Source organism: Vicia villosa, linkage group LG3, assembly GCF_029867415.1.
Source record: "Vicia villosa cultivar HV-30 ecotype Madison, WI linkage group LG3, Vvil1.0, whole genome shotgun sequence".
NCBI classification, from domain to species: Eukaryota; Viridiplantae; Streptophyta; class Magnoliopsida; order Fabales; family Fabaceae; genus Vicia; species Vicia villosa.
Genome location: NC_081182.1, coordinates 28,358,346 through 28,430,434, shown reverse-complemented (window position 1 = coordinate 28,430,434; position 72,089 = coordinate 28,358,346). Strand labels below are relative to the sequence as shown.

Here is a 72,089-nt window from a genome sequence, read left to right as displayed (position 1 = left end):
ATCACTCAATCCTAGAGATGACTGGCAGACCCCAAATTTAGCATGTCCATTCACACTCGAATTCGAGTTAATGGGTGATAATTTAAGTTGACTGAGTTTGGGTTTGGGTGTCATCCGATAATTCAAGTGCGACTTTGAGTGGTGTGAAACCCGCACTCAAAATACGAAACCATATCCGCTTAGACTTGAAATTACATAAGTGTCTCTGAATATATATAATAGTAACAAATTTGATGAAAAGTTTTATACTTTAATTTAAATTCGTTGATGAAAATTTGTAATGTTGATGTTGGAAAGTTGTAGTAAAATTGATGGAAAATTTCAATATTACATTTGTATTTTATATGTCTTGCTGGGGTTTGGGTTCGGGTGAAAAAAATATGAATTCGGCGGGTGTGAGCGTCGGTGTTATTTTGTCACCCGAATAACCTTTTGATTTGGGTTCAGATACTTATTTCAGATGAAGTTTTTAATTAATAGTGTGAAACTCGCATCCGACCTATCTATTATCATCAGTACTCAATCCAACCCCAAAAAATACAAAGACACAAGCCTAGGAACTAGATTGCCATAAGCCCAACAATGTGATTCTTAACTGTAGGGATGCACCAACCTCTATAGAGACTAAAGTGTACGCCAAAACAAATTTTGTTCCTATAATTCCAAGCTTCGTACACTATTTCTGCCACCCGCACTCTAACCTTTCCTGATAATATACTGCAGCTCATCTTTTCAATCTCCAGGACAATGATTGATGTTCATCCGCTGCAAAATTGTGATCCATATATTTCTCAAACATTGGGCACATGAAAAACAAATGATCAAGTATTTTTGTGATTTTTTCATATTAAATTTTGTTCAAATGTTGATGTAGATTTTCAATATGGTGGTGTAGGCTGTTCCGATGTAATTGAGTAGAAATAAATTTATAAAGTTAGTTATTTAACATCTAAGACAGTTTGTGAATAAAAAATATCATGAATTATAAATAAAACCATATATTTGACTGTATTACTGATACCATGAGATTGAGTGACAATTGAATTTACGCAGTATTAGGTCTTGGGTCTACATGTTCAAAACAATATATATTCTTAATTTATTTACTTAATAAAATAATACTACAAAATAGACCAAGAATCTTTGGAATCAATCCATCTTTTCTATTAAATTATTGTTAATCAAGAATCTTTGGAATCAATCCATCTTTTCTATTAAATTATTGTTAATCAAGAATCTTTGGAATCAATCCATCTTTTCTATTAAATTCTTGTTAATTTGAGGAGTCGTGCATAATAGAGTACTCACAAATGATAATTTAAGGTGATATAAATTGCATTGTGCAATGTTTTAATATTTTGTTTTGTTGATGATATTTTATCACATTTTTAAAGTAAGGATCTAATTCATTAAAAAAAAAGTTAGAGAAGGCTAGATCCAAGAAAGCCCATTTTCTTAATAGACCTGTTTAGCAAGTAATTCAATTGGGTTTGGACGCTTAAAATTTATTGGGCCCATTTTCTACAAAATTTTCAAAAAAATAAGAGGTTTGCTCTTCACACCTTTAATTCACTTTTTTAAATTGAAAATTGTCCTTCACAAATTCAGAAGTATACCTTTAGATGTATCTTATATACACCATATCTCTATCTCTTTGTAAGTAAGGCACACTTTCATTTTGTCATTATTAGTACAAAGAAATTTGCGGAAGGAATACTTTCGTAATAATCCTTAGGCAATAAGATTTGACATCTTTTTTATAAATACACCGATGTAATAAGTATAGTGATGTAATAAGCCATTTATAATATACTAACATAATAATTTTGTTATCAATTAAACTACACATTGATATAATAATATTAAATGTCATATATTGTAATCAATCCATAATCCATAATCTTATCAAAAATGATAAATTACAAACCATAATACAAATATATTAAAATGGAAGTAAAAGTGAACTACGAGTAATTTCTTACCATCTGTTCTTTCTCTGCCTCTCATACCACAATGTCGTATGTGACTCGGATAGAATAAAATCTAAATTTTTCCCTCACATGTGTGTCTTCTAAAAACTTTCATCTCTCTACATGCGCTTGCGCAATATCCATAATACGACGACATGGAGGTAAAACATTAAAAACATGATATGCCCAACATGTCCCTCATTAATACTCTTGATGAGCTGACTTAGGTGGATCTTAGTGAGCTTCTGGTGTCAAGATGTGACACTCTAAAATACCATTGAATATAGTTGAACCGCACTACTCAATGGCTGAAGAAATGGTACATTTCGTGCTTCCTCAGAGACCGGATGATTATAGAAATCATCAGACATCACATCAACATCTCGTCGGATCATAGCGGGAGGAGAAAAACACGAAGGGGTCTCTTGGAACACCTTGTAGAAACTCGAACCGGCGCATGACTAACTATAGCTGATGTGGATAAATCAAGCATGACCCACAAGCTAACCATCATAAGTACAAGGCTATGTCATTAAATGAGCGTGTCTGATGGCGATCGTTGTATAATGTGTAGCGTATATCATCTAGCATGTCTATAGTGCAACCGAAACAATCTAAAAAATTCGAACACATGGTTCCCTTTTAAAGGAAAGAATGCACAAGCACTAGGCAAATTCTCAGAGTAGTCATCCATATTTGACTATCCAGAGATGCGTGGAAATTGATAAACAATCCATTCCTGAAAATTTTACAAATGAAATATTAGTAATGGCGTATCACAAATGTTATGCAATATTGTTATTAATAGTATACTAGCAAATATATTACTCTATCTTGCACAGACAAGTTTCACCTAACTTCGAGTTTAGGTAAACCAACAAGCATCCTCTAGTTGTACTCGTGAATCCGCTTAAAGTCAATGAAGCATTTAAGGTAAACCACATCGAGGTAATAAGAACTTTTGTTCACAAATATGGACGTGTCAAACAAATACATGTTCTATGACCTTAATGCACATGCTTTATGATGCAAAACCATTGATCATCGTCGTTGGCTTTCCCCGTCGCAACCAGGTGGTCTATATATAACTTCTCTCAACGAAAGCTAACAAAATACCATAATAACAATATAAAAAGTCATGCATACATTTTGTATCCCAGATACCTACATGGCATCACGAAACTATTGCTCCTCGGTCTATCGCATGTTCGCAATCTTCCTACCATCATTGATGCATTTTAAAGCATCATGAAGCTGTAAAAAATATATCATCATCAAAATTTTTAAATATTATAACACATGTATTTCTAAGAATAAATACAAATATATTTTACTTCTCCATCTCACACGTGCCTAGCAACATGATTTGCATATAGAGGCATTAGTGAAATGTGATATGAGACTCCATCAAAATACTCAAGAACATCGATTGTAGGTGCATCAACATGGATTGGTGGGGCTTCTGGGGCAATAATAGATGACCAGACCTGATCTAAGGGGTTGGCTAACTAGGCATTGGCCTAGGGCCTCAAAAAATTTCTTTTACTACCTATTAATCTATTATACTTGATATCTTGTTTAAAAATAATTAATGACATTCAATTTTCATTACTATTACTACTAATTTGTTCCTTTGCAATGAAGTGAAATTAACTGCCCTTTATTATGAGTCCGAGTGTTAAGATCCGATGAATATGGAGAAATAACTAAAGTGAAGTCATTGTGTTTCTATTTATCTACTAAATTTTTTCTTTTTATTACTCATATTATTATATTATTGATTAATTTGTATAAATTCTCACCATCAACTCACCATAGATATGTCTGTGCCCCCAATTTTCTTTTGGATAGAAAGAAAAAAGTATTGCAGAAAAACAATTAGATTTTATTTATCTAATATTTTCTTATTTAGTTTTAATGTAAATTCTTTTATTTATTTAATTTTTTTATGTTTTATGATATTTTTATATTTGTGTTCCTTGTAAAATGTTTAGTATTTTATTTAAAGTAATGTTGTCTAAAAAATTTAAATTAGGAAGTTTAAAATTAAAATATTTAAACTTTTAGTTAAAATAATAAACAAAATTGATTATCATATTTAATAAATAATTTTGTAATTTAAAAGCGTAAAATATTTACTTTTAAGTAAAAGTATTGTTTTTATAAAAATAATAATTATTAATAAATTAACACCTTCAATATAAAACTCGCCTTAAGCCTCTATATCGGTTGGGCCGGCCTTGTAGATGACACATGCCTTTGGGAAGACAAATCTAGAGACATGTGAACTCTAGAAGTGGATTTTTTTTGCATCAATTGAACTACCACTAACATGTGGTCGCTAGTGTCAGACTTTCTCCCTTCGAGCAGATGGAAGTTGAGACACTCTACCGTGCCTCAATCGTTCTTAATTTTCAGCTATCTTACCTTTAGTTTAACTAGATAAAATATACAAAACCAAACCCAAATGGCAAAATCAAACAATGCAGACAAAATCAAACAATGCTAGGAAAATAAGGAAGTGCACTTCCATATTTTCTTGAAACGTAGAAATTGCAACAACAAAAAAAACACAAATGCCTCATGCCCTATGCTCAAAATGTCAATGCATACCTCAACAAACTATGTATTAGGAGTCTTACTACAACTAATGTACCTTAAATAACCTATTTAGTAATGCGTACATCACAAATCAAGCAAATGAGAGAAATGAAGAAGCTTATCATATATGAGAAGTGGAAGCTCTTGGATTGAGTGAACTTGAGTAGTGATTCATAAACCTCTTAGATTAGGCACAAATGTTGTAGAAATTTTGAGCAGGGTTGAAAATGGTGGATTTGGGGGGCTCTCATGCACAAATGAAGGGGTTTTGATTAGAGAAATTTTTGCTAGAAATGGGGAAGGGGGAAGGTTTGAGCATTGTTGTACATATTTTAAACCTCACTCCATGTGTTCTGTTGAAGTTTGATGTTCCAAATCTTTTTTGGAGTGATAAAGATGTTTCCTACGACCATCTTCGAATGTTTGGGTGCATGGCTTATGTGCATATTCTAAAGGATGAGAGATGAAAATTTGATGAGAAGTCGAAGAAATGTGTGTTTGTTAGGTATGGACTTGATGAGTTTGAGTATCGGTTCTTTGATCCGGTTCAATTGAAGCTTATTCATAGTCGTGATGTCGTATTCATGGAGGATTATACCATTGAAGACATTGTTGCACCCCAATTTTTGAACACTGAGATCCCACCATAACATAAATATTAGGATCATCATTGTCATCATTATCATCATGCATTTATATTTTATTAACCCAAAATACAAAAAAGTTTGTTGTTTGTTGCTTGTGTTCCAAGATAGGAGACTGCTCAAGAGGAAGCTAAGCAAATCAGGGTTTTGAGACCTACAAAGAAATTCAACACTATTCCATGATTCAAAGGGTTATCCAATCAAAACCAAGGTCCAAGGATGGGTCAATGCAAGATCAATCACCTTCAAGTTCATCAGAAGCTCCAATTAGGGTTTTTGACCTAATTTCTATGGAGGGTTGACTTTTAATCACGAGATGGTTCCAAGACTCAAAATATGATTCAAGGACATCCAAATCAATGTTATAGTCCATTCACATCATTCATTTGAAGAGGAGATCTTGACTCATTTGGAGATCACGAAACTTCAGTTCATCTGGAAAAAGTCAATTGTGCAACTCAACCTTTGTCTTTTGAGGAAAATAGTCAACCATGGACTTTTAAAGATCCAAATCATCATCATATGTATATTGAAGACATTTGATCAAAGAAAATTCCAAGAATTCATCAAGAATCAAAAAGTCAACAAAAAGTCAAAGTAGGGTTTTAAGTGTATTTTAACCTAGTTCATGGATCTCAAAATTTCACCTACACAACTCAAAAAACTCCTAACATGAAAGTTGTAGATCTTGGAAAAATAAACAACTTATCAAAATGGAACTTTTTTCAAAAAGTGATTATTTTGAGAGATATGGAATTAAGAAGATAACTTTAAAAAAAGACTTAGAGAAATTTCAAGTGTTTTACTTGGATTTTTTCTTAACTTTATGGCCATTTTTCTCAATGATCCAAAAAGAGTTTGAGGAAACTTTCAACTACTCATTTGAATTATGTAGCAAGGGCTTTCCAAATAGTTTAGTAGCATGAAATTTCATGGCTTGATCATGGAGATATGATTTTGACAATAAGGCACCATAAACATGGGGAAAATGAAGAAGTTATGAACCAAAACCATTTCAAATGCAAAGATTCCTTTCTTGCAGCCCATATAACTTGTTTAAGAGGCTATAATCAGAAGATTACACACTCTTTAAGGCTATGATCCAAGTGCTTAAGCCATTAACCATTGAATCATTCCATTTCAAGCCTAAAGGTTACACTTCCATTATAGTAAAGTGACTTTAATCACCAACAACTCTTGCATTGAGCTCCCAACTTGTTTCTTCTATCCCAAAAGCAAATTGAAACCAATAAGAAAGCCTCTAAGTTCATATCAAATTCCTTGCAAGCATGCTTAAAGTTTGTACTCACCATGGGAACCATAACTTTCTCATTTCTTCACAAACAAGCAAGATGGTACACAAGTCACATGTGAACTTAAAACTCTAAACTTTTGCAATCCACAAACCCTAATTCTTTCCTATAAATAGAGGACCTTGCCTCTTGGATCACTCACACTAGAATTCTCCAAGTCACTACCTCACTTGAAATTCTCATTTTCCAATCTATGCATTTTTCTAGTGATTTTGAGTTCCAAAAGTTTTGGGTGTAAACCAATGGTTTAGACAACTTCTAAACATCATTTAGAAGGTGTCTATACCTTCCTTAGCCTCTCAAACACTTTCCAACCAAAAGTCACTTTTAAACCTCCATTAAAGAAGCTTTTAAGCTCATAACTTGCCATTTTCCAAACCAAACACTTCAAAACCTAATTGTCAATTCAAATGGCTTCTATTAATCATTTAGAAGCTATCCATAACCTCCAAACATAAGCCAAACACTTATAACCAGAAATCACCATTCAAATTTTCCCAAAAGTGAAGCTTTGTACCAAAGTGTGGAATTTGAATTTCCCTCGTAAATTTTGAGGCCTTTTGTGTTTGTTAGTTTCTAAACATAATATATAAGCTAACCAAATACCTTCACTTGATCTGGAAAATCATTTCCATAGCTCACTCACCATAACTTTTCTCTTTCAAGGTGAAATCGTGTTTGTATTTTCAGGTACTTTCAAGCAGGTCTAAGCATTGAAATAGATTCATAAATGCCCTAAGAAGCTTTTAGAATCATCACATTGCTTCTGGAAGTGGTACAACAAGTTTGGAAGTTTTTGCTCCAAGAGGTAAATTTTTGTGTTTTTTACGAATTTATTGCACTTATTTCTACTTCCATGATTGATGATTTTGAATAATATGAAAATAATGAGGTAGATGTTTGTTTGTTCTTTAAATTGAAATTTGAATCACTGAAAATGGTTAAGAAATGAGAGAGATATGTGAAGTTAAAGTTGACATGTTGAAACTATTTTGTGTTGTTGTTTTGTGATTTTTTTATTTTGGTGCCATCTTCACATCCAGATATCTCTCTTAGCTTGCATCCTTTTCAAAATATTTGAACTACAAAGTTGTAGATCTTACTGAGATATACAACTTTCATGTTTACACTTTTCAATTTCGTTGAGAAACGAGAGAGTTATGGTCGTTTGAAGATGACTAAAAATCTGAAATAAAATTGCAAAAATGTGTTCTTTTTGTTGATGGCTGGTTTCCTGGGGTGACGTGGTGCGCCCTGGTTGGTTGCTGTTCGTTTTTTGTCGCTTAGTGACTTAAATTGCATGTGACGCATTGATACCAAGTCACATGATTATGTGACATTTTATTTCATTTCCTTTACCTATTTTATTAAAATACTTTTATTTATCAAAAAATTCCAAAACAAAATCATGAACTTACTTTAATGTCTTATTTATTTTTTTATGAATTTTAATTTCATTTTAATAATTAATTTATTTTATGATCAAATGTGTATTTTCTTTGAAATCACTTTTTTATTCAAACTTTGGAAAAATCATAAAAATAGAAAAATTAAGTTTTTTAATTCCTTTTTTTTTGTGTTTTATTTAATTAGTGTATTTTAATACCATGATTAAAAATCCCATAAATATTTATTATATCACCATTTAAAAATTAATCAAAAACAAGTCTTTTAATATATGAAAAATCAACAAAAATATGTTTCTTTTTGAATATTTCTCTAAAGTGACTTAGTATATTTTTGTTGATACTTGCTTAGGGTTAGGTTAGAGTGTCTTTCGCTTATCTATGTACCCTTAGACCATTTCTCCTAAATAAATTGGTATTTAACAATTAAAAATTAATTAGGTTTAGGTGTGTGTTTCAAAACCCTAATATTTGAAACCCTAATTCTAAAAAACCTTAGGTTTAAAATCCTAACCAAAAAATTTGCAACGTGTTGATCTTTGTTTATCCATGTTTATCTTTGTACATACTTGTTGATTTTAATCAATGTCTTGTACTTAATTATTAATCTTTGTCTTGTACATATACTTGTTGATTTTTATATCCATGTGATTTGTACTTGTTATTATTGTTTATCTAACCCCATGTTTAATTATCACATTAATTATTCATCATTCATACATAATTTGAAGCCAAGGATTTAGATACATCCACCTCTTGTTTATTAACAATCACTTGTTTGTTTTTGTACATACATGAGGTATTTATTGTTAATTGTTTAAGATTGGTGTTTTATCCAAAGGATGGGAATGATATTGACTAAATTGTCAAGGTACTTAAATTCTTTTCCAATCTCTTTTACTTTTGTGTTAAGTATTTTAAAGCTTTTGACTTGTTTATGGTTTAGTATTGTTAAAGCTTAGCCAAAAACCCTTTTGTTTTGAAACCTTGGTATTGAGAATAGAATTATTCTCGGTGATACTATTCTTGATCCATTGATCTTGTTTTTAAACCTTGGTGTTAAGAGATGAATTATTTCCGGTGAAACTTCTCTTAACCCATTGACCTTGTATTTTAAAGTTTGGCCCTTTTTTGATTTGTTTTAAAATTTGTTAAGTATTTTAAAGCTTAACCTTTTAGAACTTGTTAGGTATTTTAAAGCTTGATTCCCTTTTCAAAATTGTTAAGTATTTTAAAGCTTAACCTTTTAAAACTTGTTAGGTATTTTAAAGCCTAATTCCTTTTTAATTTGTTAAATATTTTAAAGCTTAACCCTCTTTATCTTATTGGGTATTTTAAAGCATAATCCCTTTTTAAACTTGTTAAGTATTTTAAAGCTTAACTCTCTTTTAAAAACTTGTGAGTATTTTAAAGCTCACACCCAACAAGATTTTGGCCACTTTGGCCCCCTTTTTCCCTTTTTAAAACAAAAAAATGAACCACAGAAGCCCTGACTTTCCTATTGCACTTAAGGGGTATGTAGGCCTAAGATGCGATATCTTATCAAGCTCACTTTTAAAAACCTTCTCTTCCCATCCCCACACTCTATTTCAAACAAGTTTTTCATATGGGTTTTTCACAAAAAAAAGGTATTTATAAGCAAAAGAAAATAACACAAAAACAAAAAGGTTCCCATGGAGTACCATGGATATGAGGGGTGCTTAAAACCTTCCCCTTGTATAACAAACCTTCCGTAGCCAGATCTCTGATAAGTTTATTAGTTTTGATTTTAAAAACTTATGTGAGTTGTATTCGCTCTTTCACCCATTCCTTTTTGGAAACAATAAAGCGTGGTGACGACTCTGATTAGAACGAGCTAAGTCTTCCCATGACTCTAGCCTCACCAAATTCACCGCTACAGACATCGACAAAGTTGAGAATAAAGATCCAATTTTTAAAGATGAGGAAATGGTTTATACGGACTCAGCTACTAATGCTCCTACCCCTATCACTTTCGAAGATGTTCCAATTGAAAATCAAGGTATGGATTTGAATGTTGATAATGTTTTAAATCCTAATGATATTGTTGATGTAGGAGCTACGGAAGACGTTGTTTAAAATGAGGTTGATCAAGAGTTCGAAAGTGTTGAGAAACTAATTACTTCTAATGAGTTAAGGCGGTCTACTCGTGATAAAAGGCCTTTCGTTCGATACCCCTCGAACGAGTATGTTTTTCTTACCGACAGTGGATAACCCGAAAGCTTTAAAAAAGTTTTGGAGGATGGGAACAAAAAGGAGTGGATGGATTCCATAGAGGATGAAAAGAAATCACTTTGTGAGAATAATACCTTTGATTTAATGAAATTGCCAAATGGTAAGAGAGCATTGAACATTAGATAAGTTTATCGGATTAAGTAAGATGAGTGTATTTCTCAAAGAAGATACAAGGCTTGTTTGGTAGTAAAGGTTTTAAACTACGCGAAGGTGTTGGTTTTGGTGAGACTTTTGCTCCGGTTGTGAAGATGCAATCTATTCGAATGGTTCTTGGGCTAGCCACTACTCTTGATTTGGAAGTATAGCAAATGGACGTAAATACGGATTTCCTTCATGGTGATCTACATGAAGAAATTTACATGGAGCAACCAGGTGGATTCCTATAAAAGGGAAAAGAAGACTATGTTTGCAAATTGGTTAAAAGTCTTTAGGGTTTGAAACAAGCACCTCGCCAATGGTATCAAAAGTTCAACTCGGTGATGATTGAACATGGGTACAACATGACCAAGGTCGATCATTGTGTGTTTTTATGGAATTTATCCAATTGTGATTTCATTATTCTCTTACTTTATGTGGATGATATGCTAATTATTGGAAAGAATATTTCAAGTATTAAAGAGTTGAAAAAAACATTGAGTGAATCTTTTGCCATGAAAGATTTAGGAGAGGCTCAAAAAAATCTTGGTATTGAAATTGTTCGAGATCGAAATTAGAAGAAGTTGTACTTTTCACAATAAAAGTATGTGGATAAAGTCCTTCGACGTTTTAGTATGGATAAGGCTAAAGCAGTGAGCGTTCCACTTGCTTCTCATTTCAAACTTAGTAAAAAACTATGTTCATCTACGGATGAAGAAAAATTGAGTATGAAGAACATTTCATACTCATCGGTTGTTGGTAGTTTGATGTATGCTACGGTTTGTACAATACCTGATATTGCTCATGTCGTGGGAATGGTGAGTCGTTATCTCTCAAATCCGGGAAAAGATCACTGGGAGGCCGTGAAGTGGGTAATGAGATATTTGTGTGGCACTTCGAATTTGAGACTAACTTTGGGATGCAAGAAGCCTATGTTGAATGAATATACAGATTCGAATTTGGCTGGGAGCTTGGGTGATCGAAAATTTACTTCGGGATATATGTTGACTTTTGTCGGGGGAGTTGTGGCTTGGCAATCAAAGTTGCAAAAGTGTGTTGCACTCTCTACTATCGAAGTTGAGATTATAGCCTTCGTGGAAGCTCCAAAAGAGTTGTTATGGTTGAGGAAATTTGCATTGAAACTTGGTGTGAAACAAGAAAAGTATGTCTTGTTTTGTGATAATCAAAGTGTCATTCACTTATCGAAGAATTTCTCCTTTCACTTGAGGTCGAAGCGTATTGATGTTCGTTATCATTGGATTCATGATGCATTAGATTACAACTTTACAAGTTGTTGGAGCTGGAGAAGATTCACATTAATGACAATGGTTCAGATATGTTGACAAAAGTGTTGCCTAGGAGAAAGTTTGAGATTGTCGTATGGAAGCCGGATTGGTATTGCCATCCAACTAGTCGGTCGGGGGAGCTTGTTGGTATTTCCCTCCTATTTGGAGATGCTCAATTAGATGTGGGTTAATGACCCATGTGTGTAGAGTAAAAGAGTGCAGTAGCGATAGTATTCGCCATTGAATGCCTTGAATGTGTAAATCAAATATTAGAAATATCATTAGCACACTAAATCTCTTCACCATAAATGTTAAAATATTGAAAGTTATCTTTTTAGTAAGTAGCTTTGTCCCCAACAGTTTGGAGATCTTGTGTCAATTTTAAAAATTGGCCCCCATAAAAAGAAAAGTAGAAAAATAATAGAACAAATTGATCCTTTTTTAATAAAATAATACAATTAAATAGTAAAAATATAGACATCAAGAATCTAACCATAAACATTGGAGAAAAAAAAACTTTTTTACCTCTACACTAACTAACTTAAATTTCATATTATATTAAACAACATTTATATATTTATTTCAAATTATAATTTGTAAAAAATTATTCATAGGAAGCACGTCCACTATATATTCAAATCATAAATATGCATACTCAATTCATGTATAATCTTGTCACATTCACACCTCATATTCATATTAATAAACCTCCAATATATAAGTGATACCTCGCTCGAAATACATGTATTCTAAAACATGTCCATAGGGATGTTAATTTACCTCCGTTAGTAGAGATTTCCGTGAAGATTCTCTGTTTGAGGTCTCTAAGACGGGGAATTTTCCTCTATGGGGATGGAGATTGAGAACAAAGTCTTTCCAAAAACACTTCGAAAACAGGGTTGGTGTAAATATTCCTCGCTCGTGGAGTCCTCGTCCCGCCTAAAATAACATAATGTACTTAATTTATATATAATTATAAATTATTATATAAGTTTATTTGTCATTCCAGTGACTCAATACGTTCACCGATTTGATATCTGATCCGATTTTTAAAACACCGGTCATGACACTTAATATTATAGATTAAATATTAAAACAATATATTTATCATATAGGAATAATCTCTAAATTTCTCGTTGGTTAGTTTTTAAAACTTTTATTATTTATTTAATTTAAAATAATAAATAAATAACCTTATTAATGGGATGGCATGAATGTTAGAGATTCTTCAGACTCGTGAACACGAAATAAAAACTATAATGAGAATATATACTTCACCCCGCCCCTATTGACATCCATAATAATAATAATAATAATGTTAATGTTAGTAAGTACTCTTCTAAAAACAATCTCTCCAAAAACTCTAACTCCGCCCTATTGACACTGACATCCTTAATAATGTTAATGTTAGTAAGTTCTCTTCTAAAAACAACCTCTCCAAAAACTCAAATACGTTGAATCCTCTACGATGAAGTGCAATCTGATTTCACAATTATTTTATTTGCTAACCTTTTTACAATAATCCTACAATTTACTAGGATTCCCTAATTCGTGACATTTAAGCTATGGTTGAATGGATGAAAAAGAACAGCGCATACTAGAATATAACAATGAAATAGAGCATGGCAAAATAAAATATAGATTTCACTTCATTATTTAAATATTTTATTAATAAAATCGGATGGAATAAAAAAAAAATAGATGAAATAAGATAGAATAGATTTTGTCAAATCTAAACAATAGAATCACATTATTAAACATGACATTCTATTTCTTTCCATCACATATCATCAATCCAATCAGCCCTAAAAAACTCATTCTTTATCAAAATAAAACGGCTTTAAACTAATTCGTACCATAAAACCGATTTGTAAATATAAACTAGTTCTAAATTAATTTTAAACCAAATTGAAATCAATTTAAAAATTAACTATTAATAGCATTGGGTTCAATTTTTTAATCATGAATTTGTCAATGAAATTGGAGGTCTTAGCATTTAAGAAACATATGTCAATGAAGTTGGATTGGCAATTCCTCGTGTTATTATTGATGTTATTATTGAGGGTGATAGTAAAGATGTGGTTGATGCTACAATGTACCTATATTTCTTGACCGTTTAATCAATGCTGCAATGAATTAATCATATTTCCTCTAAAAAACAAAACATATCATGTGATCCATCACGTCTCAACCAGACAGCATACAACATTTGTCTAACTACCATAGGATTTCTTGAGGATACTACACTACTATGTAACCAAACCAAACCATAGAGTTATTAATATTATACAATGAACCTATCCACGTGCTACCAGACCAACCTAGCCACGAAATTACACCATTCATTTATTGTTTTCACAATGTAGTACATGTTTTGGCTGTCTCAAACTACATTTACCTAGCAGTACTTGTGCCTAAAATGTGCATATGGTCCCTTTCTATCGGTGCACTTCAAATTAAACTTGGAAACTTCTACTTCAATTTTCCTTTTCATAGAGTACACTACAATGTCCTAACACTGACTCACTCCACAAACTCAAAAACTCACTGACACATTCATCATAACCATCATAACAGCTTCTCTGTGTTTCAAGTAAATGAGTGCAACAAAACACTAGTGGCAAAGTAAAAGCTAGGATTGGACCACTTTCAAATTTCAATTCCTATCGGTGCTTCCTAGTTTTATCTACACCTCAACAAAACTAAAATTCTTTAAGATTTAACAAGGATAATAAACTTTAATTAGTAAAGTATTCTATCTATCTGCAAACAAAGCGGTGGAGAATATTGTTTCTTATGTTTCTGTCAGTAAAAGTTTTGAACCACAAATTTTCTTACAGAAAAAGAATGATCCATCAAGAAAAAATCCACATAAATTACAAAAATGAATTAGAAAAAAAAAAGGGTAAAAACATACACATTTTTGAATGAAAAAGGCATCAAAATCTTCTTTTTCAATCCATGGTGATGATAATAACAGACTGTACTCACATTTTTGATTGAGTTGAATTGAATTAAGCAGCCTGAAGGGAGAAGCATGAGCAAGCAAAAGAAGCAGCACTCTGAGCTCTCTCAGTAAATTGTTGTCTCCATGATTCATAGAGCTTTTGCTTTTTTTCCTTGTATATAACTAACTAACTCCTCATGCATGTTTCTCTCTACATTGTACAGATTCCAGTTATTACTCTGCTATTTTTTTTTTTTTTCAGTCTACTTGTTCACCAATCAAATCTAGACCCACCAAAAGGAATGATACTCCTTGGAATAACAAGAAGTAGAAGTGAATTCCTTGAGCTGAAAGGAGACTCCTTGCTGAAGCTGTTAAGAGTAAACAAGCCAAAGCAAGTTCCTTCATATACATTTTATTATGTTTTTTCTTCTTTTTCTTCGTCACGTTTTCTTCTTGTTTCCTAATTTCTTCTTTCATTTCCTCGAGATCAGGCGCTGATGACCCTCTTTGATGCTTTGGTTTCTCGATCAATGAAGCTAGATCGCCTTCCGATGAACGGCCGGATTTCTTAGTGACGACCCACTCGTACGCGCTTCCGAGCTGGAATAGGCCTGAGATCATGGCATTGAATTTGGTAACTGACATTGTGTTCTCGAATAGGAGGTATGGTACGATGAAGGGAAAAGCTTTTGGTGCTGGAAGAATGTTGAGAAATGACATGATTGCTGGGATGTAACAAACAACCCATGCAGGAATTTCAGCCTCTGGTACGAACATTGTCATTGGAAGAATTATGCAAAACAGGGTGAATGAATAGAATGGTAACACCAGTTTTCTAAGAAGGAAAAAGAGAAATATCATGTTGAACTTCTTCCATATGCTTATCTGCAAAATAAAACACAATGTATATCCATAATAAGCACAAATATAACATTATGTTATCGCCTAAATGTTGAAGCGGCTATCACTGTAGTCACCGATGTATTTAGATTACAAAACATCACCATGTGTGTTTTGTTGGTAATTTTACATATCAAATTGACATAGAATACGCATTTGAGGATCAAACAAATTGACATGTTTGAGGACCAAACTAAGAAATTATCAACGCATTTATATTTATGTATGTTTTCCGTAATTTTGATTGCCACACCTTACGCATTTAAAGACCAAAATGATGAATTTCCATAATAAAAAAAGGGCCTTGAGTCTTTGAGAATTGAGATACACACCTTGGCTCGTATGACGTCCGGCAAACAAAGGCGAAACAACTGCATTGGCCCAGAATGCCATCTATGCTGCTGTTTTCTGTATGCTTCGTAAGATTCAGGTAACTCACATTGGCACTGGAAGAAGCATTCACAACTTTGAATCAGAAAATGAATTAGCCAAGATAAACAAAACAAACATTTGGTTTGTGAATCAATGTGTTATCTGCATTACCTCAACATCATTAAGGAAAATGAATTTCCATCCATGGAGATGAGCTCGAACGGCAATATCCATATCCTCCACAGTAGTTCTCTCCAACCAACCACCAGCTTCTTCCAAAGCTTTTATTCTCCAAACTCCAGCAGTTCCATTGAACCCAAAGAAATTAAGGAAAACACCATTCACTTGTTGTTCGACTTCAAAATGGAAAGACAAATTAATATTCTGCAACCTTGTTAAAAGATTCTCATCCTTGTTCACAAAAGACCATCTAGCTTGAACAAGTCCTAATTCGTCATTATCCTGCAGTATCACCAAGTGGATCCAAATCCAATCAATGATTAATTAACTAATTAATTATTAACCATATAATACCAAACACATGACTAATCTACCATGATTTCCTCAAGCTACACGACAACATATATCAATAATTCAACAACGACAAAGCTAAAAAGTAACCTAAATGAATCATCAAACAATTTACTACCTTAAAATGAGGAACAGTTTTTTTAAGGAAATCTGGGGTAGGTTGAAAGTCAGCATCAAAAATTGTAACAAATTCATAATCCTTCACATAGCTACAATTCATTGCAGATTTCAGATTACCAGCCTTGTATCCATCCCGAATCACACGGTGTCGGTACAAAATGTTGGCACCTTCTTGTTGCCATTTTTGAACCTCTTCCTTAATCAACGATTGCGTTATCGGGTCATCCGAATCATCAAGAACTTGAATCAGAAAATTCGATTTTGGCCAATCCAAATTACACACTGCAGCAATAGATTGTTGATAAACCTTAAAAAACACAACAAACAAAAAAAAAACATCATTAATTACATCACATCAACATAACAACAAGAATCAACAAATTTAACAGACACAAGAAATTTACCTCTTTCTCATTGCACATGGGGATCTGAACAAGAACCATAGGGAAGAAACCCTTTTCTCCAGATTCAAGATCTAAAACAGCAGCACCACCTTTTGGAACAGGTTTGATTTTCTTAAACCGGATCCAAAAACAACCTAAACAAAGAACCAACCTATCTACACTCTGAATAAGGAAAAGCACAATACAAGCATTTGTGAGAAACTGCAAAGGTGGAGCAAGATAATCAACACGAACCAAAACCCATCTAGCATAAAACCAATCAAAAACATCCTTAACCCCAAATGCCGGTGCCCATAATTCAAGATGCGGAGCACTAAAATGCCAACCTTTAAAATAAGCAACCACCTCAAAAAACAACATAAACACCGACAAAGATAGAAACACTTTTATAAACGTATAGAACCTACTTTTCACGGTAGGGTTTTCCTTTTCCCACCCACCATCACCACCACCACCCTCCGTGTCGGTTTCCGCGTCCGTCCTCCCGGAAGCCACACGGCGTTTCACGGCGGAGACAAGACCGTACAATGCAGGGGCTATTGAAGTTAAACAACCCGCAGCTCTATGAGCTTTCAAAAGAAGAACCCAAGTAAGCTGTTTCGCGTTTTTCCCTCTTCCTTTGTCTCTTGAAGAAGGGTTTGTTGTCATGAGAATATCTTCCTCTGAAGGACCTTCGAGTTCAACCATGGACCAATTCGGATTCTCCATTTTCACAACCACCGGTGTTCCTCTATGACTCTCTTTCGCTTTCGCACCCCAATTGAATAAAGGTGCCATTTCACTTTCTGATCTCAGAAATCTCCCAGAAATTTCTCAGAAATCTCGCAGAAATCTGAGAAATCAAACCTCAACCAACAACAAGACAAACAAAAATAGATGAAATAAAAAACAATGCTAGAATCTTGATCTCATTGTCAGAAAACGAGATGAAAACGAGAAACAATGACGGTGAAAGACGCGTGGAGGAAGAAAGCAAAGCAATGCGTCGCGAAAGAATTGTGACATTCGGAGCAAATCTATACGTGAACAAACTGTTTGTTTATATTACTGAGAGAGAAAGAGAAACAAAGAAAAGAACACTATGTTTATGTTATGACCTGTTTGGATGACTCCAAAATCTCAACAAAACGGGGTTTCAAAAACCTTATAAATTATAATAACACCTCAACACGTTTATAGTTTCGATTCGGAGATTTTCCTTTTCCTTTTCTTTTTTCATTTTAATTTTCATTTTCATTTTCAATGAAAATAAAAATTGTTATTACCCAGGAATATTACCCAGAAAGCGCTTTTATCCGTCAAACATAACAAATAAAAAAGTGCTTTCAATTATGGGAAAAGAAAAGATCAATCATCATGCATGATTCATGATCATCATAAATTAAAAATGATAGAGTTAGTAACAATATTAAATGCTATAATTGATAAAAGTGTAACAAAATCAAAAACCATGTAACACACAATTTTTCCTTTTTTTTTTATTGTTTCTTTTTTTTTTCAACAACTTTTTTTAATTTACAATAAACATTCACAACAACCTGACAACTGGAGCCTTACATTACAACAATCTATTCAGAAATAATTGAAATTTTATTTATATTATTTTTCTTCGCCATTGAGATAAAAAAAAATCAAAAGCTTTTATTGTTAATTACTAATACTAATCATTTAATTTTGTTATATTATTTATTATTACCACGGTAAAAAAGATTAATCTAACGGTGGAGGATGAGAAAATTTAAGAGGAAGTGTGACGCTGTATTAAGAGACAAGCGCAAAGTAATGCGCAAAAAAGCCAAAATGTGTCTATCGTTTTTTAATTTTTTATTATTTTAATATTTCATTTTCCTAAGCTTATGACAAAGTTCGAATTTTTAGATTTATTTATTTATTTTAATTTTAACCTTAGTGGTGGAGAATATGAAAGCGGTGGTGAAAAATCCGTAGCCGTCCACATGTTTGAGCTGACCAAGTCCTTAGTTACATAGTAACAATAATTTTTAGTTCCTCCAAATCAGCATGTTTTTATTTATTTAATAAATAAATTATTATTATTATTTAATAAATTATAATAATAATAATTTTTTATTATTATATCATTATCGTCACGATAGTTTAGTACTAGTAAGTGTAAGACCAAAAGGCGTGAGGAGCACTTTTTTCATTTGCTCTATTTGCAATATTATTGAATGGGTAAATCTACTATGGAAGTAAGTGATGAGATAAATTTTTACCTAATAAATTTGATCAAGCTGATGGTTCTGGACACAAATATGGCAAAAAAATCACACCTAACCAGCTTTCTTTATTTGGTTAAATAAAAGGGAACATGTCAAGCTGTCAAATGCTCCGTCATTAATGTTATGGTTTAAAAAAAATGGGTTTTTCTTTATTTTTTTTTAAAAGACACTATAAAAAATTGTTTAAATATATGGTTTTTTTCTTTATATTTTTTTTAAATAAAATAATAGAAATTATTTAAAGAGTTTAACGGTAGTGCACTGCCCTTGTAAAATGTTTTACACAGTCAGTACATCACAATCCTTAAAGAAGAAATATTTTATATGGGATTTAAAGAATAAGTCAAACATCTACAAAAATTAACGGTTATGATTTCACTGAAAGTATAAAACTGTTTTACATTGTCGGTATATTTCCATTAAATTCTTATTTAAATTGTCTTTTTATTTCCATTAAATCCTTATTTAAATTGTCTTTTAATAAATTTAAAATTTTTTATCTTTAGGATTAGATTTAGTTCAAAAAAAAAAAAAGAGAAAGAGAGAAGAAGAAAAAAAATTAGAAAGATTAAACTAAAATGTTTTAGACAGCTCATAAGGTTTGAGAAGGTTGGAGAAAAAGGCATGGTGGTAAAGCAAAGATAGCAAGCGCGAAGAATAGAAAATTTTCTATCCTTTTTTATGTATGTGATTCCTCCTTAGAAACACTTCTAGTCAAACAACACAATTAGACGATTGATTGCGATCCAAGTTTTAATCCCCACTTTCATTTTAAATTATTTCTAAAAGGTGTGTCATTCTCAGGTATTTAAATTATTTCTCACTCTTACATCATTTCTCATTCTCTCACATACTTGGGCAATAGGATGTTAATCTTGTAGGTCATTCCCCTATCCACCCCACCGAAAGCAAGCACTGCTCACCACTCATCGAGCAATTTCGCTCCACCTCATAACAATGGCTCCGTCTTTGGGAAACGAAATTTGACTCTACCACATTTCCACATCGAAATCTCCTTCGATCCAAATATCTTGATCTCCTATTTTAGAGTACAGATCCCAGTTTCTTGATCTTTTTTCTCGAAATCTCAACTACCTTTTCCAACACATACTTCTTCAGATACATTAACCACGGTGGCATCCAAAAACACTCGATTAGTCATTCAATGGCAAGCCGCTGTCGTCGCAGTTGATAGAGTTGTTAAGGTTCTGCCTCCTCTTCCTCAAATAGAGAACGATTCAGTCATAGTAATGTCTCCTTTTAATTCTACACAAGAAGATCTTATTCCACTTAGAGTCGATCAAGAAGTATTCCAAACTCTTCTGTTCTAGAGATCCACGCAACAATTTCATCAAGGCGAACATTCGCATCAACCTCTACCACTACTTGTGATACATGGACCCGAAATGTTCCTCGACCTTCAGCTACTATAGTTTAACCTCTGCATTTAAAGAGCTACTGATATGCTAAACAATGTTTACAATTTGGTGCAACAACATAATTCACAACTTATATTCGGTGCATTAAACCTTAAGTTATAACTTATAAATTCTTATTCCTAATCAATTACTAGAAGACTCAATTCTTTTCTTTTATATTTTATATTTTTCATAAGCTATTATTTAGACACTTGAACTATTTCATTGTTTCTTTTTCAATCAATTTTTCACTCTCTTTTTAAAACTCGCTTCTAGTACCCTTACCCCAAATTTAAATCGTTCCTAATTCCAAAAGTAACCCCAAATTTAGCATTTTGTATCAACTATAAAATTAACAATCTACCAAACTTCAAAGAAGGTTGAAAGATTTATCTTTTAGGTCAATTGACTAAATATGTGGCTAAGTCGCCGAAAGAATGGCTCGGGCTCAAAAGGTTTAGCAACGGATAAAAATTAATTAAAGGGTTACCTAAGAAAGTTTCTAAGCTAAAACAAACAGTGTGCCTTAGCGTGTAAGCAAATATCCAAACAACAATTAAGAAATAGAGCAAATCCTAGTAGATGAACAATCATATGGACACTCATAACAAGAAAAGTTAAATAGTGGAAATATTTGGCTCAAACCTTACTTGCTGAAGTATTAGAAAGTTGAGTACAAGATCGTTGAATATTACTCTTCTTCGTACATTATTAATATACATTTAGAACTTCAATAACAACTCTACTTTCTCTTTTCTTTTGTTCTTCTCATGTGTCTTTAATTCTTTTTGTCATTGGTAAAGCAACATACTCAAAACTAAAGAAAACAACATAAACAAACTTATTCATTAAATAAAAAGCATGTAGTTTTACAATAGCGAAAAACTTGAAAGGAAATAACTAAACTCTTAGAAATTGAAAAAGTATATCACTTAAACTAAATAAAATAAACTAATATGATTGTGAAACGCCCGAATCACATATCATCTTGGAAAGGCTCAAAGTTGCACATGACAGCCATCGTATCTTCAAACGTTTGGTTATGACTGGCGCGTGCTTTTGGAATTTGGCGTAGAACAGTGGTGTTGAGCCTGTGCTGAATGCCAGACTTTCCTACCCATTGCACCCCAAGACGATACAATTCTTCTTTAATCTATTTTCATCCTTCTTCACATGGTTTGTTCCTTGGTTTTCTTCTATTTTGTACCCCACATAGCTTAGACGCATGCAGAACCAATAACTTGTTAATGATATTATCATTATAGTCAATGTGTTTACCTCTCACATAAGACATGTAGATTTCCCATGGTTGTAGCCATTTGCAAAGAACTCTCGATAAAAAATGATGTTGTTTTCCTTGATCATACTTTTAAGTTTAGCCCATCCATTTAGAAATTATTTGTCGAGCAATAAAGGGTACTCATTAAGACCCTTTGAATCCAAAACACCTTTATTGTAGAACCTTTCACCTCGTATTTCTTCACACACGAGAAAATGAGGTGCGTCCAAAAACACATTTCTAAACTTTTAGGGGATATTTTTTATTTTTAACAAGGGTGCGTGAGCACCAATAAGGATGCAATAACCAATCCCATAGTAAAAACACCACTAGTTGGGTTTAGGGACCAATGAGTCCAATAAAATCATTTGAACCTCGCCACACTTATCCATTTAAGCATGTTATGCTAACTCGTCCAACCCACCAACCGTATTAACCCGACTACATTCTTAAACCATCATTCAAACCTGTCGAGTATCCTTAAGTCATTTGCATATGTCAAACCATGCATCGATAGACGACTAGTTTACAGTGGAAATGACTTCAATAATTTTACTGTGTCATGACATTGGTGTAGTCCTTTGATAACTCCATTGCATCAAAATAATACACCCTCCAATCACAATTATAAACAAATTTGATTTTTTTTATTCAATAGTTGATGTATCTAGTCTATATATAATTTGGATACATCAATAATTGAATGAAAAAAAATGAAATTTATTTATAATACTGACTAAAAAAAATATTTTAATTAGGAGAATACTTAAAAACAAATCCTTAGGTGTGGTTTGCACTATTTTCCAATAAAAATATAACAAGTGTATCATTTTCTCTTACACATATGCAATTTTCTCCTATTTTTACTACTTAAGTGATATTAAAATACACTTGTCATATTTTTATTGGCAAATAACATAAAGCATACCTAAAGTATTGTATGTAATTTTCCTCCTTTTAATTATTCTTTCATTTAGAAGACATCTTAGTGTGTGACCAACTCCATGTCAAGTGAACCAACCTTCCTTATTTATTTTAATCTTTCTTTCGTCAATAAAAAAAATTAAAATCATCAAAGTCAAAATAATAAAGTCACTAAAACCATAATGATAGCTCTTCATGATTTCATCTAGGGGTGGATAGGTTTTTTTCCGCCCAATTCAAATCGACCGATTCGTTGGTTATTTTGTGCAATTGGATCAGGTCAGATTGGGTGTCAGGTTGATTTAGTTGTTTAATTTGAGTATTATATGATCGTTTCGATCGGACTCGAATGATTATTTTAGATCCATCAAAAACCGAATCCGACCGATCTCAATTAATATTTATTTTATTTATTTTTATTACTATAAGGCTAACCTATTATTTTTATTTTATTTATTGATTTTTGGACGCAACTCATTAGCCCATCCACCTTGTATTTCTTCACACACGAGAACCTTTCGCATGCTCTTCTAATAACAATTTCAAACTATGGGAGTAGGCATCAAGTTGACTTTATTGTGCAGCAGTGGTTGATGGACCATAGGTGCAACTTTGTTTTGGTGTCATTTGTAGTTCCTTTTGTTTAGTTTCATTAGGTAAAACAACATATTTACAAGATGTATTTTATGCAAGGTGCACTAATCAACCAAAATAGTAATAATGGAAAATCCCAAGTATCAAACTCGAAGAATGGATGGTGATACAGAGTTGAAATTCCACTTCAATTAAACAAAAGCAATTGGGGCTTTTGTTTGGGAATATTTCTAATTATTGAAATTTCAGCACTATCAAATAAATGTTGAGACTGATGTCACAACACCAAAATACAGTGTCAAGACATATTTGACTGACGAAACAATTTTACCGAATAATAAACTATGCATAAGTAAATTTCATAAGGTAAAAGTGTAATACGGTGAACTGACTTTTTAATAATCGAAATGTCGCGGTAAGCAAGAGTCGCCACCGACTTTTATTTTATCCAAACAAATTCGGAAAGGCAAAAAGAAACAGAAAAAAACCTTTTTAAAGAAATATAAGTTCGGGGGGTAATTTATGCAAAGGGAAGGTGTAAGGCACCCTTTGCATCCATGGTTTTCCATGGGCTCTTAATTGCTTTTCTTGCTCGTTTGTTTAGAAAATGTAGATGAAAGAGATAGGGACTTTAGCTCGTGAATAAGCGTTGCCCTTTTGAAAAATTATGAGAAAGAATATAATAAAAAGGTTTGAGCATTGCAAGGCAATTAGGGGCAATTACCTTAAACTCAGATGATAGGTCTCTTTTTAGCCTTTCAGAATGAAAGGGTCTATCCTTGCCATAAGAGGGCAGGAAGCCTTTCGTTTGGAGGTTGAAGGGTCATCGAAGCATCCTTTGCCATAAGACTGTCCCATGCCATAGAAGGGCAGGTAGTCTAAGGCAAGGATCAGAATAAGCCATTTCGTAGGCAGCCAGAAGATACCTCAGCCTTTTTCCGTAGGCAACATCCGAGGGTCGAGGTCATGTTAGTGTATCGAAGGCAGCATCATTTTTAGGGTCTCATAACCTTTATTCGAGGCAACATGGCTGAGGTATCCTCGTATTCGAGGGACATGGCTTATTCTGCAAAAAAAAACGAAGGCAACAGGCAACAGGCAACAAGGCAACAGAGAGGTTACCCCAAAAGGGTGTGTGTGTGCAACAATCACGTGGTTAATTCAGATATTTATCTTTTAATTAGTTATTCTAATTCAGTTTGAGGCTTGCACTCCCTAAGATTACTAACCACGCAGTTATAAAGTAATAAAGGGGAAGGGGACAATGAAACCAGCGGATCCCTTATCAGGGTTTGACACAAGTAATAATAATAAAAAGCATAAATAAAATGAGATTTAGGGTTACCAACAACGTAGCTTTGGCAATTGATAAACCCTGAAAAGGAAAGAGACAAGACAGAAAACATATAGTGAGTGCATTATCAAATTCGAGGGCAAACCTCATTAACTACAAAAGAAAATAGGATAATAAATTAAAAATAGAATAGGGAGAAGGTACTTAGCTTGGCATTTGCCTGACAGGGTTGAGGGCAAGGGTTTGCCAGAAGCATCGACTCTGACCATTAGGAATGAGCAAAGAAACAAATAAGGCGTGAGTGTATAGGCAGTTCATTGATATTTAATTTTATCCCTAATTTATTAAGGAAACAAAATAAAATGAAAAAAGAACGATTATTTGAATTAGATGCGAGATAATACTTAGCTTTTGAATTTGATTTGATATGGTTGCTAAGGTGCCTTTAGGGTTGATCCTGAAAAAGGCAAGGCAGAAGGGATGAAAGCAAAACAAACCCCTAATTCTAAAAATAAAATAGAATTTAAATTAAATTAAATAGAGTACTTAACTTCGTATTTTGGATCGAGCGCGTAGTCGGGATTAACCATATTGCTAACCCTGAAAAGGCACAGAAAAGAAAATAATTTAGCGTAGGGTTAATTCTCGTAAACCCTGATTCGGACGTAAATCGATTTAATTAATTATTGATCTCGCGACCTAATTAATTAAATCGGAAAAAGAAAATAAAACCAGGCAAAAACATTTTTTATGAATTTTTAGAATTAAAATAATGCATACATGAATTATTGAAAATATATAAATAAATAAATATAATTAAATAAAAGATAACAAATAAATATATGAATAAAGTAATTTAAATAAAATAAATATTATATATTATAAACAAATAAGTAAATAAAAGGAAAATAAATAATAAATATAATGTATTAATAATATAAAAGAAATAAATTAAAGATTATTTATATAAAAAAAAAGGTTTTTAGAAAATATACATATAGTTTTATAAGTAAAAATAAAAAGAACAAATAACTAATACAAATATATAAATATATAATGAAATAGTTTTTGAATAAATAAAAATAATAAAAAATTAGGAAACTTAGCGTGTAATCCTGTGCAGCGCGCGTGTGAGGGAGCATGGTAGACTGGCATGGCTTGGTGTGTTGGATTTGATTTTAATGAGATCTAGTGGCTGAAGACACGAGGGTGCACGCTAACGCGTGTTTCATGTTGCACCGGATCCGTCTGCACATCATAGTCTCAGCGCGCGCGAACCGGTTTGAAACTGGCCAATAGGACGTTGACACGTCCTCATCTTCTTCCTTGGGAGATTGCAGCATGCGTTTTTACAGCGCTTTTGTTGAAGCGCTACGAAAGGCCATACTTTTTATACCTGTGAAAAATAGCGAACAACACAAAACAGAACAAAAATATGGCGCATATACACCATTGATATCGTCCCGAGGTCACGAACTCATTGGTACCTGAGATTTGTCCCAATTTTATCTGAACAAGGAAGCCCTCTTTCGAGCTCACAAACCCTAGCTATGGCATATCGCTCGAGACATCACAAGAACACAATTAATTCTCCAGAAACAATCAGAACATTGAGATAAACACAAATATGCATTCCAATATGATCAATGATGCTTGTATAATGCGAATCGATAAGAAAAAGAAAAGCAAACCGTGGAGCTTCTTAGGGGTTGATTCTGATCGTGTAAATTGATGGTGATGGTCTGGATAGCTTCAACAATCTTCAAGGAATGTGTTTGGATCAAAGAAATGCTCTGAATTCGCTTCTAACTCAGAATTCAACTTTGACATTTCTCTGAATTTTTGGACTCGGTTTTGACTCTTGCACTGCAGATTTCTCCTTTTTTGGGGTTTGGATCAGTTGTGTATTTATATTGGAACGTTTTAGGTCAACATATTTGTAGAGAATCTCATTGAATCATGATTTGCAACTTTGATTGGAATTTGATTTTGCAAATTTCTAACTATGGCCAAATCTCAATCTTTTTCTTCCAATTCTCTTGACCACGAATCTGAATCAAATATATGACTTAAATGATGATTTAATTTGATTAGAAACAAAATAAAATCATCTTTTCCTATTTTCTTTCAAAATATTTGATTAGTCTTGTATTTTTAATGAATAAAAAAATCATATAAAATCAATTATTCATCCATAATTCGTGACATGGCAAATGGAGCTTCTAAATGACTTGTATAGCAAGATTGGATCAAAAGAACTTGGGCCTATTTGCAAAATATTTGAATTCCTTCACATTTTTCCCTCCAAAATAGCCTAACTTTGACAAGGCCTATCTCTCTCATTTTTTGAGGTATGGAAGTGTTCCAGGACATTTTGGAAACCTTAGAGAGTCCTCTAACCAATGTCTTTGGTCCTATATCAAAATCATTTTCCATTCTCATTTTATGACCTTTTGAAAAAAATGTCTTTTGTTGACTTTTGAAAAGGACCTATAATGTATGAAGCCATATCTCTTAAACCATTGACCTATGGGCTCTGATTCTTGGACCATTGGATAGAGGAATGAATTCTCTTCAAAATGAGCTTTGGTGGGAATTTTTCTGATGAAGTATGAATATTTGGTGAATTTTCAAAGTTTGGTTGACTTTTTTAGTTCATGCCCAAAATAGTAACTCTTGACTTTTGACTTCCCTGATCTTTCCTTGCATCATCATGATCAACCCTTGATCAAATGATGATTTTAGGGTTATGAGGATGTTGTTGACCAAATATCTTGAGTTTTGACTATATATTGACTTGAAATGACTGTTTTGCCCTTGAGAGTCGACTGTTGACCTAATCAGGATTTGAGGGACTAAATTTGCTCTGTTTGACTTGAAACTTTATATGGAGATACTTTGGGATGTTAGTGACCCTATGGAACCACCTTGAGCCATTGATTCAATGATTTTCCATTGAATTAATCAAACCCTAATTCAGAGCTTTTGTATAGGAGAGTGTGTTTTGGAGCTTTGTCTTTTGTTCTGATTTTATGTGTGAAAAATAACATGGGCAAATTTTGGGGTATGACAAAAAGATACAATCAATTGTTAACCCAGTTCGGTGCAACATCACCTACTCCGGGGGCATCCAATTCAGGAAGGAAATCCACTATGATAGTATTAGTTCAAAGCTAAACAACCCTAGTTACAATTTATCACTTAATCACTACCTTATGTGTCTTCTACCTAGGATACTTCTAGATATGATAACCCATATCACTTTCAATCACCTCATTGATGATAACAAAAGACCAAAACCGAAGAATACACTTCCAATTACACACAATACTTTTTTGCTTAAAAGCTCATGAGTGATTGAAAATGAACAAAGAACAATCAGTCAAACTCTATGTATCAACATGTACATGAGTGGCATACACAAAACAAAGCACACTAAAGAGACTCTCAAAACCTAAGACTCTAAACTTCCCCTTTTCTTTTACAAAGTTGTGAAAGCCGAATTGCATTAGAATTAGGTTTCTCTTTATATACTCCCCAACTGTCCATGGGCTTTTAAATTTTCATCCAATTTGTTGTTGATCCATAAGCTGAGGGATGCACCAATTATGCAGAAAAATTTCCTTGAATCTTGGAACAAAACATCACAAGTTATGACGCTCTAGTTATGATCAAAATGCCACACGCCTATCATGATGTAAAACATGCTGAAAAATATACTTTCTCAATCTTTCTGAAATTTCTCCGCGTTCCTTTTCTGGCCATATCATTGACTTCCTTCGGCCTATAAAACACGTTAACCTTACCAAAAAGATTAAAAATACCATGTATTCTTAAAATATGGATAAATACGAAATTAAAGAAACTGACATATATACCACTCAAACTATATGAAAAATGCAATTAATTCGCCTACTTTCAGCTCTTAAAATGATAATGACTAGCGCAAAATTTGTGACTGATCACAACCCCAAATTTAGCTTGTTACATGTCCTCAAGCAAATTTCAAAATAAATTAATCATGTCACCCCTAATGAACCAAATTAAAAATACCACCATACCTCTGAGATCTTCCATGGATCTCTCTTGTTGCTACCTTCGGTTTTGCTTGATTACCAAGGTAGGCTAATCTGCTACACCTTCACTTTAAAGTAATGTTTCACTTGTCAACTCAATTCACACTTTCACTAAGTCTCTCGGGTGTTAATGTGTTTTACTATCAATATTCACAGTATGCAATATCATATCATAGGCTTGTATAAATTCTCTTTTGATGACAAGATGCACAACACACACACACACACACACACACTTTTTGAGGTTTCAAGGTTATAACGGAGCTAGGGTTAATGTGAGATAATTGTTGGTTGATTAAGTTGACGGTTTAGAGTCACTGTCGTCATTTTCATCACTATGTTTGTTATAATGCATCACTGATGGAATTGGGTCATTTAGGAGTAAGTGTCATGGATTATTCAACTTTTCACTTTTCTTTATTTCTCGGTATCCAACTGAGGTTCCTTGGTGAGTGCTCTAATGATGACTTTCTATTTTTTCAGACCAGTTGATTTTTCAACTTTTCTCTCTTTCTTTTCAAATTTTCAAAATTCTTCCTCTTTTTTTTTCCAGGTGCACTTACATTTACCAATTCTTCACAGTTATCCCAAAATTAAAGGTTGTTATTCCAATAACAACCCTAAACTTAGAATGAAATATAGATCCTGGAATTGAATGCAATTTCTCTGAACAAGGGAGGGAAGTGTTGGGCCATTGGATAAGAGTATATGGTAATAGTAACAAAATAATGGATACAAGCTCAATTGGGTTTAACAACGAATAATAATAATGAAATGGGAATGGCTAGAAAAGCTTGAGGATAACACAAAAAAACGTGTCTCATTGTATGCAATCATGCAACTCAAATCAAATAAGAACGTATGCAAGTTCTGAATGATAAAGACATACCTAAATGCTCTCTCATGATGAATGTTGTGTTTTGATTTTTGTGCTCTCGTTGTGTTGGGTATAGCTGACAACCTCTACAGTACATCTTGTGTGATGCAACTTCTCACTCAGTTATGATAAGAGAAATACTATACTTACACCTAAAAATACACCTACACCGTATATACATACTGTATAATTTACTTTTCATTTTATTTTATTATTTTTGAAAGCCTTGAAAAATGTGCCTCAATCAAAATGAATTTTGTAACCATGGTGTCAAAGATATGGTGTAAAAAATATATGTAAGCATAGCACAACTCTTATGATAACCATGTTCCATCTTTAGTTGAACTCAAGAAGACCACATTAAATCATTTCAGAGGTATCAAAATTCAGGGGTGTTGACATGCGTAGAGGATAAATAAGCATTTAGTGTGAGTACTTTTTCCCACAACCATTAAAGTTATCATTATCATATTTCTAGATGAGCACAAACTCCCAGAAAATAACCCCACTGAAAATAAAACAAAACTAGAAACTAATTTAAAATTGAAGACTATAAAATAAAAATTACTGTTATGAATTCAATGCCAAGAACAAAGTATAAAACAAGGAAGAATAAAGGACAAGGAAGAAGAGGAACACAATAATTGGTTATAACTGCTATTCTTTCACTTTCTCTTAGAACAAGATTACAAGTTTACAAGAATAACAAATAACCTCTCTCACCCTAAATTAGGGTTTGCAACTTAGCAATGATGAGAGACTAGTATGCTATTTATAATAAAACCTAACATACTAACTAATGGGCTTTTTCCCCAAGGCCCATTACACAAGCCAACTTAATAAACAAGCTAACTTAACAAATTAGGGTTTAAACACTAAAACCTAATTTAACATGCTAACAACTCTAGCATCTTCGACACAAGCATGTGAACAACCTTCGACTTCATGCTTAACCCTGTCGAACCAAGAAGCTACCCTTCGGCCATACTAGAGTTCAATCCAATATCTCACAAATCTCCACCTTGGATCTAACTCTACAACATCAAGGGAACAAACTAGCTTTCTTCATGCAGCTTTAGCAACTGCATACAGTGGAAAAACTTGCAACTCGGTAATATCTTGGTGATCATATCAACATCATTTTCTTCAGTCGAAACCTTCAGCACTTGGACTTCTCCACGCTCAATTACTCCTCTGACGAAATGCAGCCTCACATCAATGTACTTAGTTCGCTCATGATAGGCTAAATTCTTCGACAGGTGTATTACACTTTGACTATCACATTTAACAGTGATACCTCGACCTTGAAGTTTCAGCTCCTTCGCAAAACCTTCAAGCCACAATGCTTCTTTCACAACTTCAGTTAATGCAATATACTCCGCTTCAGTGGTTGATAGAGCAACAACCTTTTGATGTGTTGCTTTCCAACTAATTGTTATGCCAAACATAGTGAAAACATATCCAGAAATAGATTTTCTGGAATCCATACAACCTGCATAATCAGAGTCGACATATCCTCCAATTGCTGCTTTACCATCTTCACCCAAGGCTCCACCATAAATTAGGACTCTTTTCAGAGACCCATTTATGTACCTTAAAATCCACTCCAATGCTTGCCAGTGAGCCTTTCTAGGATTCGCCATGTACCTGCTTACAAGACTTACTGCGTATGCTATGTCGGGTCTAGTACAGACCATAACATACATCAAAGAACCAACTATATTAGCATATCTGGCAAAAAAGATGGAAGAAAATTTGCAAACACCCTCTTAACTACAACATTCAAATGGTGAAAAGTTCTATTCAAACTTAATCAATGCATCTTAGAAGAAATTAGAAGTGTTGGTACAAGGAAAGGTTGTTCAATATTCACAAAGAACCCTCATTGTGATTTTGGGAGTGAAAGAGGTAGATGACTCATATCAAAACATATTTGAAAAAGACGATGATGTTGATTTTGGAGGCTATTAGAGACTCACTACGTCTCCCAGGAACAAAATGGCTCAAAACAAACAAATTTGCAGACAAAATTGTTTAGAGAATGGATTTGAGACAGGTGCCTAAGGTATAATACCAGTTTCTTAAGCACTTTTGGAGGCCAACTGTTCACAATAAGATAATTAACAAGCTAGGCGAGTTCTGCTTCAGTGTGTCACATCTTGCCTACCCATTAACATAGAAAAATATAATTTATCAAGAGATTCACACCTGAGCAAAAAGAAAATATTAATGTTATACTTCCCCTATTTCATTTATGCATTGTGTAGAAGATATAAAGTACTTGAAAAAGCCACAGATGAAGTATCAAACCCACGAGCAGGCTTTGACAAATCTGCATATTTGAATTTGCTAAAACTAAAAGGTAGTAAAAAGGCACATTAGGATTAGGAGGTGAGTCATAAAATTTATGGTTAAATATGTTTTTGATTCCTATAAAATTAACAAATTTTGTTTTTTTGGTCTCTATTAAAAAAGTGACACGTTTTGGTCCCCACAAAATTATTATGCACGTAGTTTTAGTCCCTACTATTAAACCGGTGTGTATTTTTGAATGATTATTTTACAAACATGTTTAGAACGTTATAAATAGTTCTTCGAAAAAATAGGAACTCAAAATTTGATTTCTAAGTCGAAATTTGCATTATTTTTATTATTATCTTTTGAAATTTAAAAAATTCATATTTAATTCTTCTCATTTTAAAAAATTTATAATATTATAAATACGTAAGAAAAAAAATTATTCAAAAATTTAAAAGTATAAGAGTAATTAAATAACATAGACTAAAATTGTATGCATAAAAATTTTATAAAAACTAAAATATGTCATTTTTTTAATAGAAATTAAAAATAAAATTTGAAATATTCATCGAGAAAAAAAAACATATTTAACACTAAAATTTAAGAGGCAAGTTCTTCAACCAACAAAGAAGAACTTTTGTGGGAAATTTTTCAACAAATATCAAAGGACCAATAAGAGTTGTATAAGTTTGTAAAGGAGCAACATAGGTAACATAAGAGACTCTACTCTCTACACAAGGAGGAGTAATGAATAGGGCCCCATATCTTATGAGAGCTACCAGCAGTAAAAGAGTAAGACCAACATGAGCACCATCTTGCGGAGAAATTTACACCAGAAGGGACCCTGAAAAAAAAAGCAAGAAGGGAAAGAGCAAGAAGAAGATGAAGAACAAGTTTTAAGATGATGAATGCTCAACCTCTTCCATTAGATTTTGATTTAACACCAAATCACACATTTCGTCGTTTGGTTTCAATCTTAGTGCACACAAAATACTGCAGTCTTGTTAGAAAATAGAGTCCCAAAAGCGATGATCATGCTCTATTTTTGATGAATTGAGAGTTTTTTCTAGTAATAGAAAGGAAGATGATGATGGCGCTTTCATGAAGGATTCTCAAGAGTATCATATCTATGGTGCTTGCACTTGAAATAATGTTTTGAAACTAGATAACAAATAGAGGATATTTAATTAAAAAAATTACCTAGCTTAGTGGTCGGACATTGTACCATTAAGGTGATGAATTTATTTTGAACTCTTTTAGACGTAAATTTTTGAATTTTTTTATGTTTTAATATATAATAGCTTTAGAGAAAATAAAAGATGATATATATAAAATAATTTTACACCATAAATAAATAAATAAAAGGTCTTGCCAACGAGTGGCCTCAGAACATTCTTTAAGCATACTAAATAAAGAAAATATTCTTTATAAAAGTCATGATTTCAATTTTCAATGCATTTTTAATGCACGCATTTTTAAAAAAACTTACTATTTTAATCACTTAAAAATGCCTCCAAGTGACAGTAATTAGCATTTTCCATTTCCCATAAATAAACGACTTGAATTATTTGTCAAATTGATAATTTTTTATTATAGAAGCTCCGATCCTCATAGTTACATTTTACCTAAACAAAGCTATCAATAATAACGATGTTGACTGTTTAAGAAAAACAGTTAGCAGCCAAATCAATGTGCTGATTTCTTTAATCAACATACCATGTGCTTTTTTAAAGACATAATAATAAAATACAAAATAAAAATAAAAACAAAAATAAATCCCCATGAAATTCCACGGGTTCTATTAAGCCACGCATGCAAACACCAACCAGTAACGCCATTAAAATTCACATTGCAGCCAGCAAAGCAGAGAGAGGGAAAAAAACCAACAAACACCGCCCCGTCATCCTCTCCCTCCGTCGCCAAGTGGTTCCTCGAAATGGTGGACCCCTACGCGCTCGGATGGATCATATGCTCCTTTATCACCATCGTCGCGCTCTACAATCTCGTTTTCTATCGTAAGAATTCTTCCGAGACTACCTCTCAGAGCACCAGCGAGAATGTTACAACTGCCACAGGAGAATGCAGATCTTTTAATCCGGATGGAGATGTTGATATCGTCATTGTTGGAGCCGGTGTTGCTGGCTCCGCTTTAGCTTACACTCTCGGCAAGGTATTTTCAATTTTCAATATTTATTTGTTGTTAATTTCTGTTAGATTATGGAAATAGTATTGGTTGATAATACAGTTGTGAGTTTCTGTATAAATTAGTCGCAGTTTGACTATGATGAATTAAATAAATAAATATAGACCTTATTTCAGTTACTTCTGTTACGTTTAACTTTGACAAACATTTTATGAAATCCTATTTAATTATGGTTTAACCATAACAAATTTTAGGTTTTGTGCAGCCACCACCTTGCACATCCTCATAGCAGTTTCACTGGATTTTTGTTGTAGAAAATATTAGCAGAATTTAATTTCTTTATTTTTCTCAAAAGAAATTTCTTGTATTCATTGAAAATAAATGCAAAATACTTATATTTAGCCTTGGTTTCGACCATAATAAAAGTTACTGTGAATGTCTATGGTTAAAACCGTTGTTGTTGTTGTGTGAAAGTACTGAGTGGGGACTGAAGACAGATATTGTGACAAGACAGCCATATTTGTAGTACTTGCCAACTTTCAATTTTCAATAGTTACTTTTGGTATTTGTTTGAACTAATTTCAAATAGTATCACTTTTGTATTATATAAAATGACTTTAAATTAAATTTTTTCTATTGCTTTTTCTTAAAACATTTTTAGTTTTCATATTCTAGTTAAAGTAATATTCTATGGATATTCTTGGATATCTGTCAAATTTAGTTACTATTTGAATAATAATGGACAGTCTTAAGAAGTTAAGATTCAGTTTTCTATGGAAAGTGAAAACTGGCTTTTAACTTTACTTCACTTCAGGTCTTAAGGTTCTGTGGTCCAGCGCAGCTGGTCCTCCCTTTTTTGTGCCTTTTGTCTCCCATTTTGAGTTTCTTTTGTGTTTGAGCAAGTTGAGTCATGATGAAGTTTTGGAAAAATTTAAGTACTGTTTTCTAATACATTCACTTACAAGTTGTGATTGTGTTACTGTGATCTAATGTAGGATGGACGTAGAGTACTTGTTATTGAAAGAGATTTGAGTGAACCGGACCGAATTGTTGGCGAGTTACTACAACCTGGAGGCTATCTCAAATTGATTGAGCTAGGACTTGAAGGTAGTGCAAACTTAACTATATGTATACAGCGCATCGTGTCTTTGATTTCTAAATAATGGCTGATCTTGAATGCTGGAACTGGGAATAGACATGATTTTTTTTTTTTGTGTTTTTGATTCCACTTGGAACAAAAGAAAGAATGATCATGGCCTGTCTATAATTGCAGATTGTGTGGAGAAAATTGATGCTCAGCAAGTGTTCGGGTACGCTCTTTTCAAGGATGGGAAACATACAAGACTCTCTTATCCCCTGGAAAAGTTTCACTCGGATATTGCTGGAAGAAGCTTTCACAATGGGCGTTTTATTCAGAGGATGAGAGAGAAGGCTGCCTCCCTTCCCAAGTATTGGTTTCTTCCTTAAAATTACAGTCCTTGTTTGTTTGATATAAGGTTTCAATTGTTGTTGTTTGTTAGCACTTGTCTTATTTTTCTATATTATGTAGTGTAAGGTTGGAGCAAGGAACGGTTACTTCGCTGCTCGAAGATCAAGGTACAATTAAAGGTGTGCAGTACAAAACGAAAGATGCTCAGGAATTATCAGCATGTGCCCCTCTTACCATTGTTTGCGATGGCTGTTTCTCGAACTTGCGCCGTACTCTTTGTAATCCTAAGGTGATAAAATTTTCATCGTAAATGTATTTATGTATGATCTAGTTTTCATTTTTCTATGAAATTTGCTGAGAGTCTGAGTTGAAGATTTTGTGTTTGATGTGCGGGAATCATGAACAAGATAGGATTAGGAATGGAAGCATTAGAGAGTTTGAGTCACATTTATTGTAGAAAAGATAGTTGAATATTGACTAAGCCACCAAGGTGATTTGGGCATGTGTGGAGGAGACTTATAAATTCTATAGTAAAGAGAGTAAATCAAATGGAGGGTAGCTCATTTGCTAGAGGCAGAAGAAGACTAAGAAAAACTATCGGATTTAGATAAAGATATGATCTATGATAGAGTATTATGACATTGTTTGATCTATGTATTCTACGTTAACTAGGAAGTAAAACTCGATTGTTGTCATTGTATAAGGTTATAGCCTTATAGGCCTCCATAAGACTATAAACAATTCTGCATTTTGCTATTATTTTCTCCCCGCGTCTATTTCGTGTCAGCTGTGTTTTGTAAAAACTAGTAGTCTGTAGAATTCTGAATCGCCGGTTTTGTTTTATTTTTTAATATTTATATGTTTGCAGGTAGAAGTTCCCTCTTGTTTTGTTGGCTTAGTCTTGGAAAACTGTGAACTTCCATGTGCAAATCATGGTCATGTCATACTGGGAGATCCTTCGCCGGTTCTGTTCTATCCCATAAGTAGCACAGAAATTCGTTGTCTGGTTGATGTTCCTGGTCAGAAGGTTCCATCTATTTCCAACGGTGAAATGGCAAAGTATTTGAAGACAGTGGTAGCTCCACAGGTACCATACACTTGAAGTTCTACAAGTCAAATTTTTTATTAGGCTCCGACATTTGGTTACTTTTCACTTTCACTCTGAGAGAAGCATTATGTGTTACATTCTCGGCTAATAAGGGGGAAGTTATTGCAGGTTCCTCCTGAGCTTCATGATGCTTTCATAGCCGCAGTTGACAAAGGCAACATACGGACAATGCCAAACAGAAGCATGCCAGCTGATCCTTATCCTACTCCGGGAGCTCTTCTAATGGGAGACGCATTCAACATGCGCCATCCCCTAACCGGGGGTGGGATGACTGTGGCATTATCTGATATAGTAGTGCTGCGAAATCTTCTCAAGCCTTTGCGCGACCTAAACGATGCACCCAGCCTTTGTAGATACCTTGAATCCTTCTATACCTTGCGCAAGGTAATCGCACAAACTGACGCAATCACCTCTTTATCCTGATGTTTCTTCCTTTGAATGAAAAGATGATGCATAAACATTCATTAAACTATTTAGCTTTTCTTAATGCATAATCGGTCATAATCTTTGAATATACAGCCAGTAGCATCTACCATAAATACGTTGGCAGGAGCACTTTACAAGGTTTTTTGCGCATCACCTGATCCAGCAAGGAAAGAAATGCGTCAAGCTTGCTTTGATTATCTAAGCCTTGGAGGTTTATTCTCAGAAGGACCGGTCTCTTTGCTTTCAGGATTAAACCCTCGACCTCTGAGCTTGGTTCTTCATTTCTTTGCTGTTGCAATATACGGTGTTGGTCGTTTATTGTTACCATTTCCTTCCCCTAAACGCATATGGAGCGGAGCCAGATTAATCGCAGTGAGTAGGAATTTTTTGGGACTCGTTGCTATTTTATTTAAATAAATTGTCAGAAAACTAACTAAAAAACCAACTATCTTTTGGCAGAGTGCATCGGGAATCATCTTGCCCATAATTAAGGCAGAAGGAGTTCGACAAATGTTCTTCCCTGCAACTGTGCCTGCTTATTACAGAACTCCTCCAGCTGCATAAGTTTGTATTTAGTGAATATATGTTTTAATAGTCAAGGTGCTTTTAAATGTGGCTAGCATTGTTGTATTTTGATTCTTTATGGAGTCAATATTAAATTGCAGGGTTATTTTGTTATTTAATCCTCATATGATTGATACTTAAATAAAAGAGGCAACATCATAATCATGAGCGGCGTGAAATTATCTTTTGTTTGAGAGCGGCTATAGCGGGCATTAAAAAACTTCTACAAACTTGACCCCAAAAAACCTTCTACAATACTACCACGCCAAAATTCCTTCACTTTTTCCACATTAAATTTTCCAATTAAATCTCATCAGATTTGGTCAGTATTCAGTTGTGATTAAAATTGACTTGTTGATGTAGATGGTAATTGCAAAGAGAATAAGTTGATTAGAGCATAGTAGTGAAAGACCAAAACAATTTAAGGGGACACTATCTTAAGGCTTTTAACGGAATAGAAAGAAGAAAACTAGTGGAACACAACAACCTTTGGAAAAGATTTGGGTCTGATCTTCGGATAAACAGCTTAACTAAATTCTCATTCTATATGATGTTATTAATCATAAAAGAGCTTAAATTTAAATTTATGTTGCTTGTACAATCAAAGAGAAAATGAAGCCCTGTATAATATTTCTATGAACTATATTGGGAAATTTATAAAAATACATTGAAAATTGCTTATGGACATATCATAAGCTATATTTTATTAGTTTTTCCAAACACCTATGTTATACAAATGTTTATCTCACAAAATAAACTTAAAATGAACTCTTCTAAACAGCACTTAATTGTCCATCTCTGTCTATGGCTTCCATACTCAACCTTGAATGTTTGCCTGCGGCGTTCAAACATGGCAATGGCATTGGCACTCAACGAATACAATTTAATATTATTACCAGATTTTCTTTGTACAGCTCTGACTAGTAACTCATGTCTGTTAATTGTCAAATTCTGTTCCATTGAAGCATAAAGAAAAAATTAAACTGCTATCATAGTATATAATCATAAGTATACTCTTTTAGGCACACATATAATCCAGCTTCATTTCCAGAAAAAGGGGCACAAATATATAAAAAAAAAAAAAAAAACTAACCAAAAATATTATTCTGTCTTTGCTCAACCTAAAATGCATTCAAGGATCTAATGGACAAAACTTGGATGCAATTTTGTATGTGTTGTTTTTACGGTTCTACAATCAGAATAAAGCACATGAACTATGTAGTACACATGACGCATTTTAATTTTAATTGATAAACATAACAACTAAGCTTTGAACGAATCTAATACTAACTTAAAACAGTTTAAATATCCAAAGGGAGAGTCTAAACGGTTTTACAAGGTAGTTTGTCTAAGTAATATTTGGTTTTAGAAACAAACGAAAAATAGAAGTAGCAGTTAAAATCCAAAGGGAGAGTCCTTATAAATCACCATTGCCCTCATGGTAAAGACCGACCTTGTAAAAATAGGTTCACAATTTGGTTAAACAAAAAAGTGTGAGACGCATGACTAATCAAGTATTTGACAAAGAAAGTACTATTACAAGCAAATTGTATCCAAATTATTTGTAGCAATAACGATGACATTGTGTGAGAAAATAATTTGCCTAGAATGACAAATGACGAGCTCTGACTGTGTTTATGTGTATAGTATGTGAATTATTATGTGATCGCAACCCACTAGAATCTACCAAGGCCATAATACAGAGGCATTATGTACGTGATTGGAATTCTAATTAACTAACTGCATATATTACCTAGACAAATTTCTTAAACACAGAAAAATACTATAATCTCTCATGATTGCAGAAAATTTATTCACAACATATTCATAACTTAGCTGGATGAAAATTAAATGAGCTTTTTAATTACTTGGAATACCTCACATCCTTTCCGGTCCTGGGATTGATGGGCAGAGTTTGACAATTACAGATTTTGGTTATTTCTTTCCTGTTTTATGGCCTCAAATGAAGTCATCACTTCTTTGAACTTGGCTTCTGCAATGTCTGCCATTTTCCCGTATATGATTATATGATTTATAATACCAAAGTTTGAGATAACAGGATCGTATACACTGATAATAAGTCAAGACCTACCTTTATTATCCTGGTTCTGATCAGGATGATACTCCTTTGCCTTTGTCCTAAATGCTGACTGCAAAGGTAAGGGGATAATTAACACAAAATCAAAACAAAGTAACAGTAATGTAAGAAAGTGATCAATAAGATACAGTCTCAACAATATCAAAATACTAAATAATAATCTGAAGGGAGAACACGCTGCAGGACAACAAATCACAATAGAAGTCACTAGAACACTGTATGAGTAAGATGGAACACTACACTCTAGCAAAGGCGAATAGTTGTAATACCAAAACAAAGTAACAAAGTAATGTAAGCAATAAGGTACAGTCTCGACAATATCAAAATAATAAATATTAATCTGAACGGAGAACATGCTGCAGGACAACAAATCACGATAGAAGCCACTAGAATACTGTATGAGTAAGATAGAACACCACACTCTATTAAAGGCCAATAGATATAAGTTAGCCTCAAACACAAATCATAGGCTGGACCATGATATAATTTTATATGATTTACTACTCTCCAAAAGAATAGTTATGAAACTAGTTGTTTAAGAATAGTGCTCAAACACATAATTTTGGTCATATGAAAGTTCTGGTCATATCAAAGATGCCAAAGTAAAATGAGATGAAACACTTGCACCATGATGAGCTTGATGCACATAGCAATTTATAGACAAAATATTGCAAAACACCAACAGTAATGTGCAAGGCACTGTGAGAAAATAGAGTTACCTTAATTTCAGCATCTGAATATGGTGCTTTCCTAAACCTGAGGTTCACCAGAAAGTTAAACTTAATCGTTAATCATGAAAGCAAAACCAGCATGCTAGCTTCATTTGCAGATAGGACACGATCATGTACAGCTCTCCAAGCATTTACAAAGTTACAGTTTAAGCAAAAATTTGGACTCCATTCTGTTTAAGCTAGTTGCAACTATTACTAGGCATTAAAATCATATACTTCTTTAGGTCTAAAGTGCATACTGCTCTGGATTTACCATATAAGCATGTATCCAACCCATAGAGTATAAGGCATGTTCTTCACCAACACAGTTCTTATTTGTTTTACTTTTCTTCTATAATCTATAATACAAGCAGTTATCTTCCGGTAATATATGTAAACAAAACAAAATATTTCCTCTGAAGTCACATATTAGATAGACCATTGTCTTAGATTTCGGTGAGTACCTGTCAAGACCCAAAACTGAGTAGTGATGTGACAATGCATAGTTTCTGCTCTCTCTTGGAGTTTCTCGATAATTAGTCCTCCTGTCCTTGTATGAAGTATCAGTTTTCCAATACCAATCTTCTCTTTGGAAATGTTGATGATATGGACTAGGACCTTGTTCCTTCCAGCTTTCATAGCCTCTTTTGTATTTATTTCTTTCTCTGTTAAACACGTTTTGCATACGCCTTATTCGTTCCTACAAAGAGCAGAAGGAAAATCACACAGTGATTCAGAGTAGTGAGGCATATTTGTTTCTCTCTTATTTTAGCAATCTTTCATCATTTTTATAAATTTATCTTTAATAACTTGTATTTATTAGGAAACTATTTCCATTTTAGAGATAGTAGTAGAAATGGTGCATGCCATACCCAGCCTAGACCAACTTTTTTAGCAGAGTACACGAGAGCAGTATTATATGGTAGAAGCAAATTAGGCAACTGCACCCAAAATTAGCATAATGGAGGAGGCGAGACACAAGTCTTTGAGCTATTGGGCCAAGCACAAAGTTGTGCGAGGAACAAACGGGTCATATGTGTAAAGGTTCATATGTGTAAAGGTTGATATAGGGATGCAATAGCTTTTGTTTCCTGTCATAATAGAGTATACCTACTTTATCCCCTTCTAAGTGTAGAGAGTTAAAAAGGACTCAACTCTACAACAGACTGATATTTCACTCCAGTTACAAATTTACAATGGGACCCTAGAGGGGTACTATTTAGTTTATTATTATGTTTTCCTTGAGGAAAATCCTATTTTAGTTGAGCATATTTGAGTTAGTTACTTCAATTAATTAGTTAGTTGGGAATAGTTAAAAAGGAAGCATGTGGTGTTTATATAACAAGGGTTCAAGGGGGAGGATGGCAAGTGCTTTATAAGGGAATTGGTGCCGTAGAGCAGGGAGGTTGCAAGCCCCCAAGGTTCTACAAAGTTGTAAAAGGGTTTTTCCCCTAATTTCTTTGTAATAATATACCAATTCATATCAGTATCTAAAACTATTTTTCCTTAAAATAGTACTTGAGGTTTATTTTCCATGTCAGAGGAGAGGAGTACTCTTCCCTAAAAGAGTCCCCTATAAGTTTATTGTTCTAGATCACCTGAGCTCAAGCAAAATATTGCATTTCTTTCTAGCTTACTATAAAGCCATAAACTTTGTCTTATTCCCATAACATTGTGATTCGGACTTTTAACAAAATTACCGCTACCACACTACCAAAATTTCACTTGATCACGACAATGACAATGATGAACCCAACCAGATAAATAAAATAGCAGGAAAAAAAGAAGAAAACTCACAACTCTCTCCATCTCCTCTTCATACTCCTCTTGCATTCGTTTATTGTGTTTTCTCCACGCCTCTTCCTGAAAAGCCGTTCTATAAGAACCACCACTTTTTCCTTTCCATCCTTGAGACCTAGATATCTACATTCAAAACCATACACAATCAGTTTCACCATAATCACTTCTTATACTTCAAACACAATTAAAAACCAAAAAAAAAAAACCAAAAAACCTAGATTCGTCAGCAAAAATATTCACACACAAACCGATTAATCAATAACTGATTTTCATTACTTCAAATTGAATTAAATTAGCAATAAAATAGAAGCAGCTGAATAATCACCAGAGATATCCATTCAGCAGTCTTCCGTAGCTGACCGAACTGCAAATTCAAATTAGCATAAATTTGAAATTGTAATTGTAATCATAATTGATAAACCTAAAATCGAAACGAGAAAATCAAATCGAAGAACCCTACGACGAGAGTAGTGGCGGTGGCGCCAATCAAGCCGAACAGAATCGCTCCCCATAGTTTCGGGTCTTCTGATTCGTCGTTTCTAGCGTCTTTCTTCATTTCTTCTATGTAAATAAAGTTAGCATTCAGCGAAAATAAGAGCAATTACACAACCCCAACTCATATCCTTGGCAGCACTTTTTGTTTCTTCGCGTTTATTCTCCGAATGCTAATTCAAAATCGCGGTTTAATTATTTACAAAACCTTTCTGAATCTCTCGTTATTTTCTCTTTCGTCAAAAACCTTCAACGTTTTGTTTGTTCATTGTTATAAATCTAGATATTTATGTTGTATTTTTCTAGTTTCCGGTATATTTTCATTATTATTTTCAAGGTCTAATTTAACAAGAGATTAATTTTCAATCAAATAAAATATAAGAGATAATGACAAATAAGTTTTTACTAATGAGGAGTTGAGGACTATATATATAAAAGTTCTTTTGGAGAAATTTTTTTACATTGTTTTACAATAATATGAAACCATTAATTTATTTTTCCTTTTATCTCATCTTTCAACTATTTAAATTTATTTTTCTCATGTAATTAATGAAAGAAAATATTCGAAAATCTTTAATAATTTATGTTTCTCATACAATAATGATTACTTTTATTAATACATATGAAAGTTAAAAACAATTTATAAAAAATAATTGAGGAAGTATTTACTAATATAAAATATAGAAATCAATTGTTAGTATAAAAAAGTTTATAGCATCATAGCTGAAAATTAGTTAAGTTGAGCCGATCTCATTTTAGTTCAACTCAGCTCGATAATAATTAGTTCAGTTCAAAACTCGAATCAAGTTTGACACGTATTTTTTTAAGCTCAAACACGACTCATTTTAATTTTAGGAACAACACTAAGGTAAAACAACATTTTTGACACTTTTTTTTGTTTAATTTGTGTAGTTCCTTTTGGTTAACTGTATTAGGTAAAATAACATTTGTACAAGATGTATTTTAGGCAACATGTGAAGCAAGATGGTTTAGCATGTGTTTCAGTATCTGGGTGTGATTGATTGCTAAATAAGTATTGTTCAACTAAAGTGCTTAACAGAACCAGTTAAGTAAGAGTTGTTCAGCTAAAGTGTTTCACATAGCTAGTTAAGAAAGGTTTTCAAGATGTAGCTAAAGTGATTGACATAACTAGTTAAGTAGAAGAGCTTAGCATGTGATTGTGTTGGCATAAGGATTGAGTTATGAGTATCTTCAGAGATTTCCTTCAGGAGAGATATGGTGTTGACTTCTTCAAAACGATGTAGAAACTTGTTTATGATAAGAAGTTTGTGTTTGGATTTAGTTTAATCAAAGAAGTCTTGATTGGATGTACCTTGAAAGAAGATTGAGGTCTAAGATTTACTCTACAAAGAAGACTTATATGAAGAGAGTTGTTTTGGATGTTATGGTGTAACATGTGGAACACGACGTTCCATCATGCGTGCTGTAACATCTGGTATATGTCATAAGATAGATGTTAGTGTCATTTTAATAAAGAAGTGTGGGTTACAATGTCTGGTCTCTGACAACATATAAATGTTATTGCAGTTATGGTTCTGAACTATTATATCCAAGTTTCACTCTATGAAGAAGATCTACAAAATCATGCTGAAGAGTTAAATTAGATGCACTTCTGCAGCATGTTGAAACGATGCTTCAAGATGTGTGTAGTGCAACATTTGACCTTGACAAAATGCCATACTAATGTTGCTTGGTGCGCAATTTCTTATTAGGATTTAATCAACTTTGTAGCAGTTATTTTAGCAATGTTTGTTTGATTTGTTAGATAGTTGGAGATGTTTAAATATGATTTATATTTGAATTTGAAATATAACAAATCATATCTTTTTGTTTGAGACAATTATAGAGAAGATCATATCCAATATAATCAGCTATTTTTTTAGACTAAATCAAATCAAATATCCAAATGAGAAAATCCCATAAGACGTTTCTATTTATGGAGACTCAAACCTCGCGTTTGATGTGTACATGTTTTGAATTCCTAGGGTTTATCTTTAGAATCTTCGTTTGTGTTATCTTTCTGCACCACTCTAGCGCCTCCTTTCATATCTTAAGGCATGTAGTTTGGTTTGATAGTTGAGTTGTAATACTTTATTCTAAGGTACTAAGTCTATAAACTTGAGAACAAAGTGTTTCTTATATTCTACTTTAATGCCATCATAATGGTTAGTGTTGAATCATTGTGTACACCACTCTATGTTTCAGTTACTTGACATAATTGTTGGTTCATATTAGTTGAGTTATAAATTCAATATTCATTAGGGTTGTTATTGAAGACAATCACTAGGGGTTAGTGATTGAGAGAAGGTGAAAGGAGTTCTCATATTTATGGGGAGACTAAAACGAAGCTTCACAAGTAGTATTCAAAAAGTGGTATTAAATTAGAATAATTTAGAGTAAGCCCATTTGTCCTTATGACTATTGGGACTGAAGTAGTTCTATAAGAAGTTCTAAATATAATGTCACTAGGATTAGGAAGACGCATTAAACAACATAAGGTTGTTGTTCATAGAAGACTAATTGTACCAATTCGAAATGATGAATTTCCTTTCTTCGGTATATTACCCTTTAGACATATGTGTTGTTTGCATCGAACCGAGTTACCAATCTCTTTGTGTTATCTCTATTCATTTTCTGCTTTATCATATTGTATAAGCTAAGACTTTATTCAGTGCTATTATAGTGGTTTATCACGTTGGATTAGTTGTCAACGCATCGTGTCTAACATATGTCGGCTCAAGAATAGAATTTCAATTCCTATAAGATCTGGTGTTTATGAGTTGTATCCTTTAACAATATGTTATTATAGTATTATATTTTTACTGGAACCCAAGAGGGGAATCTTTCATAAAGGCGAGGGGCGAGTCATCTGACCAAGCTCCCGGACGCTCAAAGGCTAGGTGCCATGGCGATGGGTGAGCTACCGTCTAAGGTCAGGGGCCACTCGAAGAAGCCATATGGTCTCCCGAAAGGGACAACGAGGCTGTCTAAAGTGGGACCCCACTATCCACACCCTCAATAAATGTGGGTAATAACATGGACCCAAAATGATTAATTGACAAAGAGTCAGACAAAAGGAGAAACCACTCTCCCCACAATCCAAGGAGACCAAATCCTTCCATGACCATATTCATTGGTCACGAAGCTAATGTAAACCTTTCACTAACTCTACAACCTAGGCCCAAAAGAATCTCTATAAATACCTTTCCTCAAAGGGAAGGAGGGACGACTCTCAGGTAACACATACTCACTTGCACTCATTAATTCAAGTGACAACCACTTATTACCATCCAATACTAATCAGAAGCACTCTGCTCCGAGTAGCCCCCTAAAAGGTAACTCTAACTGCCTGTCTGTAACCTAAAAGCACCGACCACCATCAGGACCACTCAACTCATGTGAGATGTCTCCCTAAATACTTTCAAAAACGACCACAAAAGGGTTACTCTCTGTTGTGGGCTAGCCCTCACCCAGTTCGTGTGATATAGCTACCAGGGTCTCTGAGTTTCCCTGCCCTTGCAGGGGGAACACACACCTGTATTTTTTTGGATAGTACAGTGGCGCCCACCGTGGGGTCTGGTAGAACTAACTCGGGCCTCAAGTTCAACTCATCCTACTACTAGTGTTGACGACAATGACTATGTTATCGGTGGCAATTGATGGATATGGGGGCGAATAGTTCCTACGGCGGAAGTTGTAATGATGTCATCTCATTAGGCTTGATGTCAACGCACAGGTAGATGACTATTTAATTGTTTACTTTTTTCTATTAAAATATATATTTCCGACTGACCAAAACTACTTAATTTTTATATTATATATATATATATATATATTTCCTAATCATCGGTGTATTATATTTATTTACTATTTATAACGATATTACACGACCCGTGCGAACTTAATTATTTCATTTATTTTTCTACAAAAATATACATTTTCGACTACACGAGACTACATTATTTGTATATTTTTGTACACATTTATTAGCCATCATTATATTATATTATATTTATTATTTATAACGATTTTGCGCGACCCGTGTGAACATATAGATAGATGTTAACGTAATTATTTTATTTATTTTTCCTTCTAAAATATACATTTCCAATGTGCCAAAACTACTTAATTTTTATATCATTTATATATATTTCTTAACCACCACTATATTATATTTAGGCTTAATACCTATTTTCATCCCTGCCATATGGGGTTGGTTTGAAAAACCCCATGCCAAAAAAAGTTGCAAGAATTCCCCTACCTCGTTTGGTGGATCCTCTCCCACTTTCCTCTCATAACCGACTTGGAACGTGTGGAGAACTATAATGAGGATTGACCACATGCTTGCCTACATAACCCGCTCTGAGGGAATGATAAGATCAGTCCTTTTCGAGTGTATCTTGATCGTCATGCAGCAGCTGACGTTGATTTTTGCCTATACGATGATCACCGGGAGACGCGTCATTTCGACCTTATACTCTGGATGGCTAGCCCGTGGGACGAGTCTGATGTATATGTATATGCTCGAGTGAGTGATACGCTAGTTTGGGTATTTGTAGCTTATTCCGAGACACCTCTCGATGTCTGCTTTTGACACATTGGACCGCATAGATCTTGGTGTCGTCTTTCAAGATTTCGAAAGTCATCTGGTACAAGAGGACCATCGAAGGCTGTTAGCTACACGTTAGTGGTCTTATGTAGACGAGTGCATCACATGGTTCTATAAGGTGTCACGTCCATCAGGCGCTTCTGGAGATCCACCTAGGTTATCTCATTAGGAGATACTTAAGAATGAGTAAGCTAGGAATGATCATGCCATTGATGTGTTGTATGTCTGTTGGACTATTTTGAATCTTGCGACATCGGGTATAGAGTTTGGCTAGTTTAAGAGAGGGGCAGTGGTACGGTGAATATCACACATGCCATTATTGCCGAGGCATGGAATGCTTTGCATTACACGAGGCAAAGGAGAAACAAGGGTTACACACATAATAGTTTATGTTATTCGTTTGTATTTGTATTATTTCACGTGCTTTCGAAATAATTTTTGTATGGTCAGTATATTTTTAACTTAATTAATGTATAAGTTTTTGAATGTATATAAATTAATGTTTGAGCCAAATTATGACGTTAATAATTAGTTTTAATTAATATCCAAATGCTCCTAAGGACAATTTTGTCCATTTAGTGGTGGGAGACACACCAAATGGAGTGTGGAAAGAGAAATCCTCCAAAATATTTAAGGACACAACTTTTCTATCCATCACAAAAAATTAAATAATATATCTTCAACCAATCACAAAATTCTATTTAATTTTAAATATATAATGGAGTATAAGGTGAGGGAGAAGTTAAGTCCCTCACCCATGTACCATTAATTATATACTGTTGGATCAATTACAAACAATTCAAGGGTATAGATATATTTCCTAAAAATAAATGTAATACTCTATGCTTTCCACCATCAAATCATGGTCTAACTTATTCTTTTTCTTCTTATCGGCGACCATAATTTTGGTAAGGAAAATTTTCACAAGCCCCTTGTTTTAGTTTTTGTTTACCCATTTGTTTTCTGCTACGAATATTTGCAACTGCAGACAAAACATTTTGATTTCATCTCATTCAAGTTTATGATAATATTTTAACAACCAACTTTCTAAAATCAAGTGATAATTTGTAATTTCAACTTATCCAAACCTAAAACAAAATATAATTATAATATTTTCTTACCAACAGTCTTTCTTTCTGTGATTGTTTCACTTTCTATTGAATAAAAAAATTCATAATTTCTATGTTGTCTTGTAATTTATGCTTTTAATTTTTCGAAACTTTAATATTTTTCAGCCAAAAATTAGAAAAAGTTGTAAATTCCTGCAGATCGTCATCATATGCTATAACTTTTTATTTTAAACAAATCTCTACCCTTAATAGAGCCAATGGTATATAAATAATGGCGGGACTTAAATACTCTCTCACTTTAGAAGCCAATATTCAAATAGATAGAGCAATGGTATATAAATAATGGCACACAGATGAGGGACTTAAATACTCTCTCACTTTAGAAGCCAATATTCAAATAGATAGATAAATGGGCCTGAGGAAAAAGAAGTTGAAAGCTAGAGAAAATAAAGCAAAAGCCGTTATGATGATAAACCAAGCGAAATCAGCAGAAGTGGTCACCATCATTCAACACGATATTGTATTCCGCCGCCGTCCCCCACGGTGTATAAGGAAACAACACCTCCGAATCAAAGGTGGAAATTGAAGAACTGGTACCGATCCGTTCGATCATGGAATTAAGGTGGTTGGCAGATGAAAAGGAAGACGAAGAATACGTGAGCAGGAGCTATCCTCCCTTATCGCTCTTCTACACCAAGGGTATATCTCGCAAACACTATATTCCACTATCTTTCTTCACCACCATCGTCCCCATGGATATGGATAATTCTCCAGTATTGTTCAGATCGTACAAGGAAGCATTGATGTCCGATGGAAGCAAATCCTCCGGATCTGAATCAAAGACGTTTCTGATAAACAAGTACCCCGGATCTGAATCAAAGATGTTTCTGATGCGTAAGGGAAACAAGTCCCAATCAAAGATGGGTCCGATGTATAAGGGAAACAACTCTGGGCCGATGATGGATAAGGGAAAGTCCTCCCAATCAAAGTTTATCAGAAACTCTATTCCCGATAAACTTGCTTTATCTATTCTATCAAAACTGTCCATAAAATCATTGAAGCGCTTTGGATGTGTAAGCAAATCATGGTCCGTTTTGTTTGAAAACTCTGATTTCATGACCATGTACACAACTCATTTCATATCTTGTGATGATGATTATCATACATTTACTCTCTCAAATCATATTGCTTCTGCTTATGATTACAACTCTGAATTCCATTTGCTCAACAACACCGCCAAATTCAATTTGCCACCTCCATTTCAACAGTCTGGCCGTCATAGGAGAATTCTCAACTCCGCAAGTGTTAACGGCATTTTTTGTCTTCACCAAGAATATCCAATTGATCTCAAATATGTATTGTGGAATCCTGCTACCCAGGAATTCCTGGTCATTCCTCGTAGCCCCGCTGATCTTTCACCACAACACCCTCAAAACAACCTCTATCTCAGCCATGTTTTTAATGGGTTTGGTTATGACCAACTTAGAGATGACTTTAAGGTAGTTCAGTTTATAACATTTGATTTTGATTACGAGAGTTATCGTCCTCCGATAACAGAAAGTTATTTCGAGATATATAGTTTAAAAAGTAATTCTTGGAGAACCATCGACATGAACAAAGCTCCCTCTTCTATTTGGTCTAGTTGTGGATTGTTTGATACTCGCGAAGTTTATTTGGATGGAGCATGTCATTGGGTGATTTCCGACGGAGACTACCTTGATGAAAAATCTCTGTTGTCATTTGACCTCAGTGATGAGGTGTTCCTTACAACACCCATCGGGGTTCAACCTTCTTTTCCATACAATTATGAAGAACGTTTGGCGGTGTTAAATGGATCAATTGCTTTAATATCAAATTATCACGATGATATTATCTTTCACATATATATTCTGGGTGAACTCGGTGTGGGTGAATCATGGATCAAATTATATATTTACGGTCCCTTCTCTTCCATTACATGGCCCCCAGTTGGATTTGGGAACACAAGATATATTTTCTTTCCAAAAAATGATTATGAACTAGCCTATGTTGATTTGAGCACCCAAAGAATTGAGGAGGTTGGTATTACTGGTGCAAAGTCTAGTTATTTTCAAGTCGGTCTTTACAAGGAAAGCCTTCTCTCAATTGGAGGATCAAGTAAATAGTTTTTTTTCTCTTCTTGTTTTCACCCGTAGGCATATACGGCTATGGTGATATGATCTTGTTTTATCAATTTAATTTAATTTTAAAGGTTTAGCTTTTGTGATTTGCAAACTGATTGTGTTTTCTTTAATGGAGATTTTGAAGCCTGGATAAAAAGGCCAGAGATCTAGAACAAAAACATTGTTACGGTGAATATGTCTTAACCTAGCACAAAGTGATATAATGTGTCTTAACCTAGCACAAAGTGATATAATGTGTATGACCATTATTTATTTAGCAACAGGGATGTGTTACTTTGAAATTATGAAAGGGGAAAAAATACTAGCAAAAGTGGCTATTATGTGCTTCAGCTAAGCACAGTTTTAGTCTTGAGGTTATTAGGACAATTTTTTGCCCATCAGAATCAAAATTAGAACTTTTATTTTATATTAGTAATGTATTCTATCTTCTGATAAATCTATACACTGAGGTCCATCCATGGACGTTTGATCTCGGTACTTAATTCATTCCTCACAGCGTATGATTTGGTCTAAAAACAATGACGCAAATGTCATATTCTCGCCAAGTTTATTGGAACGTGTATGGGGATATATTAGTGTACTCATCATTCGTCATTGACCCTACTTCATCACAGTAAATAATCATATTCATATTTCTCTTGTTTTACAGAAATAAATTCAAGTTTTTCAGTACAGATTCAGCACAAAACACAACAACTGTGTATAGTATAGTTCAGCAAAAGCAAAAATGGGTTTTGTAGAGCTTTTGGAAGTGGCTTCTATGCCGGTTATTCAAGTTCTGCTTATTAGTGCATTGGGATGGGAGATTTTATGGCTACTCGCTATTTCAATAGTCTTCTTTCATCAGATTTTAGAAAATCCTTAAACAAGGCAACATATTCAAGCTTCTAAGTTGATATGTTATACTAGTTTACTTTATATACATGTTTAATGTGAACAAAAATATTTAACAGGACTAATTCAGCAACATGACTCTCACCATTTAGTGCATTCATTGATCTTGACTATAGATTTGAGATTAGATGGCCAAGAACAATAAATGTGTCACATACTATGGACTTGCTGCATATAGTGAACTAATTGATCTCTGTAATTGATTTAAGATTGAACCGAGAAAATCAACTACTGCATGGAATCCGAACCTATTTTGCAGGTTGTATTCTTTATATATTCACCCCGGCACTTATGTTTTCAAGTTTTGCCAAGAGTGTTTCACTTGAAGACATGATATCATGGTACATTTGCCTTTTAATTTTTCATTTGTGTTTGTCTTAATTGGTTATGTTAATTTAATCATTTGTTAATTATTGATTTATACAGGTGGTTTATGCCAGAAATAGAGTATTATAGTTGTATGATTGATCTTTTGAGTCGGGCTGGTCATATAGGAAAAGCAAAAAAGATTAATGGAGACAATGCCAATACAACCAAATATTGCCATATGGGGTGCTCTGCTAAATGGTTATCAAATTCATGAAAACATCTCTGTTGCTAGTAAAGGGAAAGTACGACTTGCGGAGCTAGAACCTGTTCAAAGTGGAATTTATGTTCTTCTATCTAATATATATATATATGCTAATGCTGGAAGATGGGAAGAAAGTAAATATGACTAGAAAAATGATGCTGCGTAAAAGGATTGTTAAGACAATTGGTCATAGCTCAGTTGGAATGAAGCTGTTAGCCTTATGATTGACTGCTGAAGTAGTTTCAACAAGGAAAATCAGAACCGTCGTCTACTGGAGCATTTGTTCATCTCCTTTCAGCTGCCTTGGTCCGTTTATTCGCATCAATATCCAGGTCCTAACACTGATGATATTCTTGAACTAATTGTCATTGAAAACTTATATACCACATGCAGTGTAATAATTCTGTTGTCCTTGTTTACAAGCCTCAAAATCATATACGGCTTATACCATACCCAAACTGACACACAGATGGATTTTATTATATGCTATTATAAGGGATTCTAATTGCAAATTGACATAAACTACATCGCAAATTCGAATGTGAAATCTCTATGCAGAATGTCATGAATAAAACCAAACAGTCAAAAAGCAACATCATCACCATTAGGGGTGCTCAAAACCAAACCAACCCAATAGAAAACCGCAAACCAAACCAAACCAAACCGAAACCGCAAAAAACCGCATTTGGTTCGGATTAGTTTGGGTCATTTTTTAACAAAACCGCACGGTTCGGTTCGGTTTGCGGTTTGTATTTTGTAAACCAAACCAAACCGAATCAAACCGCATTATGTTACAACCTAAATTTTACTTAACTCACATCCAACCCAAAATTAAACCTATTATACATTAGCCTTATGAATACGAACAATCTTCTCTAATCTCTAATAACATTATTTCACCTTCTTTGCCACATACATCTTCCCTCTTCTTCTATAATCTTAATGTTCCGTATTTCAGTTTCATTTTTATCGCACATCTTCTTCTCTTATCTCTCAACACTTTTTCTTTTTCTTTTTCACCTTCACAAATCTTTCGTCTCTTCTATTTTTTTGTTTCATTATAATAATTTTATATTGTTTTATGTTATTATTTTATGTTTAATATTTCACTTTTGTCTAATTGAATTTTTACATATTACATAGAAAATTGTTGTCAAAATATGACGAGTTTTGTTGTTATTTGTTAGTGTATGAATGTCTAAATATAAAATTATGTTGTCATATATATATATATATATATATATATATATATATATATATATATATATATATATATATATATATATGTGTGTGTGTATGTATGGCTCAATAAAATATTTGTAAAAAACCAAACCAACCGAACCGAACCAAACCGCATTAGTTTGGTTTGGTTTGGTTCGGATTTTTTTTAAAAGTCAACCGAACCAAACCAAACCGCACTATTTTTTCTCTTGCGGTTCGGATGATTTTTTTGGTCAAAACCGCCCAAACCGCACCGCGAGCACCCCTAATCACCATAACAACCAAATGTATCAATTTTACTCTATCTATCGCAAGAAAAGATGCCTCATCAGAAGAATAAGAAACAACGGTAAAGTAATACGTGCATGGGGATTTGGTGGATTTGGTGGTATGAAAGCATCCGAAGGAGGCGCCGGACATTCGTTTTCCTTTGGATAAGTAAGTAGTTGGAATTTACTTGCACAATTTCCTTCACTTCGGCACCTAACTATTCGGGTTCCATCCGCGGATAGACAAACAGTTGCTTCAATAAATTCGTGGTCCCCAATACAGCGTAGTTCCGGGTAGAAGTCTTACATCCTTATACCTTTGCGAAATCCATAAATTTTTACCGCGTCTATTAACAGCTCTCTACTCCAATATTTGGTGTCTTCTCGATTAGACCGAGGAACAATACCAGCTTTCTTGAGGGCTTCTAAAATATCTAACGCCTCGGCCAAATTGATGGCCAACTTAACGTAATCCTTTTGTTGAATAGAGGGATATGAGCACCGTCCGTGAGCATTCCATTGTTGTCTCCAAAATTGTCGAAAGTCTTGAAAATAATAGCTTGGCCAAAATTTGTCCATTCTGGTAAGAAGTGCGGAAGAAAACTGAAATAGAAAGTTATGATCGTGGTAAATAAACTTCAACTTTGACAATCTAATTGGTTCCAATTATATATGAAATTCCAAAACAAAACAATATGAAATAGAAACACATTACCTCGTATTCTCTCAAATGCATCCCGTCTGGATTTGTGGTGGTGCAGTCCCTAGGCTGTGGTTCCTGAAGTGTGGAAGGCCAAATGCCGTGAATTGTAAGTTTGTCCACGATAGGAGAAATCTTACACACACGACCATCTTCCTCATACACTTCACACACGGTAGGACCCCATTGCAAAACCAGCTTCAAATAATTAAAGGGAACCGCGGCTGATTGTGAAATCAAAACAGCACAGACAATAAATGTCACTAAAAGCAGTGAAGAATGAGAAGAGCTCATGATGAATCCTGCAAAATGTTGTTCATGCATCATCAAGAATCGATCAAGAAATATATTATTAGTTTAGTTACCGCAAAAAAACAACTTTATATATCCAGCAAACGAAAGCTACACCAAAGTTCATATAGAATTGCATAAAAAAAATGACTAGAAGACTACAAAAAATGTTAATATGTTTTTGCCATTTTTTATGAACAACAATTAAGTGAAAATTTTCTAAAATCATGATCGTAACATCACATTTTTGCTTACCACATTTTCATCAAAAGAGATAGAAAACTACAAAGATTATGAAGAAAAATTCAAATACAAAAAACCAGAAAAAACAAGATGAAAGGTTCGACAGAAAACCAATAATATAGCATTGCTCTTTATTTTATTTCAAAACCATACCTCATGTGATACCAATTTTCATGTGATACTAAAATCAATTGGGCAATCATATTAATAAGTCACTACGTGACAAAACTCAATCAATGACCAATCACACACCAACATCCATTTTCAATTACCACAACAAAAAGAATCAGTACTATGACATGGAAAAGAAATTTAAGCCCTGACCAATAGGATGCGGCCACACACAGGAGGGAGGCCAAAACATTCAAACAAACTGACGCCGGAGCTAGGCCTCCGGTCACCTTCTCCGGCAGGCTCCTCGCCGGTGATGCGTCTAAACGCCCAGAAATTTCAGAATCATACACTACCTCCCTCGGATTCTCGTGTAGAACACGAATCCGACCTCAGTTTCAGTATACAATGCCTTAAACATCCTGAACGAACTCAATTCAGTCATGCCCTAACTCACCGGAATCCACGAAACACGAGTTACTCTACTTATTTCTATGCGTTGAATCCAATATGCATACATATTCATTGAAACACACGCAACTACCACAGAAAATCAGAGCAATAAGAACACCTGCAACAAGATATACATACATCCACCTCCAGCCTCCGGTGGCGGAGCTCAACAGCTTATTCAATGAATGTACTATCATCAACAACTACACATGCTGAGAAAGAGATCAAGAACTTACCTGATGAAGAATCTTGATCGGATCTTCAGAAAACTCAACAGCTGCTCCTACTTCCGATGAAGATGATGATAGCTTTGAGATAACTCCACCGACTGCGAAATAAACTCAGTTTTGGAGTTTGCTTGAATCCTTTAATCTGAAGTTGGATCAAGAAAAGGAAGGTGATAAATGCTTTGAAGAAAAAAAAATGCAGAATCGATTTTCAAGGATCCGTGGAGGAAGGTGATGCTGTTTGCAGTCCCAAAATGAAGATGATGATGGTTGAGGTTTAAAACCGTTATGGATTTTTTTTTGAGTTTTGTAACAAACTTATGGTGTGGAGAGATAGTGACTGAATGAGAGGAGAGAGAAAATTTGAGGTATTCGAGAGGAATGAGAGTGAGAGTGTGAAACTGGGAAAAGAAAATCGAGGAGAGAGAGTGGCAAAATGTGTGGGGTGATTCTTATATGAGGGTATATGATGGATAGGGTGGTGATGAGTGCAGCTGATACTTTTCCTTAACAACTTAATATGCAAGTTGTTATTCATTTGAAGTAATTTCTCCCTCCACTTTCATGTGTGTCACTCTTTGCATGGTTACATGGGGTAATATACTTGAGTTGGTGCCTTATGCACGCTGAGCTGCAGCCCTTTTGCACCACACACAACAAAAGCCTTCGAATGCAAATTTTGGCTAACCGGCAGTAGTGACCCCGTGTTCGTGCCTTAAACTTCTCAGCCATGCATCTTGAGTTGTGTGTGCGTCTATTAGTAATGTTATTCTTGCAACTTCTGTACAAAATGCCCAGGAAAAATGTTGTTGCTTGGAACTGTATGATAAATGGTTACCAAGGATATAAACTAATGAAGGTGGTTTGATATGATTGTGGCATATTTAATGTATTTATAATTTTGTTATTTTTTGTTCCATCAGACTAATGTTAGTATAAGAGAAAATTGGTGATGCACAGTGTAAAACTAAAACTGTCAATCAATTACGACCATGAATCAGGACAAGTTAGACTGTAATTTTAAAAAAACTTATATGACATGGTAAAATGATTTGTTTCTATTGGATGACATTGTAAAACTTTTTTACACTGTCAGTGCACTACCTTTAACCTCTTAGTATAATTGTATTTTTGTAATGGTTTTAGAAATCAAAATTAATTATTTTTAGATAAAAGTTCATCACTTTTAATTATTTTTAACCAAAATTACTACAATTTATAAAATTAGGGACTACATATCTTAATTTTAAAATTGTTTTAAATAATTTGAATTTTAAAATATCTCAAGTCAAATGTATAAATAGTTAAATAAATTATAATATTGTATAGGATTATAAATAGTTATTTAATCGTATGTGTCATAAATTTTGTGCAACTCTACTTATTACAGTGGAAGAGCTTTTTCTGAGTATGAGTTACTAATGATATAATAATAATAATAATAATAATAATAATAATAATAATAATAATAATAATAATAATAATAATAATAATAATAATAATAATAATAATAATAATAATAATAATAATATAAGTTAGTAAAATAGAAATAGATTCACAAATAATTGTAATAATAAAAATATAATAATAACAGTAATATAACCTAATAAAATAAAAATAGGTAGCTAGCATAGGATACCAGAGATAGGTTTACGGTGGGTTACACACACAGTAAAAACAGTAAACTTTTTGAAGTGGGTGCAAATTGACGGGCTAGGCGTAGGTCTGCCCTTGTTGGCATTAGGAGAAACGGTTCATGCTTATCTGTTGAAAAGTAATATTGCAACGGATATTGACCTACTACTGCTCTTTTGGACATGTATGCCAAGAATGGTGAGTTAAGAAGTGCACAAAAGGTTTTCAATAGTAGTTTGGAAAAGAAAGATATGGTGATGTGGACTAGCATGATTAATGGTTTAGCCATACATGGTTATGGAAATGAAGCTTTGAGTATGTTTTAAATAATGCAAGAGGATAGTACTATGATCCCTGATCATATTACTTATATTGGAGTTTTATTTGCTTGTAGTCATGTTGGATTGGTTGAAGAGGCTCAAAGACAATTTCACAAGATGACAAAGAGGTACGGTATAGTGCCAGAAAGAGCACATTATATTTGTATGATTGAACTTTTGAGTCGGGCTGGTCATATAGGAGAAGAAAAAAAATTAATGGAGATAATGCCAATACAACCAAATCTTGCCATAGTGTGTTTTTTTTTTAATAAGTAACTCTTGTATTAAGGAGTATTGGAGATATTCCAACCCATACAAGAAAAACAAGACGAATGAAACTGAAACAACAACCACTCAATTGCACAAACTCAGGTTTTTAAACCACTCATAAAAATTACATAAAATTTTATCTTTGGACCTTATCGCAAGCCACCACCAAGAGTACCTAAATCTGAAAGAAGAGTTCCTCTGCATCCCATTCTACACTATTAAAAACTATATCATTTCTTAGTTTTCAAATACACCATCAAACTGACAACCAAATAGCTCCTGCCATGTTACTTGACATCTTTCCAGTCTAAAGTTCAATGTACTTTAACAAATGATTACAGTATTATACTCCAAAATTTGTCCGTATTATTTTTTGTCCTCACAAAGACTTTGGTCTATTGTTACTGACACCTTGACATTAATTAATTTTGTTTATTTAAAATATATGATGATTTACTTTAAACGATTCGTATCTTTTAAATAACAAATATTTGCATGACATTCATATATTTTCAAACGCCATTTAGTTTTGAATAGATAAGTTGGCACAATTGGTAAGGCTTTGAAGGTAAAAGGTACGAGAGCGAGAGGTCCTGGGTTCGAATCTCATTTATTGACATATTTACCTTTTATTTGTTTCTAACTTTATTTTCATTAAAAATCACAAAAATATGTTTTTTTTTATCATTTTAATTCTTAATTTTCGTATTTATTATTTAATCATTTTTTAAAAAAAATTATTTTTTCAATTTTTCCTTTTTTTTCCTCTAAAAAAATCATAAAATAAAAAGATTTGAAAAGATTTTACACCTTTTTGCATTTTAGGTTAGTATTTGTAGTTTTAGGAAAGAATTGATATAATTGACTAAATACAATCATAAATCTCAAATCAAATAATTTTAATTTTGGGGTTTTTGATTATTTTAATTAATTATGATCAATTTGATTTTATACCTTTTTTAACTTCTTAACCTAATCTCCCATCTTATAAATAGTCCCTCTTTTCTCACATCCAAAGAAGAACAATATGGGCTAAATTACCTCTAGGGTACTTTAACTTATTTAAATGTAACAACTTGGTCCTTTATGTTATTTTTGCTCCACAATGGTCCTTTAAGTTACCTAACACTATCAACGTTGCCCTTGGTCAAAGGTTCCGTCCCAAAAATGATGATTTGTCACTAACGGTGCTGAGCTGTCCGTTAAGGTATGCTGACTGTGAATATATCATATTGTTTATTTAATTTGTGAAAAAAAATTCCTACAAATCGTGAACCCTAAGCTTTCTGGGTTTACATTTCCATCTCATTCCCAAAATCGTGAACCCTAATTTTTTTCTCCTCTCCGTCAATGGCCCAATTCGGTAGCAGCGCAACAAATCGTAGAGCTGAGAACTCAATTTCGTTAATATCGAGTGCGTCTCAATCTGGAATTGAACCGTTATGTTTGTGTGGATCCAAAGCAGCGATAAGATCAGTTAAGAAGAAAGGAAGAAACTTGGGGAAGCTATTTTGGGGATGCAGATACTTTAAGGTATGTATGTTGTGATTAGGTTGGATATGATATTTAATTCTTATGTGTCTGAGTTGGGTTTACTCTTGTTGATTTTGTTAACAGAGTGAAGATGATAATCCTGGTTGCAATTTTTTTCTGTGGTATGAAAATCAACATAGTGATGAAGGCAAACAAGAGATACAACACGCTGCATTATCAAGGTGTTCTAAATGTGACGAAAAGGATTTACAACTCAAGATGCTTAGGAGGGATGACAACTACAACAAGGATATCATGAAGAACATTTTGAAGATGATGAAGATGCTATTTTATGTCATAATCTGTTTAGTTTTGATTGTTGTAGTGTTGATTTGTATGTTGTTTAAGGAGTGGTGATCATAGTTAATGTTAATGTTATGGTTGTAACAAGTAGTTTTTGGCCCCTTGATGTAATATTTTATGACAATTGGAGTTTAATGCTATCTTCTTGATCTGTGTTGCATATTCCAGTTTTGATACTGCAATTTACTACTTAGTGCAATGTACAAATGAAGATCTGGTTGTTACAATATAAGTATCAGTAAGACATAGTTGTTACAATTTAAAATCTTAAAGGATCAGTTTGTTACAATTTAAAATCATAAATGATCAGTTTGTTACAATTTAACACATGACTGATATACATTGTTATACAGAAACCAGTTTATAACAATGTTATACACAAACCAGAATTAGATAGTAAATCAATAAATAACCAAAACATTGCATATTCAATCAACCAAAACATTGTCAGGTTACATCATAACAGAATTACATTGTCAGGTTAAACACTTCATAACAGAATTACATAGTAGATAGCTGAGTACTTAACTAGATCCCAAAAAGCAGAAAAACCAGGTTACATCAAGGTTACAAAAACTAGATAGCTGAGTACTTAACTAGATAGCTGGTATTAAACACTTCATAACAGAAAAACCAGTCAAAACATTAGATCCCAAAATAATCAAAACATTAGATCCCAAAAAGCACCAAACAAGGTTACATCCTATTTGGATTTTCTTTTATAAGGCATCTTGGGTCTCTGACTTGTTGGTGGCTGAAATGCCGCTGTTGGTCCTTGTCCTTGTCTAGCCCTCCTCATGGCAAGTAGTTGAGCAACTGTGATTGAATTGCGTGTTTGAACTCCTTGTTTTTGGGTCACTGCTGATTGCCTTGTTTGAACTCTACTTGTTGGTTGGCTTTGGATGGTAACATTTTGAGACTGCCTTTTTTGAACTCTATTTGTAGGTTGAGACTGGGCAGTTGTGGGAGTTTGGGTGGGGACAGTGGTGGTACTTTGAGATTGGGCAGTTGTGGGTGTTTGAGATTGGACAGTTGTGGGAGTTTGGGTGGGGACAGTGGTGGTACTTTGAGATTGTGCAGTGGTTGCATTGCTGGACTGTCTTGGTGCAGATGGACATGATGATTTGTTATGTCCAGATAGACCACATGCTGAGCATTTATTTGACAAGCCCTTTCTGGAAACAGTAGTACTATCCTTCCTCTTTTCATCAGCATCTCTATTTCTTCTCTTTTTTGGCCTCCCAGGTGCCCTTCTGGATGGGGGAGGAAGAATGTCAGGATATGGTGTCAATTCCCACAAGTTCTCCCCATTTGTTGGATATATCAGAGGTGCATAGCAAGCTTGGTATGTCTCCTTCCTAAACCATGAAGGAATGTACTCAGTAGGATCTTCAGATCTATTGAGGATACAAGACAATGCATGGTGGCATGGAATCCCAGTCAGCATCCAACTCCTACAAGAGCACTCAAACTTATTGAGGTCAACTGTGAATTTTTCCCCAGTCACACTAGTATGCCTCACTTCATAAATCATGTTGCCTGATAACCTGGAAAAAAGAGGATTATATGAGTATAGTGTTTCAGAATTAATGTCATTCATGATGTGTCATTTGAATTACCTTGCTATAAAAAACCTTGAGAACTCCTGCCTTCTTTCTAGAACTTTCTTAATTCTTGGTAGTACAGACTCACCATACTCTTCAATCTTGGCTCTATTAGTTGCCCATCTATCCATGAGGTACCCTCTGATCTCCTCCATCATTGTTACAATTGGTTTTTGTCTTGGTCCAATAATAACACTATTAAAAGTTTCAGACATATTGTTAACCAACACATCACTTTTTGTTGTATATTTGAATTGTGATTTACTCCAAAATCTAGGAGGAATCTTCAACAAATGCTTATATGCTTCCTCATTAACCTTTCTCATCTCCCTCATTTCCCTTTCCCATGCTTGGGGATAGGTTGACTTTGCTGCCCTCCACATTAATTCCTTCAATTGCTTGCCTGGAAACCTTTTTCTAAAGTTGCTATATAGATGTCTAACACAGAATCTCTGGTCAACTCCAGGCAATAACTCCTCTATTGCAGGTAACAGTCCCTAATCATGTAATGAACAAACAGTGTTACACTTTGAAAGGATTTAATTTGTTACATTTTTAAAAGACAAAGGATTGAATTGTTACAAAGCAAAAAAAGTTAAGACAATAATGTTACCTTCTGCTGATCTGAAATGAAAGTGAATTTCTTACATATTTCTGGTCCTCCCAAGTCTCTAACTAGCAGGTCAAAAAACCATGCCCAAGAATCTTTTGTCTCAGCTTCAACTACAGCCATTGCAATGGGCAACATTTGATCATTGGGGTCTCTCCCAACTGCTGCAAGAATCTGCCCACCATAGTTGCCCTTGAGAAAACATCCATCTATTCCTATTATTGGTCTACAAACTTGGAAACTTTTCTTGCAAGCTTCAAGGCACATATAAAGTCTATGGAAGCTTGGTAGTAATGGCCTGCTAACATATTCTTCTGGTTGTTGTTCAAATTCAGTAGGAATCACATCAGTTGCTTGGACATTGATCTTGATGGTGCTGTTTGGGTTAGATCTCAGTAGCTCATGTGTATAGTCATAAAGTCTTCTATATTGTTCCTTGAAAGACCCTTCAACCATATCTAATGCTGCCTTTCTTGCCCTGTAAGCTTTCATCCTATTCATTCCAGCATTCCATTTTTCATGTACTTTGTCACAAATAGCAGTCAGTTTGACATTGGGGTTAATTCTAACTGTTGAATACAACTTCTTCCCTAGCCAATTTGTATTAAACATCCTAACATTATACTCTCTACTACAAGTGTGATTATCATTTAATGTTCTTAACTGCCAAGTATCCTCATGTGGCAATTTAGAACACAAAGCCACCCATCCACAACCTTCCTTGCAACCCACTCTGACCCTAGTCTTATCATTCTTCAGGTATCTTAAATCCCTACCATTGTGAACAGCATAACTTGACACAGCTTCCTTGAACTCTTCCCTTGTTGAAAACAAGCTTCCTAACACCCACTTATAGTCATTGAACTTCTTAGGAGGAACAAATGATGGATACTTTACCTTCTCACTCTCATCTGAATAATCACTACTCATGTCATCCTCACTTATTAGCTCTTCAGTTTGATAGTCAGAGTCTGACAAACCATGACATACCTGCCTACCTATGCTCCTTTTTTTAAATCCAAAATCAAGAACATCTTCCTCACTTGATGTTTCTACACCATCTGCATTTAATCCTTCATCCACTTGTTTTTTCTTTGGTCTTCCCTTTTTTCCCTTATTTAAGCTTCCTGAACTTGCCTTATTTGGAGTTCCACTACCACTTTTTTTTTTCTTTGGTCTTCCATTAGTCCTCTTCCTTTTTTTAGATGTCTCCTCTGGCAGTAGTTCATCAAGAGGTTGATCATTTTGGCCAGCTATGAACCCTTCTCCAACTAACAATTCTCCAAATCCATCATTTAAAATCTCATCAGCTGAGTCATAAAACCCTTCTATTATGTCCCTGTCAGTTACTTCACCTACTTCAGTTTCAGGTTGGGCCTCTTTTGATTCAGGTTGGGCCTCTTTTGATTCAGATTGGGTCTCATATGTTTCAGGTTGGGCCTCTTTTGATTCAGGGTGGGCCTCATTTGTTTCAGGTGGGACCTCAGTTGTTTCAGGTGGGACCTCAGTTGTTTCAGGTGGGACCTCAATTGTTTCAGGTGGGACCTCAGTTGTTTCAGGTGGGACCTCAGTTGTTTCAGGTGGGACCTCAGTTGTTTCAGTTACAACCACTTCTGCTTGGACCTCATTTGTTTCAGGTTGGGCCACTATGTCAGGTTGGGATATAGGGTGAACAATGTATATATCAACTTTTCCATTTGTCTTAGACCAGTTCAGTGCTTCTATAGCACCATAGTCATCTTCTAACGCTTTCAATGTCCCAGCAAAGTCGTACCAAATTTCAAGGACCCCTGGATATCCCATCTCATTAACAACCCCCAAAATCTCAAAGTAACTCCATTTATCACCATCACATTTCCAGTTCGACACTTCCCCTTGTTCATACTTATCACCGGCGAAAAATCCCCCATGATGGAAATCAACATAAAACTCATCCATGTCCAGATTGACCTAAGAACATCAACAACACACACCCAACAACCTAATGAGTATCAAACCCTAACATTGCTAACGTCAACAACACACACACCCAACAACCTAATGAGTATCAAACCCTAACATTGCTATTATCAACGACAGACACACATTCAGCAACAATCAGTTTAGAATATGTGATACATACCTCAGCAATGCTCTTGTGTACGAGCACCTTCGCCTTCAGCTCCGTCGTCTTCTACGAGCACCTTCGCCTTCTACGAGCACCTTCGCCTTCTGCTTGACCTTCTACTTTCTTCACCTTCTGCGTGACCTTCTAATATCTTCACCTTCCTTCTATTTTAGAAGTGCAACGTAAAAAAATGAATTTTAAACATAAAAGAATAGTGGACACATAGGACTGGACACATCAACAACTTAATGGACACATCATCTTTTTTTAACATGACATTTGACCAAGTCCAACGTTGAGGACGTTAGGTAACTTAAAGGACCATTGTGAAGCAAAAATAACATAAAGGACCAAGTTGTTACATTTAAATAAGTTAAAGGACCCTAGAGGTAATTTAGCCAACAATATTCTAATCCTAACCTACACACTCTCTCTTCTCACGTAACACTCCATCAACTCTGTACATTCTTACTACACCAACCTCTCTTCAACCATTTACTACCAATTTCTCCCAAATTCCTCTTTCACATAACCATTCCAATCCACCATTGAGACTTCTCACTCACAAATTACAATCACACTGTTTCAACCATTAACAACTAATTTTAAACTACTCAAAAAGCCAAAAACAATACAGTTCAAAAGTCAATCTAACAGCATGTAGAATTCGAAAATTGTTCAAAACAAATTCACGAACTTCAATTCCCAATTATTTGTAAACTCTGTTGATGAAGTTTCTATCATTGTTACTAATAATTATTTCAGAAAAAACAAGAGAAGAAGAGTCGAAGGATTACGGAGCCGCCGTTAACGCCACTGCCAATGATGTAAACTCGACCAACGGTTGCATCAACGTCAAAAGACCGTCGTGGCTACAACATCAATCGCCAAGACTGCTCCGATTACCCCGCGATGCTTCCGTGGATCTGATCGTAACTCCAGATCGCCGGTCATCTCCTCAAAGTCGCTCTACGACCGCGGTGGAATCTTCCACTTCAGATCATCCCTTGACAATCATTCGACAGCGCAACCACACCGATAGCCATGGCCGAGTACTCCGCCGACCACCACCGCAAGCTCTCCCTCTTCCGGTGACGACAATACCACTGTGAGTCTCCGATACGATAACTTCATTCTCTTCTATAATTTGATTTTGATGAATTGATGGTGTAAAAGAAATGTTGCGGTAAGTAAGAGTCGCCAATTAAAGAAAGGCTAAAAGAAAGGTTAACTTATACAAAGGGAAGGTTTAAAAAGCACCCTTTGCATCCATGGGCTCTTAATTGCTTAGCTCACTTTGTTTGAATTGTTTGAAAAAGCAGGGTGTGAATAGAAATTTAAATAAGAACTTTAGCTTGTAAATAAGCGTAGTCTTTTTGAAAATATTCTTTGAAAAGAAGTGGGAAAAGGTTTTGAATTTGAATTTGAAAAAGAGCAAGCAATTAATAGCAACTACCCTAAGTTTTAAAAAACATTCTTTTAGCTTTTCGGACGAAAGGGTCTATCCATACCATGAGAGGGCAGGAAGTCTTTCAATTGGATGTGAAAGGGTCATCGAGAATAGTATCGTTCGCCATAAGACTGTCCCTTGCCATAAAAAGGGCAGGTAGTCTAAGGGAAGGATATAATAGTCATTTACATTTTTTAGGCATCATGCGAGGATATAATAGTCATTGGGACAATCATCTTTATAAGGCAACCTCGAGTGAGTTTCTATAACTTTGAAGGCAACAAGCAACATTGCTTTAGGTATCCTCGGAATCGAGGGACTTGACTATTTTAAGGCAACAAAATTAAGGCAACAATATAAGGCAACAGGCAACCAGAGGGATTACCCTAAAGGTGTGTGGGTGCACAATCATGTGGTTAACTTCGATGACATTTATCTTGTAAGTTAGTGATCTAGGTTAGGTTCAGTTAATAATCTTGCACTCCCTAGGATTACTAACCACACAGTTTAAAAATAAAATAAAGGCAGAAATAAAATTTCCTACGCTATTACAATAAACACTTGTGGGGACGGGGGAAATTAAAAGCGAAAAATAAGAAAGATCAATAATCAGTGTAAACATCGTTGAACACCTTGATCTTCCTCGGACCTTCGATCGATCCTGAAAATTAAAGGAAAAATAATAGGGGTGAGTGCATTGACTATTCGAAGCAAACCCTATTTTGGGCAAAAGGCAAAAAGTAAAATAATATTTAAATAAAATAACATAAGGACAGGAAACTTAGCTCTAATGGCGCGTAGTCGGAAGATCTTGGCTAACCCTGAAAAATGAAGAAAAGAAAGGTAGAAAACTTTTGTGGCAAATACAAGATATTGATAATAAAAGAGGAATTATGTAATTAAAAATAAAAATAAATATAAAAAGTTAGAAAACTTAGCTTTTGGTAAGGCGCGTTCTCGGAGGATTCTGATGATAACCCTGAAAAATTGCATAAGGAAAAGAAAATTTGGTGTATGAATGATCTACAAACCTTAATTGTATAACCCTAAAAAGAAAACTTGTTGTGACCCACAAGGTTGATAAGGCTTAAAAATGCGTTAATGGAAAACAACACCTACCAGAGAATTCTAAGGTTTATAAAAGAATCGAGGTTTACACACCTAGATAAACTAATTATCAATTTTCAATTAATTAATTAACAAAAATAATGACTTTTATTGTTTAAAAACAATTATTAATAAAATTGTAAAAAAAATCGAATACTCGATTAAAATAAATAATTATAACACATAATTTTAGTAAATACTAAAAAGATTTAAAAAAATAAATATTTGAATAAAAAGAGGAAGGAAAAGAAATAAAAGAAAGTTTATGTAATAAAAAAAATAATAAAAGAAATTGAAAAATAACTTAGCTGATCTAGTGTGGCACCCTCTTGATGGTACATGGTGAGCCTTCAGTCTTTAGGCGTTGGATCTGAGTTGGCAGGGATCTGGTGGTGACGAGATGAGGGAGTATGATGTGGGCGCGTAGGCACGCGACACCTGATCTATAAATCAGTCAATTCATAAAAATATAATACTTTGCCTGGACTCGAACCCAGGACATGGAAATTACATGAGTAACTTCTCCTCCACCAAGTTGCACACACTATGTTGTTATTATTATGCATCTAATAATAAACAAATAAAACAAAAAAAAAAGCAATGGGAGATTCAAACGTAGTCAACGGACGGGCCCCACACGCGCTGAACAAGCCAATTAAAATGAGAGAGAGACTTTTGATTCTTTGACCGGCCAATGGCAGCTATCCACGCACGGGGAGAGAGAGAGAGAGAGAGCTTGCTGACCCGCGAATCAAACAACTCTACGCGTGGTCAAATGTTCAGCTTCACTATTCATCGTCCTCATCCTGCTTTCCTGCGGATTTTACTTGGGGTTCTCCTACGGATTTTCCTACGAGAAAACCTTTGAAAAATTCTGCATATTTAAAACCTGCGAAACTCGAATCAAACAGAGATGACAGCAACCCAGATCACAGTAAAATAGGTCTCCGATCAAGAATACGGCCCCCGTTTTGGTAGAAAGTCCCTGTAAGTATGAAAACGAAGCACAACTTCGTTTGTGCCCTAGTAATGGTAAACAACGTTTCATACGTTAACGATCGCAACCATCGATCGAGACCTTCCTAAAAACATAGAAGGAACTCAAATAAATTGTTAGATCATGTTATAACGCGCTGAATGATGAGATACGAGAATCAAGAATGCATGAGAATATGGTAAATGTATCATACGTGTTTCAAGTGTATTTACGTGTGGGTATTGATTCAAACCTACCTTTTATTACCTTAGGAATAGGATGGAATGTTTTGTTTGGCCTGAAACTTGCTTGGATTCGTTATATGAAGTTTGCACCCTTCTTTGATTTTTGTGACTTTTGAAACCCTTGTTCTATCTCCTCTCCTTTGTTTTTTTTCGTCCTCTTGCTGTTATTAGGTTTAGCTATATATAGAGGACCATTTAGGGTTAATCTTGGGCTTGGTCCTTGAGTTTTTTTTAATCACTTGGAATTTTGGAAAACTATGCATGAAATAATTTCTATATTTGGATTTTTTGAATCCAATCTTGCATCAATCACCCTTGCACGAATTTTGAATTAATATTTGATGATTGGAAAATAAATCCCTTGATTTAAATATATTTACCTCATGTATTATTTATTTTATTTAACATTTAAATGAATAAAAATTCACATAAATGTAAATAAAATTCATAAAAATAAGATAATATATATAGGCCTTGAATCAATCCATGGATAAGTTTAGAGTCAAATATTTGGGCCCATGTAGTTAAAACTCAAAATTCTCCTTTTTGCCTTTTGTACATTCTCCCAAAATCGCCCAACTTGTGCAAGTCATAACTCCTTCATTTTTTATCGTATGGAAGTGTTCTTGGACTTTTTAGAAAGCTCAAAAGGTCCTCTAAAGGCTCCTTTTGGTTTCATCTCAAATGAGTCTACCATGTCCAAGTTAGGACCTGTAATGTTTTAGCTCATATCTCTCAAATGAAGCATTTTTGGCATTGGCATGTGAGAGACAAAATTGTAGAGAATTCAATTTCCTTCAAATTGAGCATTGGATGGGGAATTTATGATGTTCCATGTGGGAGTTATGGCCGGTCAAAGTTCAGTTGACTTTTCCCTTAAAAACCCTAATTTAGAAACTTTTGAATTTCTTGATTTCTGATCTTTTCTTGATGAACCATGATCAATCCTTGATCAAATGGTGAATTATACTTCATAATGAGAATGTTGACAAAAAATCAGAAATTTTGACTGTGGTTTGACCATAGTTTGACTTTTAGGTCCACTAGTCGACTATTGATCTTTTGAGCCATTGATTGAGCAACCTTGTGAATCAGAGCTTGAAACTTGGCATGAGGACCCTTTGAGGCATATGAGAGGTTATGAGACCCACTTGAATTGTCAGAACTTGATTTTTCTTGAAGAGAAGTGTCATACCCCAAAATTTGCCCATTACATTTTCATACCCAAGATCATTTGAATATCAAAGTCTCAATACTCGACTGAGTATGTACTCTCCTAATCAACTACCCTTCAAACTAGGGTTTTGTTCTTCTCAAAGAAAAGTCAACTTCTGACACCTCAAGTGGACTTCGTGGCTTCTTATATGTTTCAAAGAGATCCCATACCAAGTTTCAAGCCTCAATTCAAAAGATTGCTCAGTCTACAGCTCAAACGATCAATAATCGACTAAATGACCTAAAAGTCAAACTGTGGTCAAACCACAGTCAAAACTTCTGATTTTTGGTCAACATCCTCATTATAAGGTACCCTTAACCATTTGATCAAGGATTGATCATGGTTCATCAAGAAAAGATCAGAAATCAACGAATTCGAAAGTTTCTAAATTAGGGTTTCATAGGAGAAAGTCAACTGAACTTTGACCGGTCATAACTCCCACATGGAACATTAGAAATTTCCCATCCAAAGCTCAATTTGAAGGAAATTGAATTCTCTACAATTTTGTCTCTCACATGCCAAGGCCAAAAATGCTTCATTTGAGAGGTATGAGCCAAAACATTACAGGTCCTTCTAAAGGATTGCAAAAAAGTCATTTTTTCTCAAAGCTCATAACGTGAACATGGTAGACTCAATTGAGATGAAACCAAAAGGAGCCTTTAAAGGACTCTTTGAGCTTTCTAAAAAGTCCTAGAACATCTTCATATGATAAATATCGAAGGAGTTACGATTTGCTAAAGTTGGTTAAATTTCAAAGAGTACACAAAAGTCATTATGAACAAACTTGGTTCTTTTGACTATTGGGCTTAGGTTTTTGGACTCCAAGCATGTTCATTATCCATTATAAGGCCCGTGACACCATTCTTCTATTCTTATTATTATTATTTTATGTTATTTTTGAGTTTATTCATTTAAATTCTTAAATAAAGTAAACAAATAATATAAAACATAAAAGATATGGTATTGGTTTATTTTGTGATCAAATCTTGAACAAATATATGGACTTAGCATAGAGAAATTCGTGAGAAACTATTGGTGCAAGATAGGTTGCAAAAATAGAAAAATCATATAATCTTCAATAAAATATTTCTCCAAATAATGCAATAATCCAAGCCCATGTTCTAACCTAATTACTTCCCATATATATTAACAAACCTATTCAGAGGAGGGGGGACACGAAACCCTAACATAAGAGAGCCTCAAGGATACGTACAAGCAAAAAAAACACACACACCTAGGGCATACGATTTCTGGAGTTGAGACCATTCTCAAATCATGTTGACCGTCCCATTCAACTCCTAAAGATCCCAGGTCTTCGTTCCCATCTTCATCACTGCTCAGATCACGCAGAAGAAAGACACATGAGAACATGGTTACATAAAATTCTTTCAAGTTTCGATTCTTTCTATACGCGCATTATGAATGAATCTAGCTATTATATTCGTGTTTATGATGTTATTTGAATCTGTTTTGAGCCTTTAACCGTGAGTTTTAACGCAGGGATAGTAATTCACCATTGTTAGGGCTTTGAACATATATTCTTCGGATTTCTGTGTACAAGCACTTTTAGACCACGAAAATCACACCATGGGGTTCGTAGTGTTTTGAATACACGATCTGGGCCGTTGGTATGCATTGCTCAAGTTGTTTTTGCAGGTTGCAGGTGATCACTATTGATGATAACGCATTCAAAGGAAAAATTGCAAGAAAAACCGCAGCAAAAACTGTGGGAAAATCCGCAGGAAAGCTGGGTTCAGAACTTGTTGAAGATGGTGAACAGTAGTGGGGCACGCGTGGCGCAGAATCACTCGCTGGTCAACCAATCTATTCTCTCTCCGCGAGTGCGCTGCGCTGATTGACTAACAATTAAAGGAGTGCAGCTGAGTGGACGAAGATCATGTTACAACCCCCCAAGTCCTGGGTTCAAACCCAGTTGAAGACAGTATTTTATGTTTTATTTAACTCACGGATCCAATGCTTACGACCAGTACCAGACCACTGTATTCCCTCCAATCATCACCGATAGATCCCCATCAAAGAGGGATCCAACGCCCAGAATTGAAGGTGTATTTCAAGGACCCTCAGGCCAATCACACTGGATCAGAGCTAAGATTTCTAAACCTTTTTATATATATAATTAATTGTATTTTTTTTCTTACATCAATTGTTTCATTAATTATAAATCATTATTATTTATTTCTTTTTTTCTAAAAATCATATAAATAGATAAAAATCATATAATTATGATAGTTAATCGAATGTTCGACTTTTGTTACAAAATAATTTTTAATTGTTATTTAAACATCAAAATTATTCAATTATTTCGAATTAGGATTTAGGTTTTTAATGATAAATTTTTGGTATAATTTTAAACCTTATTCTGTAGGTTTTAACCTTAGGATTTCTTTGACTTTTGTCCCTAACTCTAAGCCTTACAAACCTTGTGGATCACAATAAGTTTTCTTGAATAACCTTTTAGGGTTTATAAACTTTCTAGGGTTTTTATCAATTAGGGTTTGAATTAGTTAATGCACTAACGCTTCTTTTCTTCATGTAATTTCAGGGCTATCATCAGAATTCTCTGATTATGTGCCACGCCAATCAAAATGCTAAGTTCTGATCCCTCTTTATTATTATTTAAAATTATTTTTATCTTTGATTTTAATTCTTGCCTTATGGTTTAAATTACTTTCAACTGTCAATGAACTACTCATACACTTACCACTGTCCTTTTTCATTTAATTCTCAGATGATCAGGGTCAATCGAAGGTTCGAGGAAGATCAAGGCTGAAGACGTGCAATTTAATTTTATGTTTTATTTTTCCCTTATCCCCGCAGGTGTTTATTGTAATAGCGTAGGATTTTAATTCTGCTTTTATTGTTCTGCTGTGGTTAGTAATCCTAGGGAGTGCAAGCATTGTTAAATTAATTAGATCACTAACAATACAAGATAAATATAATCGAATTGAATCACGTGATTGTTGCACCCACACACCTTTAGGGTAACCTCTCTTGTTGCCTTATATGGTTGCCTTGTTGCCTTAATATTGCTGCCTTTAAAAATAGTCAAGTCCCTCGATTCCGAGGATACCTAAAGCAAGGTTGCCTTAAAGAATAAAAATCATCTAGTCCCTCGATGTCCCCTCGGAAAAATAAAGATGATTGTCCTACTGCTAAGGTATCTTCGCATGATGCCTAAAAAGATTAATGACTATT

General features: G+C 34.2%; 6 protein-coding genes across 7 annotated transcripts; 3 read left to right on the top strand and 3 right to left on the bottom strand.

The window, feature by feature from the left end:
• Positions 1 to 14,386: 14,386 nt before the first annotated feature.
• On the bottom strand, positions 14,387 to 18,283 carry LOC131660803 (probable xyloglucan glycosyltransferase 12). The gene is made up of 5 exons (XM_058930134.1): positions 16,886 to 18,283; positions 16,480 to 16,788; positions 16,002 to 16,292; positions 15,791 to 15,904; positions 14,387 to 15,443 (listed from the first exon to the last, which is right to left on the bottom strand). The coding sequence occupies exons 1-5, from the start codon at positions 17,660 to 17,662 to the stop codon at positions 14,814 to 14,816; spliced, it is 2,121 nt and encodes a 706-aa protein (XP_058786117.1). The 5' UTR covers positions 17,663 to 18,283; the 3' UTR covers positions 14,387 to 14,813.
• A 15,420-nt stretch (positions 18,284 to 33,703) lies between these two features.
• On the top strand, positions 33,704 to 37,674 carry LOC131660801 (squalene monooxygenase SE1-like). Its single transcript, XM_058930131.1, has 8 exons — positions 33,704 to 34,055; positions 35,024 to 35,135; positions 35,302 to 35,476; positions 35,578 to 35,746; positions 36,326 to 36,544; positions 36,674 to 36,949; positions 37,085 to 37,363; positions 37,451 to 37,674. The coding sequence occupies exons 1-8, from the start codon at positions 33,822 to 33,824 to the stop codon at positions 37,553 to 37,555; spliced, it is 1,569 nt and encodes a 522-aa protein (XP_058786114.1). The 5' UTR covers positions 33,704 to 33,821; the 3' UTR covers positions 37,556 to 37,674.
• Positions 37,675 to 38,096: 422 nt separating this feature from the next.
• LOC131660802 (uncharacterized) lies at positions 38,097 to 42,930 on the bottom strand. 2 transcript variants are annotated; one of them, XM_058930133.1, is made up of 8 exons: positions 42,624 to 42,930; positions 42,489 to 42,527; positions 42,161 to 42,286; positions 40,828 to 41,063; positions 40,373 to 40,409; positions 39,648 to 39,705; positions 39,433 to 39,557; positions 38,097 to 38,390 (listed from the first exon to the last, which is right to left on the bottom strand). In XM_058930133.1, exons 1-7 carry the CDS (start codon positions 42,717 to 42,719, stop codon positions 39,478 to 39,480), a joined length of 672 nt encoding a protein of 223 aa, XP_058786116.1. In that variant the 5' UTR covers positions 42,720 to 42,930; the 3' UTR covers positions 38,097 to 38,390; positions 39,433 to 39,477. The 2 variants fall into 2 exon arrangements, with proteins under 2 accessions (XP_058786116.1, XP_058786115.1); XM_058930132.1 differs by having other exon boundaries at positions 38,097 to 38,506; positions 42,624 to 42,928.
• A 5,816-nt stretch (positions 42,931 to 48,746) lies between these two features.
• On the top strand, positions 48,747 to 53,009 carry LOC131660800 (F-box protein CPR1-like). The gene is made up of 3 exons (XM_058930130.1): positions 48,747 to 50,491; positions 51,167 to 51,752; positions 51,838 to 53,009. Exons 1-2 carry the CDS (start codon positions 48,967 to 48,969, stop codon positions 51,226 to 51,228), a joined length of 1,587 nt encoding a protein of 528 aa, XP_058786113.1. The 5' UTR covers positions 48,747 to 48,966; the 3' UTR covers positions 51,229 to 51,752; positions 51,838 to 53,009.
• A 766-nt stretch (positions 53,010 to 53,775) lies between these two features.
• Positions 53,776 to 54,466, bottom strand: LOC131657773 (ribonuclease S-4-like). Its single transcript, XM_058927135.1, has 2 exons — positions 54,188 to 54,466; positions 53,776 to 54,075 (listed from the first exon to the last, which is right to left on the bottom strand). Exons 1-2 carry the CDS (start codon positions 54,464 to 54,466, stop codon positions 53,776 to 53,778), a joined length of 579 nt encoding a protein of 192 aa, XP_058783118.1.
• Positions 54,467 to 59,072: 4,606 nt separating this feature from the next.
• On the top strand, positions 59,073 to 59,737 carry LOC131657772 (uncharacterized). Its single transcript, XM_058927134.1, has 2 exons — positions 59,073 to 59,255; positions 59,340 to 59,737. Exons 1-2 carry the CDS (start codon positions 59,073 to 59,075, stop codon positions 59,610 to 59,612), a joined length of 456 nt encoding a protein of 151 aa, XP_058783117.1. The 3' UTR covers positions 59,613 to 59,737.
• The last annotated feature ends 12,352 nt before the right edge of the window (positions 59,738 to 72,089 follow it).

Excerpts from the sequence above, each read along its gene's own strand:
- LOC131660803 (XM_058930134.1), bottom strand. The coding sequence starts at position 17,662 with ATGGCACCTTTATTCAATTGGGGTGCGAAAGCGAAAGAGAGTCATAGA. Across the intron at positions 16,789-16,885 it reads CCATGTGCAATGAGAAAGAG|GTTTATCAACAATCTATTGC; the intron begins GTAAATTTCTTG and ends GTGTTTTTTAAG. Across the intron at positions 15,444-15,790 it reads CGGACGTCATACGAGCCAAG|ATAAGCATATGGAAGAAGTT; the intron begins GTGTGTATCTCA and ends TTTATTTTGCAG.
- LOC131660801 (XM_058930131.1), top strand. The coding sequence starts at position 33,822 with ATGGTGGACCCCTACGCGCTCGGATGGATCATATGCTCCTTTATCACC. Across the intron at positions 34,056-35,023 it reads TAGCTTACACTCTCGGCAAG|GATGGACGTAGAGTACTTGT; the intron begins GTATTTTCAATT and ends GATCTAATGTAG. Across the intron at positions 36,950-37,084 it reads CCTTCTATACCTTGCGCAAG|CCAGTAGCATCTACCATAAA; the intron begins GTAATCGCACAA and ends TTGAATATACAG.
- LOC131660802 (XM_058930133.1), bottom strand. The coding sequence starts at position 42,719 with ATGAAGAAAGACGCTAGAAACGACGAATCAGAAGACCCGAAACTATGG. Across the intron at positions 42,528-42,623 it reads CCACCGCCACTACTCTCGTC|TTCGGTCAGCTACGGAAGAC; the intron begins GTAGGGTTCTTC and ends TTGAATTTGCAG. Across the intron at positions 40,410-40,827 it reads TCAGTTTTGGGTCTTGACAG|GTTTAGGAAAGCACCATATT; the intron begins GTACTCACCGAA and ends GGTGAACCTCAG.
- LOC131660800 (XM_058930130.1), top strand. The coding sequence starts at position 48,967 with ATGGAATTAAGGTGGTTGGCAGATGAAAAGGAAGACGAAGAATACGTG. Across the intron at positions 50,492-51,166 it reads TCTCTCAATTGGAGGATCAA|AAATAAATTCAAGTTTTTCA; the intron begins GTAAATAGTTTT and ends CTTGTTTTACAG.
- LOC131657773 (XM_058927135.1), bottom strand. The coding sequence starts at position 54,466 with ATGAGCTCTTCTCATTCTTCACTGCTTTTAGTGACATTTATTGTCTGT. Across the intron at positions 54,076-54,187 it reads TGCATTTGAGAGAATACGAG|TTTTCTTCCGCACTTCTTAC; the intron begins GTAATGTGTTTC and ends TTTCTATTTCAG.
- LOC131657772 (XM_058927134.1), top strand. The coding sequence starts at position 59,073 with ATGGCCCAATTCGGTAGCAGCGCAACAAATCGTAGAGCTGAGAACTCA. Across the intron at positions 59,256-59,339 it reads GGGGATGCAGATACTTTAAG|AGTGAAGATGATAATCCTGG; the intron begins GTATGTATGTTG and ends TTTTGTTAACAG.